Source organism: Pseudophryne corroboree, chromosome 9 (genome assembly GCF_028390025.1).
Source record: "Pseudophryne corroboree isolate aPseCor3 chromosome 9, aPseCor3.hap2, whole genome shotgun sequence".
In the NCBI taxonomy this organism is placed as follows: domain Eukaryota; kingdom Metazoa; phylum Chordata; class Amphibia; order Anura; family Myobatrachidae; genus Pseudophryne; species Pseudophryne corroboree.
The window spans coordinates 172,973,170-173,045,258 of record NC_086452.1 but is presented as its reverse complement, the minus strand read 5'-3'; positions in this window follow the sequence as shown (position 1 = coordinate 173,045,258).

Genomic DNA, 72,089 nt, shown 5'->3' with positions numbered 1-72,089 from the left:
GAATGAAGAACTTGTGAGCGATGCTGAAGAGATGAATGAAGATTTGAGAACGAAGTTGAAGCACACAGAAGAATGAAGAACTTGGAGTGATGCTGGAGAAATAAATGAGGATTTGAGATTCAGTGTAACTCTGGAAGTTTGGGAGGCGTTCCACTTAGGGATACCCTATAATACTGGAAGCACAGGAGGTGTCCCTCTGAGAGATACACTGTAACGCTGGTAACGCAGAGAATGTCCCACTGAGTGATACACTATAACGCTGGTAGCACAGGGAATGTCCCACTGAGTGATACACTGTAACGCTGGTAGCACAGGGAAGGTTCCACTGAGTGATACACTGTAACGCTGGTAGCACAGGGAATGTCCCACTGAGAGATACTCTGTAACACTGGTAGCACAGGGAATGTCCCACTGAAAGATACTCTGCAACGCTGGAACACAGGAGACGTTCAGCCTGAGAACACGCTGAACGCTGCTAGCACTGGTGATCATTGGAAAGACGATACTCAGGCACCGGAGCTTTGTACGGCGTCTGCCTTTGAACTTCCCGCCTTCTCCCGATTGGCGGAAGGGGCCGATGACGTCACCCGCTCACCACGCTCTCGTGGATGCCGGGCGCAATGGCGGCACCCACACCCCGGTAACCCGCCGGAGGCAGCGCCAGCAAGACGCGACGACCCGGAGCCCACCGGGGGCGATGACCGCCGGGAGACCTAGCGCACCTGGAGCGGTAAGCGCGGCAGCGGCAGCGCCACGACTGTGACAAAATCATAGAATTTTGGGGTAATTTTGATCCTATAGTATTATTAACCTCAATGACTATAATTTCCACTAATTTTCTGTCTATTCTGAACACCTCACACCTCAGAATATTATTTTTAGTCCTAAAATTTGCACCAAGGTCACTGGATGACTAAGCTAAGCGACCCAAGTGGGCGGCACAAACACCTGGCACATCTAGGAGGGGCACTGCAGTGTCAGACAGGATGGCACTTAAAAAAATAGTCCCCAAACAGCACATGATGCAAAGATAAATAATAAAAAAAGAGGTGCAAGATGGAATTGTCCTTGGGCCCTCCCACCCACCCTTATGTTGTATAAACAGGACATGCACACTTTAACAAACCCATTATTTCAGCTACAGGTTCTGCCACACGACTGTGGCTGAAATGACTGGTTGGTTTGGGCCCCCACCAAAATAGAAGCAATCAATCTCTCCTTGCACAAACTGGCTCTACAGAGGCAAGATGTCCACCTCCTCCTCATCGTTCAATTCCTCACCCCTTTCACTGTGTACATCCCCCTCCTCACAGAGTATTAATTCGTCCCCACTGGAATCCACCATCACAGGTCCCTGTGTACTTTCTGGAGGCAATTGCTGGTAAATGTCTCCACGGAGGAATTGATTATAATTCATTTTGATGAACATCATCTTCTCCACATTTTCTGGAAGTAACCTCCTACGCCGATCGCTGACAAGGTTACCGGCTGCACTAAACACTCTTTCGGAGTACACACTGGAGGGGGGGGGGGGGGCAACTTAGGTAAAATAAAGCCAGTTTGTGCAAGGGCCTCCAAATTGCCTTTTTTCCCCTGCCAGTATACGTACGGACTGTCTGACATGCAGTGATGCTGTCACTCATATAATCCTCCACCATTCTTTCAATGGTGACAGAATCATATGCAGTGACAGCAGACGACATGTCAGTAATCATTGGCAGGTCCTTCATTCCGGACCAGGTGTCAGATATCGCTCCTGACTGCTCTGCATTACCGCCAGCGGGTGGTTTTGGAAATGTTATCCTTTTCCTGGCAGCTCCAGTGGCGGTAGAAAATGAAGGAGGAGCTGTTGGCGGGTCACGTTCCGATTGACTTCACAATTGTCTCACCAGCAGGTCTTTGAACATCTGCAGACTTGTGTCTGCCGGAAAGAGAGATACAACGTAGGCTTTAAACCTAGGATCGAGCACGGTGGCCAAAATGTAGTGCTCCGATTTCAACAGATTGACCACCCGTGAATCCTGGTTAAGCGAATGAAGGGCTCCATCCACAAGTCCCACATGCCTAGCAGAATCGCTCCGTATTAGCTCCTCCTTCAATCTCTCCAGCTGCTTCTGCAAAAGCCTGATGAGGGGAATGACCTGACTCAGGCTGGCAGTGTCTGAACTGACTTCACGTGTGGCAAGTTCGAAGGGTTGCAGAACCTTGCACAATGTTGAAATCATTCTCCACGCGGTGGCTGAATGCCGAAAGTGGCCGGCAATTCTTCGGGCCACCGACAGCATCTCTTGCACGCCCCTGACGTTTTTAAAAAAATTCTGCACCACCAAATTCATTGTATGTGCAAAACATGGGACGTGCTGGAATTTGCCCAGATGTAATGCATGCACAATATTGGTGGCGTTGTCCTATGTCACAAATCACCAGGAGAGTCCAATTGTGGTAAGCCGATCTGCGATGATGTTCCTCAGTTTCCGTAAGAGGTTGTCAGCTGTGTGCCTCTTATGGAAAGCGGTGATACAAAGCATAGCCTGCCTAGGAACGAATTGGCGTTTGCGAGATGCTGCTACTGTTGCGGTTGCTGCTGTTGTTGCTGCGGGAGGCAATACATCTACCCAGTGGGCTGTCAAAGTCATATAGTCCTTAGTCTGCCCTGCTCCACTTGTCCACATGTCCGTGATTAAGTGGACATTGAGTACAACTGCATTTTTAGGACACTGGTGACTCTTTTTCTGACGTCTGTGTACATTCTCGGTATCGCCTGCCTAGAGAAGTGTAACCTAGATGGTATTTGGTACCGGGTACACACTACCTCAAGCAATTCTCTAAGTCCCTGTGAACTAACGGCGGGTACTGGACGCACTTCTAACACCAACACAGTTGCCAAGGCCTGAGTTATCCGCTTTGCAGCAGGATGACTGCTGTGATATTTCATCTTCCTCGCAAAGGACTGTTGGACAGTCAATTGCTTACTGGAAGTAGTACAAGTGGTCTTCCGACTTTCCCTCTGGGATGACGATCGACTCCCAGCAGCAGCAACAGCACCGCCATCAGCAGTAGGCGTTACACTCAAGGATCCATCGGAGGAATCCCAGGTAGGAGAGGACTCGTCAGACTTGCCAGTGACATGGCCTGCAGGACTATTGGCATTCCTGTCTAAGGAGGAAATTGACATTGAGGGAGTTGGTGGTGTGGTTTGCAGGAGCTTGGGTACAAGAGGAAGAAGGGATTTAGTTGTCAGTGGACTGCTTCCGCTGTCACCCAAAGTTTTTGAACTTGTTAATGACTTCTGATGAATGCGCTCCAGGTGACATATACGGGAGGATGTTCCTAGGTGGTTACCGTCCTTACCCCTACTTATAACAGCTTGACAAAGGCAACACACGGCTTGACACCAGTTGTCCGCATTTCTGTTTAAATAATTCCACACCGAAGAGGTGATTTTTTTTTGTATTTTGACCAGGCATGTCAATGGCCTTATTCATCCCACAGACAACAGGTGTCTCCCCGGGTGCCTGACTTAAACAAACCACCTTTCCATCAGAATCCTCCTTGTCAATTTCCTCCTCAGCGCCAGCAACACCCATATCCTCATCCTGGTGTACTTCAACAGTGACATCTTCAATTTGACTATCAGGAACTGGACTGTGGGTACTCCTTCCAGCACTTGCAGGGGGCGTGCAAATGGTGGAAGGAGCCACCTTTTCCCGTCCGGTGTTGGGAAGGTCAGGCATCGCAACTGACACAATTGGACTCTCCTTAGGGATTTAGAAGAACGCACAGTTCTTTGCTGTGCTTTTGCCAGCTTAACTATTTTTATTTTTATAGCGGGAGGATGAGTGCTTCCATCCTCATGTGAAGCTGAACCACTAGCCATGAACATAGGCTAGGTCCTCAGCCGTTCCTTGCCACTCCATGTCGTAAATGGCATATTGGCAAGTTTACGCTTCTCTTTTAATTTTGATTTTTGGGTCATTTTACTGAACTTTTGTTTTTTGGATTTTACATGCTCTCTACTATGACATTGGGCATCGGCCTTGGCAGACGACGTTGATGGCATTTCATCGTCTCTGCCATGACTAGTGGCAGCAGCTTCAGCACTAGGTGGAAGTGGATCTTGATCTTTCCCTATTTTACCCTTCACATTTTTGTTCTCCATTTTTTAATGTGTGGAATTATATGCCAGTAATATACTGTATCTGGAATTAGATGGCAGTAATGTCTGGAATTAGATACCACTAGATAGATACCAGATACCACTGTGCCTGGAATGATGATGACATATGCACAGTGACAGGACACTACCACAGCACCCTGCAGCAGCAAGATGCAGCACAAGACACTGGACTTTTAGTCACCACAATACATCACTGATACTGAGCACAGATATTGAGCACTGTTCAGGATAATAGAACTTACACGTAGCAGCAAAATACAGCAATGGACTACTGTACTGTACTACTATATACTGGTCACCACAATGCAGCAATGATAATAATGAGCACAGATATTGAGCACTGTTCAGGATAATAGAACTGACACTGGGCAGCGAGAACAGCACTGGACTACTGTACTGTAATACTATATACTGGTCACCACAATGCAGCAATGATAATAATGAGCACAGATATTGAGCACTGTTCGGTATAATAGAACCGACACGGAGCAGCAAAATACTGCAATGGACTACTGTACTGTACTACTATATTCTGGTCACCACAATGCAGCAATGATAATAATGAGCACAGATATTGAGCACTGTTCAGGATAATAGAACTGACACTGGGCAGCGAGAACAGCACTGGACTACTGTACTATACTACTATATACTGGTCACCACAATGCAGCAATGATAATAATGAGCACAGATATTGAGCACTGTTCAGGATTATAGAACTGACACTGGGCAGCAAGAACAGCACTGGATTACTGTACTGTACTACTATATACTGGTCACCACAATGCAGCAATGATAATAATGAGCACAGATATTGAGCACTGTTCAGGATAATAGAACTGACACTGGGCAGCAAGAACAGCACTGGACTACTGTACTGTACTACTATATACTGGTCACCACAATGCAGCAATGATAATAATGAGCACAGATATTGAGCACTGTTCAGGATAATAGAACTGACACTGGGCAGCGAGAACAGCACTGGCCTACTGTACTGTACTACTATATACTGGTCAGTGGTCACCACAATGCAGTAATGACAATAATGAGCACAGATACTGAGCACTGTTCAGGATAATAGAACTGACACTGGGCAGCGATAACAGCACTGGCCTACTGTACTGTACTACTATATACTGGTCACCACAATGCAGCAATGATAATAATGAGCACATATATTGAGCACTGTTCAGGATAATAGAACTGACATGGAGCAGCAAAATACAGCAATGGTCTACTGTACTGTACTACTATATAGTATATACTGGTCACCACAATGCAGCACTGATACTGAGCACAGATATTGAGCTGATATTTAGCTGATATTGGGCTATTCAGGCAGAGAACGTAGCCACGTCCTCTCTGCTCAATCTACAATGCACGAGTGAAAATGGCGGCGACGCGCTGCTCTTTATATGGAATCCGAATCTCGCGAGAATCCGACAGCGGGATGATGACGTTTTCCTCCGTTCGGGTTTTGCGAGTAAGGTGGGAAGATCCGAGGCTGCCACGGACCCGTGTAAACGACGTGAAGTTTGGGGGGGTTCGGATCTCGACGAACCGAACCCGCTTATCTCTACTCCTCGGGCGATGCCTTGGATCCTATGTTGGGTCTTCGGGGGTCATTCCGAGTTGATCGCTAGCTGCATTTGTTCGCAGCGCAGCGATCAGGCTAAAAAACGGCAGTTCTGTGCATGCGTATGCGGCGCGATGCGCACGCACGATGTACGGGCACAACAAATGATGTCGTTTTGCACAGGGTCTAGCGAAGCATTTCAGTCGCACTGGTGGACGCAGAGTGATTGACATGAAGTGGGCATTTCTGGGTGGCAACTGACCGTTTTCAGGGTGTGTTCAGAAAAACGCAGGCGTGCCAGGGAAAATGCAGGCATGGCTGGGGGAATGCTGGGCGGGTTTGTGATGTCAAAACAGGAACTAAACAGTCTGAAGTGATCACAAGCGCTGAGTAGATTTTGAGCTTCTCTGAAACTGCACAAAAAAACTTTGTAGCCACTCTGCGATACATTCGTTTGCACTTCTGCTAAGCTAAAATACACTCCCAGTGGGCGGCGGCATAGCGTTTGCATGGCTGCTAAAAACTGCTAGCGAGCGATCAACTCGGAATGACCACCATAATCTGTTCATTGATCTTCTGTATTCTTTTCCGTTGGTAGTCTTGCAGGTTTTAGTTAGCTTTCCCTTTATTCACTCGCAGTCTCGGTTGGTGCCTTGTTACGAAATAAAACCTGGGGACATCAGAGTCTGGGCGGACCTAATTTGCCCATTCAAACGCGGCTGCTAAAGGCAGAAGACTAGCTCTGCAAACATCATCCGATCACTGGTAGGAGTAACGGAGTCAGGGATAGAGTAGGTGTAGCTGCGACTATTCATTCCCAGCCGCAGCTCTACACGTGAGTTCTGGATCTCCCTAGTTGCCACCCGGTCTCCAGAGTTCCAGATACTCGTATCCTAACATTGTGGGTGGAAAGGCCATTGGACAATTCTATCTTGCACTGCTTTTCTTTAATTATGGCTGTTATCTACCTTAAGCTCATCATTAACAACACTGTCCCTCATTCCGAGTTGATCGCTCGCTGCCGATTTTCGCAGCGCTGCGATCAGGTAAAAAAAACGGCAAAACTGGGCCGCAGTATGCACGCGCAAAGTACTTTCACACAAAACTATGCAGTTTTACACAAGGTCGAACGACGCTTTTCTGTCGCTCTGTTGATCGGTGAGTGATTGACAGGAAGTGGGTGTTTCTGGGTGGTAGCTGGCCGTTTTCAGGGAGTGTGCTAAAAAACGCAGGCGTGACAGGTAAAAACGCAGGAGTGGCTGGGGAAACGGGGGAGTGGCTGGCCAAACGCAGGGCATGTTTGTGACGTCAAAGCAGGAACTAAACTGAGTGAAGTGATCGCAAGGTAGGAGTAGGTTTGGAGCTGCTCAGAAACTGCATGAAAATTTTAACGAACATTTCTGCTAACCTTTCGTTTGCACTTCTGCTGAGCTGAGATACACTCCCAGAGGGCGGCGGCCTAGCGTGTGCAACGCTGCTAAAAGCAGCTAGCGAGCGATCAACTCGGAATGAGGGCCACTGTTAGCTATGACCAAAACCAGTGAAGGTGGATTTGGCAAAACCAAAACCCGACGATGAATTAGAACCAAAACCAAAATACAGGGGTTGGCGCACATCTCTAATAATCACACTATTCAATTATCAACCCAATCAACTGCTTATTGGCTGACTGGGCCAATAATTTAAGAGTGTATGTCCACCATAACAAACAAAAAAGATTAATTGCAGTAATCACAAGAGTCTCTATGCTGATTTATTTATTAACAGTTATTTAAACAGCACACACATTTTCCGCAGCACTTTACACAGAATATTGGCGACTCACATCAGTCACTTCCCCAGTGGAGCTTACAATATATATTCCCTACCACATGTACATACAGGGCTTTTTAACAGAGGATGGGACATGCGTGCAGACTCCATCATGTGCCCCCTCCTCTCCGGCAGCAGTAGTCTCTGATATAATGCCAGAGTCTACTGCGCATGCGCAGGTCTCCGGGGACATGGCACCCGCGCCTTGTTTCCCGGGGACACCTCCAGTGCGCATGCGCAAATCACTTGGAAATGGCCTCAGCGGCCATTTTCCAAGTGACTTGTGCCTGCACAGCAGGGCCGCTGTCGTGGGACTCCGGAGGGGTAAGTATAATATATGGGTGCAGTGTGTGCGGTGTGGGGCCCCCTGGACCCAGGAGCCCATGTGCACCGCACACACTGCACCCATTAGAGAAACACCTATGTGTACACACTAGGGTTAATTTTTGTTGGGAGCCAATTAATCTACCAGTATATTTTTGGATTGTGGGAAGAAGCTGAAGTACCCAGAGGAAACCCATGCATGCACGGGGAGAATATACATATAGGGGTGGGCATAGCCAGATTAAGGGGGGGTCACAGGGCATACAGTACCCCGGGCCCCCCTTTGTTACGGGCCCCCCCAGACAGAGCACACCGACAGCACTAGCTTTTCCTCTCACACAGTAGCAGAACCAGACAACCAGAATGCGAGGAGGGCCGTATTCATTGCAGGCAGAGTATCAGGTTTTATGAGCTACCGATTAAGCTTTCTGACCAGAGGAGAGATAGGAGGGTGGAGAGAGCTGTAAGTGACACAGGGATCCCATCTTCTCCTCCTCCCTGCCTGGGTGTCTGGGTCCTATGTAACCTGGCATTATTCAACTATTAGTTTAAATCTAATATACCCCATTGGATTAAATTTAATATACCCAATCTATACATCCTAACATGACTTAGTCCTGGAGGGATAACATGCTATATTAAGTTATGATTGCAATCACCTGTGTTGAAACACCTTTCATATCAATGAAATAGTTCAACACAGGTGACACAAATCATAAATTAAGAAGGAAGTCCAGGTAAACAGCATTTTATCCCTCCTGGAATGGGTCATGTTGGGGAGTATGCACAATCTAAAATACACTCCCCTGCCTTCCACTGGGGCTCCCTTGTTTTAAGTGCCCCGGGCACCCCCAAGGCTTAATCCGGCTCTGGGGGTGGGGCTCAAACCCAAGACCTCAGAGCTGTGAGGCAGAAAATTCTGACCATTATACCAACCATGCTGCCAGTTGTATTACATTAACAAATTTACAGTATGTTCATGTGATCATACTTTACATTTTGTTATTAAGGGCAAAAATATTAGGAACTCTCTGTCTATTTTACCTAGCCATCTGGTATGATAAATTTGCTCCATTACACGTTTTTATTCATTACCTTGGCACCAAAGCTCAAGGGATAGGACCAGGAAGTTTTAGGAAGTACCCACATACAGTGCCAGATTAAGGTCCATATGGGCCTGGAGCTGAAATTTAGGAAGGGCCTATTGTGTGCCTCGGCAGGAGGTGTGAAGCGCTGCAGTGGTGTGACTAGTGATGTGGTGGTGTGATCAGTGTGGTGTGGGTGTGGTCTAAATAGGGGGTGTGGCCTATGCCATGTGAGTAACACAGTCACCACTTACTGACAGACACTACTTACTGGCACACACGCACACACAACACAAAGCTTACTGACACAATCACCACTTTTGACAGACACTACTTACTAACACACACAACACAAAACTTACCGACACAGACACCACTTACTGATAGATATTACTGACTGACACACACGCACAACACAGATAAACTTACTGACTCAGACATTACTTACTGACACACACACAACACAATACTTATACCACTCTCACATCACAATGCCGGGTCCCACCTGGGAATTGGAAATGGGTCCATTCCAGGGTGGGACCCGGCATTGGACCCTACACACCGTCAACTCGACCCGGCAATTTGCTGGGTCGGGTTGTCATCCGTGGGCGGAGATGGAGTCGGCATCAGGAGCGGGTGCGGAGGCGGCGCTGGGAGATGAGATCATCTCCGCGCCGCCACTCCCTATGCAGTGAACGGGTCCCGGGTTGCTTTATTCCCGGGTTGAATTACCGGGTCAGGCAACCCGGAATTCGCCCATGACCCCTTTCACAACGCACATCGAAACTTGTCGACCCGGCTATATACCCGGTCTATACCAGGTTATTTTTGCGGTGTGAAAGGGGTATTACTGACACAGACACCCACCACTTACTGACAGACACTACTTACTGACACACACAGTACAAAACCTACTGACAGACACTACTTACTGACACACACAGTACAAAACCTACTGACAGACACTACTTACTGACACACACACACACACACAACACAAAACTAACTGACATAGACACCACTTACTGACACACACACACACACACACACACACACACACACACACACACACACACACACACACAATGCAAAATATACTGACAAAAATACTACTTACTGACACACAAACACAACACAAAACTTACTGACACAGACACCATGCAAAATGTACTGACACAAACACTACTTACTGACAGACACTTCTTACTGACACCAGTGCTGCACACAGAATTTTTTTCTCAGTGGTACTGTGCCTGCGCGCCGTGGGCATGGTCACATGCCATTAAGGGATGTGACCATGTGACACTAGGTGGAGTGGTTATATACTATGTGAATCCATGGCACAGACACCGCCTGTCCCTGCGGACTACAGAGACAAGGACAGCAGGATGTGACACTGGTTATAGAATAAAAAATATTATATATAAGATGTGTACCCAGCACTCATCATTCCTCATAATGTGAATATTTGCTCCAGTTCCCTCCTTCGGTTTTTCAAGCTGTGGACAGAGTACAATGAGGCAGCACTCCCAAGTCTTGCTGGTGCAGTAAGATTTATTAAGTAAGATTCTGGATCAATAAATCTTACTGCACCAGCAAAACTCGGGAGTATCGCCTCATTGTACTTGTGAGGAGGGGTCCCGACCATTAGAGTTACTCACCGGGGTGTAGTAAGAGTTGCCGGCGGCCGGGTCCCCCGCGGCCAGCATACCGGCGCCGGGATCCCGACCGCCGGCTTCCCGACAGCAGGGCGAGCGCAAATGAGCCCCTTGAGGGCTCGCTGTGCTTGCCATGCTGCGGGCACGGTGGCGTGCGTAAGCGCCATGCTATCCTCCCTCCAAAGGGGTCGTGGACCCCCAAGAGGGAGAAAAGGTGTCGGTATGCCGGTTGTCGGGATTCCGGCGCCGGTATACTGTGAGCCGGGATCCCAACAACTGGTATACTGAATACCACCCACACACCGCTGGCCCGGCACCCCACCGTCACTTTTTCTCTGCCAGTCTGCCAGGTGCGGGAGGGTGATGACATCACTTTCATGCTCGCAGCAGTCCTTTTCCTGGAAAAGGAAGAAGGTGCTTGCGGCGCCTCCGAGCAAGATCTAAGAGGTTGGTGGTGGTGTTTTACAGTGTGGCGGGGGTATGGCATACTGGCGGACACATTCTTAATGGTACGCCGTACCGGAGCGTACCGCCACACTTGCAGGACTGACTGACACACACACACAACGCAAAACATACTGACACACACGGCACAACACAAAACTTACACAGACACCACTTACTGACAGACACTACTTACTGACACACACACACACACACACACACACACACAATGCAAAACTTACTGACACAGACACAATACAAAACTTACTGACACTGACACTACTTACTGACACATACACAACGCAAAACCTACTGACACTGACACTACTTACTGACAGACACTACTTACTCAGTGACACACACACACACCCCTCAAAACTTACTGACATAGACACCACTTACATAGGAGACCTCAGGGTCTGGTGTGGGCTGCTATTCACATGGTTTTGCATGCCCTCTCAGCTCTGACATCCAGGGACCCAGCTCTCCTAGAAGACAGCAGCCTCCTGTCAAGACCCTTCCCCTCTTTCATGAGGCATGTTATTGTTGGGAAGCTGCAGCAGGAAAGGTAAGCTGCAGCAAAAGCATTTATGTTTTGATGGACAAGGGAGCGGGGCTTCGGACGTACACGAGGGCGGAGCCTCGGAGCTATCTCCGAGGCTCCGCCCCCATGCCCGTCCGAAGCCCCGCCCCCTCGCCCATCAAAACATAAATGCTTTTGCTGCAGCTTACCTTTCCTGCTGCAGCTTCCCAACAATAACATGCCTCATGCAAGAGGGGAAGGTTTTTGACAGGAGGCTGCTGTCTCGGAGCTATTTCCGAGGCTCCGCCCCCGTGCCCGTCCGAAGCCCCGCCCCCTTGCAACACGAAGAGGTCAGGGCACAGGTTACCCAGTTTGGGGTGGGGGTGAATGTGCAGCCGGAGGTGAGGGATCTGCTGTATGTGCTGACAGGAAATGTTTTTTTTCCTGTCAGCACTGGCTACTACCTGCACTGCAGGGAGGTCTGTGGGCCTATTTTCAATGGGGGGCTTGGAGCTGCAGCTCCATCCGCCCCATTGTTAATCCGGCCATGCCCACATACAGTGCATCCATAAAGTATTCACATCGCTTCACTTTTTCCACATTTTGTTATGTTACAGCCTTATTCCAAAATGGAATAAGTTAATTTTTCCCTCAAAATTCTACACACAATACGCCATAATGACTACGTGAAAAAAGTTATTTTTAGATTTTTGCAAATTTATTAAAAATAAAAAACTAAGAAATCACATGTACATAAGTATTTACAGCCTTTGTCATGAAGTTCTAAATTGAGCTCAGGTGCAAGTTGATTGGCCATGATTTGGGCACAGACCTGTCTATATAAGGTCCCACACTTGACAGTGCATGTCTGAGCATAAACCAAGCATGAAGTCAAAGGAATTGTCTGTAGACCTCCGAGACAGGATTGTCTCGAGGCACAAATCTGGGAAAGGGTACAGAAAAATATCTGCTGCTTTGAAGATCACAATGAGCAAAGTGGCCTCCATCATCTGTAAATGGAACAAGTTCAGAACCACCAGGACTCTTTCTAGAGCTGGCCGGCCATCTGAACTGAGCGATCGCTGGAGAAGGGCCCTAGTCAGGGAAGTGACCAAGAATTCGATGGTCACTCTGTCAGAGCTACAGCATTCCTCTGTGGAGAGAGGAGAACCTACCAGAAGGACAACCATCTTTGCAGCAATCCACCACTCAGGCCTGTATGGTAGTGTGGCCAGACGGAAGATACTTCTTAGTAAAAAGCACATGGCAGCCCACCTGGAGTTTGCAAAAATACACCTGAAGGACTCTCAGACCATGAGAAACAAAATTCTCTGGTCTGATGAGACAAAGATTGAACTTTTTGGCGTGAATGCCAGGCGTCATGTTTGGAGGAAATCAGGCACCACTCATCACCAGGCCAATACCATCCCTACAGTGAAGCATGGTGGTGGCAGCATCATGCTGTAGGGATGTTTTTTAGCGGCAGGAACTGGGAGACTAGTCAGGATAGAGGGAAAGATGAATGCAGCAATGTACAGAGACATCCTGGATGAAAATCTGCTTCAGAGTGCTCTTGACCTCAGACTGAGGCGATGGTTCATCTTTCAGCAGGACAACGACCATAAGCACATAGCCAAGATATCAGAGGAGTGGCTTCAGGACAACTCTGTGAATGTCCTTGAGTGGCCCAGCCAGAGCCCAGACTTGAATCCGATTAAACATCTCCGGAGAGATCTGCTGTGCACTGACGCTTCGCATCCAACCTGATGGAGCTTGAGAGGTGCTGCAAAGAGGAATAGGCGAAACTGCCCAAAGACAGGTGTGCCAAGACTTGCGGCTGTAATTACTTGCAAAAGTGCATCAACAAAGTATTGAGCAAAGGCTGTGAATATTTATGTACATGTGATTTCTTGGTTTTTTATTTTTAATAAATTTGCAAAAAAAAACAACTTTTTTCATGTTATCATTATGGGGTATTGTGTGTAGAATTTTGAGGGGGAAAATGAATTTATTCCAGTTTGGAAAAAGGCCGCAACATAGCAAAATGTGGAAAAATGAAGCTCTGCAAATACTTTCTTGATGCACTGTAAATCATTACTATTTATTTATATAAGGTGTAACTAAACAAGTCTTCTTTTTCTTGCTACAGATCACAAAAAAACACTGATGGTTACAGGTGTAGCATCAATCTACAATTCCAAAGCAGTAATATTAGGTTTATACAATCAGTGTTTCCTAAGAAAATCAGCATTTGCACATTTTGATTCATTGGGGTCAATTTAACTGTGTGAGATGTTCTCACCCTCAAGAGTAAGTGTGGCTATATGCTGCACTCGTGGTACAGCCGGATTCACATGTTTTTTTTTACAGCCCCTTAGGTCTATGTACACAAATATGTGTATAAGGGATAAAACTGGGCCGAGGGGAGTTTTGCGGCCAATGCCAGCATTTATATGCTGTTACAAGGGTAACTCGCCCCTTTCACCCCTATTTGAATTTACCCCATTACATTAATTTGCACTACCATGCATAAAATGCTTAGGAATCATGTGAGTAGGACAACAAGGTACACCATTTATACATGCAACCACATCAAAGACAGGTCACTTAACTGTATAACCCAAGACTGGAAAGCACAGCAATTCAGTAGTTACCAGAAGAGGTGAATTAGCAGAAACCAAGAGCAGATTAGTTATGGAAAATGGTTGAACCAAGGTCAAAGTTCTAAGGTAATGATAGTTCAGGTATGCAGTACCGATAATTCTGGTGGTTATTTGCAGACCTCCACACTGTTGGATGGGAGGCAGTTAGTTAACAGAATATGGTTTTGATTTCTTTTTATATTTAAGAATGATTCTAATAGGGTTCTAATGGCTTTAGTTTATTCCCTTTTATATATTTAATAAATGCACTTTACCAGTGTTAGTATCATTCTTAGGGAATTACAGGTAGAGGCATATTGTCCATAGCCCCCACAGGGAAGATCCCCTGTGGGCCGACGTGCTTGTGGGGCCTGTTTTGGTTGATGACATGTGGCCCCATTTATAGTCATAATTAATAAGTGCAAAATAATTTGCATATATGAAAATTACTTTGCCACTTAGACTGTAGTTGGCATATGGTTAGTGTAATAAGCAAAAAAAAATATTTTTTGAAAGAATTGTAGTTTCCTGAATTCTCCTTGATGCTAGACATGCCCACTCTCTGGCAAGTCTTGGGTTATGGGGTGGGTGTGCTGTTGCCATGGCCATGGCTACATGCCACAACTTACACCCCTGGTGCTGCCCATGTGAGGCCACTTCTACAAATATATCCAGGGCCACTTTTCATTCCCAATCTGCCCCTGATTACATGTATATTACAATCAACAGAGGAATTTACGCGGTACAGTCTTGTAAATGCAATATAAATGTTGTATGTTATTCCATTACCTGACAGAACTTTAACAATTATAAATGGAGCTTCTTTGATTTCAAATGTCAAAAGAAAGATGGTAAAAACAATGCAAAATAAAACTAAATAGACCACTTTTACTTCAAAGATGCTATTACAGATACAACTGTCCATACTTGCCTACTTTGGAAAAAGCATTTCAGGGAGATTGTGAAAGTAACACCTATCAGCGCGTACGTGTACTGCTACATCCGAGAGGCGTGTTATGAAAATTAGTAGTAAGTTAGTAAGATCTACTTATTGAAGAAAATACCCTGATATTTTGCAGGGTTTGTTAGTGTATTATGTTATACAAGAGGTTCCATATACTGTAAGTGGCCATCGGAAACCTTATTTAAAATGCATGTACTGTAGCCATAGGGTTCATTGTGCCTTATAACCAATGCAGAGAAATAACACTGATGATCAAATTTGAATGTATATATCTCTGATTTATTCCCCCCCCCCCCCCCCAAAGAATGTAACAGTTGCATAATGGGGATAAGGTTCAGTCAGGGAGATTGCTGGTCAATTCAGGGAGTCAGGGAGATTGCTACTATCTCAGGGAGTTTCCTGCAGAATGAGGGAGAGTAGGCAACTATGCAACTGTGGCCTTAAGATAAATGTAGTTCACCCTCTGGTAGTGAGAAGAAGGCCCAATGGTCACCTGATCACTTCCATGGACCTGTCACCATTATTACACTGAGGCTGAACATTAAGACCAATGAACAGACAGGGAGGGCAGCTGCTCTCTAACAGTTAGTTCAAACAGATACATAACAGGCAGATCCTGCCCTCTGCTGACAGCTATAAAAAACAACAACAGTTAAATACTGTAAATGCTCCTACAGTAAAATGGATACAAAAAGTAAATTTTTGTCTAAAGACATGTTTATGGAGTCCAAAACACAGATTAGTATAGTAAATGTTTTTTGAAATTATAATGAACATTAAGTTATGAGACTTCAGTAGAGGTTTTATATACTTAAAACGTGAAAATTGTCCGGTTTATTGGGGGAGAAGAAAAGTCACTAGACCTCTAGCAAAAATTATATTGGACACACAGTACTCACTGAGAATCACATTACGCAATAACAATGGCGCTTAGCCTGTGCCTGCATAGAGTCCTGGACCCTGGTACTTTAAAGGAGTGTGGTCAGTCAGTTGCATGTGGTCATGGCTTGTCATACATCTCCATTGAGAGGCTATGCTACCAACTAGAGCTGGATTTAGGCTTTGGGGGACCTGGGGCACATAAAACTTGTTGGCAGAGTGTACTGGGATATCTGGCGCAGTGACGAAAGTCCACACACTTAGTGACTTAAACAGTAATGCAGGTTTATTTAGTGAACACAGGTGACTCAGGTGTAACACTGATAGCTGTAATCAGAGCCCATATATCACACAAGGTAACAGCATTAGGTAGTGGTACTTATCAGGAGATGTCTCTGGTGGTGAAGCATGGAGGACTGCACAGCCGTGCAGTCTGACTCCCACTGTAGAGAAGATGATGCATGCACTGGAAACGCTGTGAGTCTCTGTAGCTGAGATCTTTTCCCAGTCTCAGCTCTGCACACTTGTACACCAGGACTCTGTCTCTCAGTCTTTGTGTGTGTCACACTCTCCTCACTTTCTCTGAGATGGAGGAACAGGAACTTACATCATATAACTCCGCCTCTGAGTGACTCCTGGCACTAGAAGTCAACAATAGGGGATGCACCCATAGACTGATACACAGAAGGGGACAGGTACAGAGCGCACCATATCCTAACAAAACTAAGGTGCCCTAAAGAGCAACATTTAGGACACTGGGATCAGGTTCTTCTGCGCAAGTCTTCAGCGTGTACATGAAAAGGGGGCATGGTCATACATCACACCTGATTTCATGTCACTCAGGGTGCGTGTGCAATGCTTCCTCTTCAGCTGGGTTACCCCCTGCCTCACACACATAGCAGGTGAGATCATGCCTTTCCTAACTTTCCTGGACACTGCAGCCCACAGATATACACATGTATACAGTCACATACACACATACATACATAAAACCACACACTTATAACATACATACAGTCACACTCCTATACACATACATACTGTCACACTGCCACTAAAACATACATATACATCTACTATTTACCAGACTTCAGTGTAATCATCATAACAGGATTTATGAAGGTGTTCTCTTCTTAACTGGTGGAACATAATTAATATTTCTGCCCCTAATTTTTCCAACATCCTCTAATCATCTAGGACTGCTGCAGAACCTATGGCCGCCATGTAACTAGGCTCACTGCCTCACTGACGTTGTTGATCAGCAAATAAAATAATGTACTATCTTTTCTAAATTCTGGTACAATTTCTAATTGTAACCTACCCTAAGGCAACCTATTCTTTGGATTTATTGCCCTTACACGAAAGGGGTAATTCAAACCTGATCGCTAGGGTGCTTTTTTTGCATCCCTGCGATCAGGTAGTCGCCGCCTACAGGGGGAGAGGGAATTCGCTGTGCAGGTGTGCGATCGCATGTGCAAGAGAGCTGCACAAACAGAAGTTTGTGCAGTTTCTGTACAGCCCAGCACTTACTTAGCCGCTGCGATGATCGGGGCCGGAGCTGACGTCACAAATCCTCCCACAAAACGCTGAGTCCCTCCTGCGTTTTTCCGGACACTCCCTGAAAACAGTCAGTTGCCGCCCACCAACGTCCTCTTCCTGTCAATCTTCTTGCGATCGTGGGTGAGATCAGATTTTTCGTACCTCCCCGTCGCTGCGGACCGTTGCGCCTGCACATTGCGGTGCATACACGTGCGCAGTTCAGACCTGATCACCAGCTGTGCGAAAATGCAGCTTAGCGATCAGGTCTGAATTAGCCCCTAAGTACGCTGTCCTAAATAGTACAGTACATACTCCATCGTCATCATTTCAGCCTGCATTGGCTGATACAGTATATCGGGTGTAGTATGTTATGCCGGCGGTCGGGATCCCGGCGGTCAGCATACCGGCGCCGGAATCCCGACCGCCGGCATACCGACAGCTGGGCGAGTGTAAATTAGCCCCCTGCGGGCTCACTGCGCTCTCCACGCTGCGGGCACGGTGGCGCACTACGCTATCTATTCTCCCTCCAGGGGGGTTGTGGACCCCCAAGAGGGAGAAAAGCTGTCGATATGCCGGCATGCTGGTCGTCCTGAGCCCGGCTGCCGGCAAACTGAAGACCACCCAGTATATCAATGCTGGTAGCAGACCCCCTGCCAAGAGCAGTAAGTACATTTACATTACCTGTGTACTCTTTATTTTTCCCTACTGTCATCTCTTCTGGTGGAGAAAACACTTTGGTACCTGATATTAGCTCAACTACAGAATATGTAGGGAAGATTAAACTGTAAAAAATGTTCTTGTAAGTTAATACAATTTTATTAAGCTTTACTTTTTCCACAAGTGAAAAAATTAGCTTTCAAATGTAATTTCTGAATACTGAGTTGTTCTCATCCAAACTCATTTCACACCTACATATAAACATACTAGATGATTCATCGCGCCCTACGGGCGCTCTTCACACTGTTGCAAGGGGCTACGCCCCTTTAACCCTTGCACGCCCTTGTGGCGTGCAATATTTTTATTATATGGAGTACTGTATTACCTCCAATTATAATTTTGTGAGTGGTTAAATATTGCACGGACAAAAGGTGTGGGGTGGTTAAGGGGCCGTAGCCCCTTGCGATGGTGTGAACAACGCACGCAGGGCACAATTAATCACCTTGTAGGTGCTGTGGTTGCAGGTGGGGGAGGGGAGGGAGCAGGGTTGCCGCAGGTGGGGGAGGGGCAGTTGCAGAGGGGGTGCGGATAGGGTCCAAAGGTGCTGCAGGTGGGGGAGGGGCGGGTGCAGAGGGGGCGTGGTTGGTGTCGTGTGTGGGGGAGGGGCGGGGGTGCCGCGGGTGGGGAAGAGGCGGGTGCAGGGGTGCTGCAAGTGGGGTAGGGGGTTGGGAGGCACATCGGGTGGGGGAGGAGCGGAGTTGACGCGGGTGGAGGAGTGGCAGGTACGTGGGTTCTGCGGATGGGGTACATCGGTGCTGCGGGTGGTGGAGTGCGTGTGCGGAGGTATCATGGTTTGGGTAGGGGATCTGGAGGCGGCATGGGTAGAGGAGGGGTGGATGCGGGGGTGCAGCAAATGGGGATGGGGGTCCGGTGATGCTGCGGGCAGGGGCAAGGCGGGTGCAGGGGCGCCGTGGGTGGAGGAGGTGCAGGGGTGCCAACAGGATGCGTTAAGCCAGATACCACAGTGGTAGAAGTTAGTACATCCCGCCCTGACTCCACCCAGCATTATGAGCTAATATACAGGAGATATTCAGTGACACATATAAACATACAGTCACACCCATACATAAAGTCACACACCTATGCACATGCATATATATATAGTCACACATATATACAGATACAGGGGTCTATTTACGAAGCCTTGAATGGAGATAAAGTAGATGGAGATAAAGTACCAGCTAATCAGCTCCTAACTGCCTTCTCACTGGCTGCATTTGAAAAATGTCAGGAGCTGATTGGCTGGCACTTTATCTCCATCCACTTTATCTCCATGCAAGGCTTAGTAAATAGACCCCAAAGTCACACACAAACACATATATATGCTTACATGGTAACACATACATACAGTGGCGTCACAAGGTAGGTGCGGCCCACACCCGGGTGTCATCCGCCGAGGGGTGACACCAAAGTGCCTGCTTCTGCTCAGTGACAGGAGCCAGGTGCTGCACTGTAACATTACGTGCAACAACCCGGCTCCTGTCACCGTGTAGGAGCATGCACTGCAGACACACCAGTCTCCGGGGGCAGGCCGCAACTCCCGGACCCCTGGAGTGATGAAAACGCGTGTCGGGGTGCTTAGCCACGCCCCCTCCCATGAAGCCACGTCCCTCCCACGGGTCGCCCCACGAAGTCACGCCCCCTGCCACACCAGGTACAAAAGAGGTGAGTGACGCCTCTGCATACATACGTACGTACGTACGTACGTACGTACGTACGTACGTACATACATACATACATACAGACAGTGCCCCCTCCCTGAGTACTTCTTACCTTATTAGCTGGCTGTCAAATACAAAACTCTGCATATGCATACCTCCCAACATGACCCTCTCCAGGAGGGACACAATGCTCTGTTTCTGGATTTTTTTCTTAATTTATGATTGCCGGCACCTGTGTTGAACAGGTTAGTGCATGCATGTCCAAACTGCGGCCCTCCAGCTGTTGTGAAACTACATATCCCACCATGCCCTGACACAGTTTTGCTGTCAGAGAATGCTAAAGCTGTGTCAGGGCATGCTGGGATGTGTAGTTTCTCAACAGCTGGAGGGCCACAGTTTGGACATGCCTGGGTTAGTGGATAAGAAAGTTGTTTCAGCACAGGTGATGGCAATCATACATTAAGAGGGAAGTTCAGGAGCAGAGCATTCTGTCCCTCCTGGAAAGGGTCATGTTGGGAGGTATGGGTATGGGGTCTATGTACTAAAGGGTAATTCAGATCTGATGGCAGCAGCAAATTTATTAGCTAATGCACAAGAGAATTAGATATGAATGGGTTATATTATTTCTGCGCAAGGTAAATACTGGCTGATTTATTTTTACACTGCAATTTAGATTTCAGTTTGAACACACCCCACCCATATCTAACTCTCTCTGCACATGTTATATCTGCCCCCCTGCAGTGCACATGGTTTTGGCCATTAGCTAACAAATTGGTGCAGCGATCAGATCTGAATAAGGGGCCCTACACATTTCACGATGCGCCGCCGAGGTGCCCGACGGCCGATACGGCCGACGAGCGACCCGGCGGCGGGGGGGGGGGCAGTGACGGGGGGAGTGAAGTTTCTTCACTCCCCCCGTCACGCGGCTGCATTGAAGTGCAGGCAAATATGGACGAGATCGTCCATATTGGCCTGCATGCACAGCCGACGGGAGACCAGCGATGAACGAGCGCGGGGCCGCGCATCGTTCATCGCTGGAGTCTCCACACTGAAAGATATGAACGAGTTCTCGTTCATTTATGAACGAGATCGTTCATATCTTGCAGAAAATCGGCCAGTGTGTAGGGCCTATAAGGCGACAGGCCCAAAGCTAACGTGGACGGAGATGAAAGTCCCGGCAAACCACTTCCTAACTGTCATGTTACAGGCTGAGTTTGCAAAAATGACAGTTTGGAGCTGGTTGACTGGTAGTTTATGTTGGTCCACTTTATCTCTGTCCAAAGCTTGGTAAATAGACCCCCTGCAGCAGATCCTCTAGCTTCCTCTCCTCTCACCCAGGCATGCATTGCTGATGACATCACAGTGCCGTGCAGCACTGCCCCCTGCTCGGACTCCACCTGCCTCTCCTCTTCTGTAGATTGCAGTTCAGTTCCTGCTACACACTACAGCTATCATCAAAGTATGGGTTGACCCCTAAGAGAGGAGGGCACGGGGGAAGTACCCCCTGTGTGCCCCCTTCCCCCCTTAATCAAGCCCTGCTGCCAACAAGTGATAGCATAGCATTACTCTGAAGTGGGCGTGGTTACACTATATTAGGGGAGTGACTATGCCTCCTAGTCTGGACCATGCCTGGATAGACACCCTTCTTGTCTCCCGTCAGAGTTTCCCTGACACCCACATTGAACAGATAGATTGACAGGCAAATTGTATAGATCCTATTTCAGGTTCCATTGAGCAGATACAGAGCTTTTATGTTCTCTTAACACTTTGATATGTCACATACTAGACAGTAAGTTAGTAAAACCGATTCTTTGGAAGAAAAATAGTTAATTTACATACTTTAAATATCCAGCAAAACTATGAGTTGTTAAGTAAAAGTTATATATCATCAATAATGCAGCTGGGTGCTTTAATTGTGTAACAATGAGCATAATAACATTGGGTTAAAAGGGCATAGTGGCTGATGTTTGCTTTCAATTCCAGTTTTACAGCCAAGATCTGCTGCACGCCGAAGCTATCTTTAAATGGATTCTAAAGTGCTATTTTGACTCCGTGAGATGAGAAATTACAAAGGCAAATTAATTTCATTATTTGAGAAACAAAGAAACCCCAAATGAAGGCTAAGAGATGTCAATGCTATTCAGGAGTTATGCATTTAAACATACTCTTATTCAGAATGAAAAGCCTATAAACTTATCAGTTACATTTAAAGTACAATTCCTATATAATGAGGAGGAAAAAAACATGGAACAACTATTCAAATGAAAATACTGCGCCGGTTGTGCCGCTGAGGTGTCTTTTGTTTTCTGCAATGAGCATATGTAATAGATTTAATAATTAATTTCCTATTGTTCTGCCTGCATAGACAAGGTTCAAGGCACTACCATTCGCTGCTTTTCACAGATATAAATTGTATAATTGCTTCTAATAAAGAAAAAAAAATGTCCCAGCACTTATTATCATCTTGTTTCTAAACAGCAAATTCCTAAAGTGGGAACACCTGTACCCTTTAGCAAAGTTAGTCAATCATTTGAAAAGATGAAGTTTTGTGTTTGTAGATAGTTCCGTACAAACCCTTTTGTGCACATGGATTATTGTACTCCTTTTTTTATACTTTTTAATGAAGACTTTACATTTGTCAAGGCCTGTCTGTAAATAAATGATAACATGAAGCAAATGTTGGATTTTGTCATTATTTCTTGTGCTCTTCAATTGCTCTGAAATTCATAACAGGGAGAAAAGCATTTATAGCATGAAAACAAAAGAGCCATGTTTTAAATGCAGACAATTAGGGCCTAGTCTTCTATTATGGTGATTTGGAAAGAAGTTAATGGATGATAATTGTCTTATTATTCATTGCCACGAGAAAAAAAAAAGTTTTCAGTTTTGATTGCTTGACTAATCATGAGCATTTTTTTTCTATCTAGATCAAGAGAGGAACATGATAAGGAACATATTTGCTGATCTAATTTAGATGTTGATTACCATCTGGTAAGGTCTGGGAGATTGGGCAGAATTAAAGGTGTTCCGTCATGTTAAACCCTTGTCTGACCTCTGCCTTTGTAATTATAACACTGGTTCTCTCTTCAGCTCAGATCAAGTGCAGGAGATCACTTGATGCATGCTGGGAAAGTTTGCAAACGTTGTGCGAGTGGGTTATGATTAGGAGGCAATGCAATCCTGAATAATGTAAAAGCAGACACAAATTGAATTGTCAAAATTAAATGTATTCCAAAGGCATATTCAGTTTTTACTGCCTGATTACAAAGCCTAGGCATATTCATCTCCCCATTTCACGTTTATTATGGAATCTCAGTAAATATCTTGAAATTGCACCATGTTAATCAACTGTGACCATGTGTGTTGTAGATATTAGCTAGTATTACTATTTATAAAAAGCCCCCTTTAATGCCAGTGTATATCAACATTAGGGAAATAGCTGAACAATTTTAATATATTGTATAACATTAATAATTAGTAACCATTCTTCTAATATAAAACCTGCTCCCCCAGTACCAGGAGTACATCAACAAGAGCTGTATTCTAGACATAATATAATTGCCATCAGGGCATTTAAAGATGCTAAAAAAAATCCTTTGCATTGTAACTATTATAGTAGCAGAGGGTATAGTAGATGGGTGGTCCACAGCTATTGAGGGCAAGGGAAGAGGTCTCTTTGGTTAAAACTCTATTTGTATATGTATTTTTTCATATACTGTATGGGTGAGACACAGGGGCTTTTACAAAATTTTCCTATAGGACCAACAAATGTCTAGTGTAAGACTCTGCTTACAAACGAATGACTCTTCACAACGGTTGGCTTAGTCAGATGGATTCTTTAATCATCACAAATGTTGTAATAGCACATTTGCATACATGAGATGGCTTCCTGACACTACAGTAGCTATGCCCCACCAGCCCTAGCTATCATCCGGCTGCTAGTCAGCTTCGGAAGTCCCACCCACTGGAACCCACAATCCTTTTATCCTTCACACACTCCAGACCAACCACACCCATGTAATGCAGTTGTGTGTTAAACCTATCCTGTAGAAGACAACAGGATCCTTTAACCTTCTCTTCTCTTTGTCCTACGGAGCGAGTCCTGTTCTGGACATTAGAACATGGCATATACACTTCAGCTTAACTTTGCAATATTTGGCAAAGTGGACTCTACCTGCAAAAGATTTCCCTTTTCCCTACATTAATGCCAACAACGCCTGTAACTGAATTAGGACAGGCACCCAGAACAGCAGTGGACTACCCATGAACGAGGACATGATTAAACAAACAGAAAAAACAGAGTCATAGGTGCCCCAAAGAACAATCTACTGGTTCCTACCAATCCTATGGAAGTACACCAGTTCTCTACACTCAAAGCACCCTTCTGGGGTCACCATGCGGTTCCACTATTTAGTGCTGGTTTTGGCCTGAGCTTCAGTCTGACTACTTCCTCTGCCAACCGGGCCATATCCTCCAGGGTGTAATACCAGCTCTCCAAATGACTGAGGATCGGTCTGTAGACCCATATTTGGAATCCGCAGTTGCCAGTTGGAGGGAGGATGCAAGCAAGGGTGAAGCGACTTGAAGTGTAGAGGAAACCACTCATACAGAGAAAATGGCAGACAGTGAAACAGGGAAGTTAAGGACAGTTGGTGCATTATAGGGACATGGCATTAGAGTGGTGCTGGAGCTTTAGGACCTCATCGGGCAGTCTGTTTCAGACAGCTGAGAAAGGGTGGTTTGTATGGCAGGAACCCACCAGAGACTTACAAGCTGATAGTGAAACCCTGAGCCAAGTTACAGCTGCACATAGAGTTAAGCTGCAGAAAGGGAGACTACTGAGACTTGTGGTCCTATTCAGAGAGTAAAGCTGAGATTCCAACTGGAGTATCTATCTTTCTGGAGGGGAAGCCGGGTTTCTCAATAGATTGAGTGAGAGACAACCATTTGTTCTTACACACAAGCATTTGTTCTTAAACACGGTACAATTGGTATAGAGATATTTCTGTCATATATGGGGTCTATGTACCAAAAACACACTTGTCGTACAGTAAATACAACTCCTGCTTCACCTGCTACCATTGCGAAGTAGGAGCCAGCTACCACGCTGTCAACTAATAATTGCCCCACTGAGGGTGAATGAAAAGTTACCCCCTCGGCTGTGATTGCGTAGACACTTTCTGCATTCTATGTGCTTGCACCTCATAAACCATTAGGTTAAAGACCACCTTCTATGTCCGCCCAGCCTACTTACCCCAATGATTCCAGTCTGGACTGCGCCCCACTGCCATCTTGAATGGCGGTCCTGTGTTCCTGCCTCCTTTCCCTGCTGCCGTGCTTTGCGTGTTCACAGTGGAATCACATGCACAGCTCTTAAAGAGTTGTTATTTGTTTTTTTAAGCAACTGAACAACTTTATTTAACAAAAAAAAATATCCAACAACAATGGGGACCTGGACACGACTCAATACTGTCAAAAATGTACTGTAGATAATGACAGCACTATGAAGCATACACAGGCAGGGTTGGACTGACCCACAGGGGTACAGGGGAAACCACCGGTGGATCCTACTGCCTGGGGGCCCACCCCCTCCTCTAGGGATCAGGTTCCAGACTGTACTGTTACTAATCTAGAACATTATCATGCATGCACTACAGTATTTACTGTATATATTTATCTAGGGGACCAACACTTGCAAAATGGTTAGGCAAACCAATGTGGCGGCTGGGCACACTCCCTCTAGAGTCTAGCCACACCCCTAAACATGGGCCCCATCTATTGTATCCCCCCGGTGGACCCTACATGCCCCAGTCCGACACTGTACACAGGACATAACAACAGGGCGCAGGAAAGAAAATAAAACCCTGAAAATCCTTTAGTACATATTGAAACACGATTTTAACTGTCTGTGTTCCTGGGCAGTGACAGGGAGGTCGCTAAGCGGATGTGTGGAGGTAGTCACATTATGGGCATGTTATCTGAGTATCGCTGATAGTAGTTGTGTGCAAAGCCGCAGAAACATTCTTATAGGAGACTAGGGGGACATTTACTAAGCAGGGATAAGAGTGTAGAAATGAGCCAGTGGAGAAGTTGCCCCATCAACCAATCAGCAGCTCTGTATAATTTTATAGTATGCAAATTATAGATGTTACTTCAGTGCTGATTGGTCGCAATGGGCACTTCTCCACTGACTCCCTTCTCCGCTCTTATCACTGCTTAGTAACTGTCCCCCTAAAGGGCCTAATTCAGACCTCGTCACTGCAACGGCAGCAATTGCAGGCTGAAGCCCTATGTGGGGTGCGCACAGACAGCGGCCGCACTGCGCGCGTGAACACAGTAAGATGCAAAAGAATCTCTCTGGTGCGATCGCGTCTGCCTGATTGATAGGCAGAGGCGGTCGCGGGGCGGGAGGGGCCGTGCCGGCTGCGTTGGGGTGGAGGCGAGGTTCAGACAAAGCAGGTGTGTACTTTGCTCAGGCGGGTCGCGGCGGCTGCGTGATGTCACACACAGCCACTGTGACCAAAAACATGCGGGGCGGAGTAGCCCTGTGCTGGGCGTCCCCCTGCATGTGAGAGTTTTTGATCGTAGATGTGCGTTATTACAAATGCATAATATCAACGTTTCGGGGTCTCCTCCTTCATCAGGACTTCATGTGATGAAGGGGGACACAAAATGTTGTTATTAAACACCAGTTTGTTTACCGTTCGTCAGTATTGGAGTGCCATTCCCATCGTTAGTTTTTTATTTTATATATATATATATATTGGTTATGGTATAATAGAATGACAGTAAAAATATGTTAACAGTGTCTAGGTCGACATCAATAGCTCGACATGCACAAGGTTGACATGTGAAAAAGGTTGACACAGTGAAAAGGTTGCCATGAGTTTTCATCTTTTTTTTTTTACGCCAAATTTTGATTTCCAGCACATGGAGCCCAATTAGTGTACCGTGTCCCCTCACATACTGTAGCTTGCTTTGCTTGCCATGCTTCGGGCGACTATTCGAACCTGTCAACCTTTTGACCATGTCAACTATATGCATGTTGACGTATTGACTGTCGACCTTTTAATTGTCAACCTATAATCCAGATACCATCCAGTTTCTCCCCTGTTGTCCCTTCTTCCTCTCACCTTACAAGCCATGCAGTTCTTCTTATTCTCTGTGGACTGCAGCAGCTCCATCTACTCTGATCTCCCATAGGGGGTCATTCCGAGTTGTTCCCTCGCTGTCGTTTTTAGCAGAATTGCGATCATGCTAAAAACCGGCAGTTCTGCGCATGCGTATGGGCCGCAGGGCGCACGCGCTAAGTACTTTCACACAAAGCTATGTAATTTTACATAGGGCAGAGCGACGCTTTTCAGTCACTCTGCTGATCGGTGAGTGATTGACAGGAAGTGGGTGTTTCTGGGCGGAAACTGAGCGTTTTCCGGGAGTGTGCTAAAAAAAGCAGGCGTGCCAGCCAAAAACGCAGGAGTGGCTGGGGAAACGGGGTGACGTCAAACCACGAACCAAACAGTCTGCAGTGATTGCAATCTAGGAGTAGGTCTGGAGCTACTCAGAAACTGCAGGGAAATATTTAATAGCAGAACTGCTAATCTTTCATTAGCACTTCTGCTAAGCTAAGATACACTCCCAGAGGGCGGCGGCCTAGTGTGTGCACTGCTGCTAAAAGCAGCTAGCGAGCGATCAACTCGGAATGAGGGCCATAGTGCATTCAGCAGCAACGCACAGTCCCACGCAGATCCCACCTCCCCCAATTGGCCTCCAACCACCCCTCTCCTGCTCCACAGCTGAAAGTAAAAAGGACCTAACTGGGTCAACAGCCCAGGAAGCTTGTAATGGGAGAAAAATTCTAATAAATCAAGAAATATAATATATATTATTATTGTATTATTAATATGTTATATCTTTCATATCTTGCTGAATATTTTGTTGTTAACATTCAAAACCTTAATTATGATAGATTTCATTTCAATAGAATCAGCTCCATTACATTCAGTACTGTATGTTTGTGCTTTAGGGGATACGGTCATTAGGTCGACACCACTTAAGTCGACAGTCATTAGGTCGACCCCTATAGGTCAACATTGTCATTAGGTCGACAGGGCCACTAGGTCGACATGGTCATTAGTTCAACATGTGCTAGGTCGACAAGTAAAAGGGTCGACATGAGTTTTTCAAATGTTTTAAATTTTTTTGGAATTTTTCAAACTTTACGATCCACATGGACTACGAATGGGAACAGTAACCTGTGCAGAGCGCAGCGGTAGCGGAGCGCGGCACCTTGCCTGAGGCATGTCGAGCGAAGAAAACAACACCAAAAAAAAACGCATGTAGATCTTTCGACCTGTCAACCTAGTACACGTCGACCTAATGACCATGTCGACCTAGTGACCCTGTCGACCTAATGCATATCGACCTAATGACTGTCGACCTAAGTTGTGTCAACCCAACGACCCATACCCATGCTTCAGATCATGGTTTTCATGTTTACATCTATGATTTAAATATCTTTACATTCTGCCAGGATGCTGCTGTTCACTGTTAGTAAGAAGAACATCACGTTCAGTTATAATTAGAGATGATAAAAGTTTAAAACAAGCATAGAAGTTAAACACTTAGTACTAGAGAAACCTTAAACAAAGCTTTACTGCACGTGCTCAGGCCCCATGCGCATGCTTCCAAGAGCAGCTTAGGCACCTTAGTAAGGGGGACTGGGATGTGGGCCCTCCACAATATTTTGCTACAGGTCACAGTGATGCCATGTTTCCCCATTTCCTGATGAGTTTAAATTAGCTCTGCACCACAAGGCAGAGATTTTTTTTTTGCCCAAGAAAGTGTAGTATTAAAATAATAATAAAACAATATTAGCACCCAGTACAGAATAATCAGCACATAAAACTCGTTTCTGTGGCTAAGTGATTAAGGGAAACATCAGTTAAGTTACATAAAGGACGAAGAAGAGGATGAAGCAAAAATAAGGAGGAGGATTCAGAATAAATGGAAGGAGGAGGAAGGATGAAGGAGGAAGATAAGGAGGAAGGATGAATAAGAAAAAGGAAGGAGGAGAAGGATGATGGGCAAGGATGGATGAGAAGGAAAAGGAACGAGGAGGAACAAAGAGGAAGGAGAAGAGTAGGAGAAGGGTAACTCCAATCTCCCAGCTCTCATTTTTTTTATGACTGGACCTCAGTGATCATCTTACATGTAACAGATGGTGGAAAAAATTACATGAAATTTAAGCAGAGAACAACAGGGGCTGAATTCACATACAGTACCTTCTATAGATAAGTAGATGTGTAGATATGTAAACCACCCTCAGGTATTATGTGTGTCCCTCTCATGGTGGAGAAAACTTTTCTAAAATGTAGCCTGAACACAGGCTGCAGTGCAGAGGCAGGGTATGTGACTGTGCATTAGTCTCTACATTATATGGTAATCACTCGGATGCTCTTTGGATTGTATGTTTTTTATTAGGATGCCATATGATTTGTATATTAGTCATTAAGATACTCCCTGTGTTATATATGTATCACTAGGTTGCTCTCTACATTGTATGGCAGTAATTTGAATGTTTTATTTTTTGTACGATTGCACTTGGTTACTCTTTTTACTGTATAGTGATCAATGGAATGGCCTCTGCATGCTATGGTGTCCATTAGGATGCTCTCTGTATTGCAGATAGATCACTAGGATGCTGTCTACATTGTGTGGTTTCACTAGGATGCATCTGTTTTGTATTTTGGATACTTTATTTTCTGCACTGTATGGTAATCACTGCTGGTGACTGGGAATTTCTTTGTATTGTGTAGAAGTTACTAGGATGCTGTCTGCATTGTACTGTATTTTGACCTCTTTATTTTAAGGAGGTAACTACAATGCTCCCTGTATTGTATGTTGGTGACTGGGATGATCTATATTGTATGGTGGTCACTGGATGCTCTCTGTGATGTATGGTGGTAAATGGGATGCACTTTGTGTTGTATGGAGGTTACTAATTAGCTCTCTGCATTGTATAGCGGTCAATAGAATGTTTTCTGTAATGAATAACTAGAATGTTTTCTGCTTTCAGTATGTTACCACAATGTCCTCTGCATTGTGTGGCCATCACTTGGATGCTTAATGTATTGTATAGCAGTCATTGTGATGTTTACTATATTTTATGGTTGTCACTGGGTTGCAGTCTGTATTATATGCTAGTATGATCTGTATTCTATGGAATTGTTAAAATACTGTTTTTGTTGTATATAAGTGCCTAGAATATTCTCTGTATTGTATGTAGTTCACCAGGAAGCTGTTGGTATTGTATATTGGTTTCTAGATGTTCTTTATGTTGTATGTCATTAAGATGCTCTCTGTGTTCTATATTTATTGCTAGTACAGAGCAAATAATTAGGCAAAACAGTATAGATACCTGATTTGTCTTACTTACAAATCATTTTGCATGATCGAATGGGATAGTTTTGTTTGATTATGATGGTAATATATACAAATTGTTTATAGATTTATTTAGAAGTATGCGTTTATTATGTCTGTCAGCAGCTCCTGGCCCCCAAAACATAAATAAAGCAATAGTTAAACTTCATCTTTGTGGTAAGGGCATGCCCAACACCATGACCTAAAGCAGCGGTGGCCACCCCTAACCTAAAGCTTTGGGTAGATGTAGGCAAAGGCAATGTGACTTTTTCTTTTTACACTACTAGAGAAAATGAAGAACCAATGGGGATTGAAAATGGATCAGACCTCAGTAAGAATGATGCATCTTACAGTAACCTACATTTTTGTTGGTTCTGTCTACAGTTGATTTGGCCCCATCTATATGTGTAATGTGAACCAAGTCTAATTTACCCAAAAAGATTGACATGGGGATTCTAGTGGCAGAAGCTGGTGCCTGTATGCAGTAATTAGTGAGCTACCCATAAGTAAGTATGAAATAAGGTGAGAATACTTTATTAAGGATAAGCATCACAAATATGGATATTGGCCCTCATTCCGAGTTGTTCGCTCTGTAATTTTCTTCGCATCGCAGCAATTTTCCGCTAATTGCGCATGCGCAATGTTCGCACTGCGACTGCGCCGAGTAAATTTGCTATGCAGTTAGGTATTTTACTCACGGCATTACGAGGTTTTTTCTTCGTTCTGGTGATCGTAATGTGATTGACAGGAAGTGGGTGTTTCTGGGCGGAAACTGGCCGTTTTATGGGTGTGTGTGAAAAAACGCTGCCGTTTCTGGGAAAAACACGGGAGTATCTGAAGAAACGGGGGAGTGTCTGGGCGAACGCTGGGTGTGTTTGTGACGTCAAACCAGGAACGAAACTGACTGAACTGATCGCAGTTGCCGAGTAAGTGTGGAGCTACTCAGAAACTGCTAAGAACTGTCTATTCGCAATTCTGCTAATCTTTCGTTCGCAATTTTACTATGCTAAGATTCACTCCCAGTAGGCGGCGGCTTAGCGTGTGCAAAGCTGCTAAAAGCAGCTTGCGAGCGAACAACTCGGAATGAGGGCCCTTATGTTAGGTTGTGCACGATATGTCAACAGCTATAACACTGACATCCATCGTGTCGATATGAGAATGCTGACATGGTCATAATTCCAATTCTGATTTGTATGCAAAATCCTACGCAGCTGCGATTTTTAAGCCTACTGAGCAGCTGAGTCATCGCATGGTCCTCAGTAACTGTGTACACATATGCAGCATCCACGCAGAAATGAGTAACATCAAATCTCCGAGTGAATCTATGGTCATGCAGCAGGAGCAACACTTGCGCAATGTTTTCTGCATGCGCGATCACAGCTGGAGGCAGAAACATGCCCCCAAAATGGGCGCGTCTTGCCTGAGATTTTGCCATCACTCCCCGTTACCTCCTCTAAATGGTCCCCGCCTGTCAATAACTTTGTAATAAAATCCTCATTGTGAGCAGCATTGCAAAGGTACCTCGGTGCCAGGAGCGCTTTAAAGGGCCGCATACACTACAACGATTTTGCACGATTCTATGCGATTCCGACCTTTTGGGACAATATATCATATGAAAAGTGTCAAATCGTATGTGTTTTCAATCCAATCCAATCAGATGCGAGGTCTCATGAGTGTCGGATTGAATCCCCTAGATCGCTAGTGCTGCACGATTGGTTTATTGGAATCGCATGGAATCGGATGGAAAATGGTATTCTTTTTGTGCATGCGATGTATCGCACAAGTTTGACTGGCATTCTCCAGGACATTCCCATCAGCAGCAGCCCTCTAATCCAGCCCATCAGATATATCTTATGGTACAATTGTATGCCATACGATATATTGCATGTGATTTATCGCGGCTTGATCAATCGCATGTGATATACATGATGTGTTGTGATGTGTTTTACTCTTAGTGAACGCGCGGCACCGTGCTTAACATGGAGCATTCGCCACCTAGCGGTGAAACTGTGTATTACATGGCGTGGGACACAACGCATGCCATAACGTTATTACAACTCGCGATTCAGGACCCTAAATAGCATGCTATGAGCAACGATGTATGAGGATACATCTGTATCTTATGCAAAAATAGCACAAAAGTACAAAATCATATGGAATCACTCCCGGGAAGGTCAAGGGAAATCGCATCCGACTTCAGCCTCAGACATAGCGTTGTAGTGTATGGGGCTCTTAAGAGAGGAGGTACAAAGTACCAGCAGGAGGTGCAGGGCAGAAGTGGATAGTCAAACACAAGCTAGGATTGGTACACTTTTTTTTTTATCAGCTATCAGCAGGAGGATCAGAACAGAAATGGCTAATCAAACACATGCCAAGACTGGGACAGGAAAATAGGCAGGAAGAGATAGGGTGGTATCCTATTAGGTGCAGTGATTTATTAGATGGCAATAATGAGATTTTTAGCCTGATAACACTATTGGGCTATCCAATTACAGATCATTTTTATTACACAGTGAGCTCTTACATGGTTAAATAATTTAGAATAAAAAACAACCAGTAATCAATGATAATATAGATTTCTCCATAGCTGTGTACTTGAATTATCGGGGCCATCAGGAGGTGCCTGTGAACATGGCTGTGTATGTTGGTACTGGACTGTGTTACCATTAGGATGTACAGAATATGGTGACTGGATCTATATAATGTGTCATGGATTGTATGATAGCATAAAGCTTTGTTTGCATAGTGATGTGTACAGACATAGGCATACTCAATACATAAAGAACAAATAGTGAGGCAGATATATTAACCTGGAGAAAATGATAAACCAGTGATAAGTGGAAGGTGATACACGCACCAACCAATCAGCTCTTAACTGTTAATTTACATACTGGAGCTAATTGGCTGGTGCGTTTATCACCTTGCATTTATCACTGGTTTATCACTTCATTATGCCTTCTCCAGGTTAAAACATCTGCCCCATTGAGTGGAGGAGCTTAGAGTGGTGTGCAAACCATGTTTAAACATATTTTTGGGCCTTAACTATGCAGATCATGGGCAGTGTCCATGGTTAATAACTGGCTCTTTAATATTATTAATGTTGTTGATTTGTAAGGCATCACAATGGTCTACAGTGTTGGACATGCGGAACACAGGACATTTATAAAACAGGAACATATATGGTAGTCAAATGAAATGCAGAACTGAAGCATGAGTCAGCTTATATTGTAATTGGAAGAGAACACCACTGAGAAACAAGATGAGGAAGTGTAACTCAATGGATATTAAGAATGTTGCAAGGGTGCATAAGTGTGGGCAGTATCAATGGGAGTAGGGCAAGCTCTAATAAAGTGGTGTCATTTCAAAGAGGGTTTGAAGATTTGAAGGCTACGTGATAGTCAGATAGGGCATGGTAAGGAATTCCATAAGTGTGTAGACAATTATTGGTAGGAGTAAATGGGTCACCAGACACAAGAGGATGTGCATGCCAGAGGAGCAATAGCAATTTAGGTGGGAATTGGAGTGACATGTAGACTGCAGGACACAATTGGAGCCTAACTGGATACAGGCGATATATTCATGTGCCCTCTCTAATGTGTGACTTAGGGGACTATTTACTAAGCCTTGGATGGAGATAAAGGCATTGGAGATAAAGTCCCAGCCAATCGGCTCCTAACTGCTATGCCACAGGCTGTGTTTGAAAAATGACAGTTAGGAGAAGATTGGCTGGGACTTTATCTCCAGCGACTTTATCTCCATCCAAGGCTTAGTAAATAGACCCCTAAGTACGAAAAGGTATAGATTGGGTCTAGAAAGATGAAACAACAAAACCATAGATTTCACCCCAATTCTCCTACATTCACTACCACAGGGATAAAGAAAAATACTTAAAAAACAGATTTTAATATTTAATTGAACTTATAAACAAATGGAGTTGCTTAAGATGTGGATGGAGTGAGCATCACTACTGCTTACTTGGAAGCCGCAGTAATTCTCAGATATAGATGGTAATACATCAGGAGGTGTCTGGTATAAGTAGACATCTCCTGCATGCATGTGTGATCCTCTGCTGTGACCGAGGACACAGCATCGAATCACCCACATTACCATCTGCCAGCTGAGTAACCCATGAGGTAACCAGCATCATCACTAAGGCCATGCAAACCCCACAGAAGATGGAGACCCTAGCCTTCTCACTCCCACAAAACGGAGGTGACAAGTGGCTGCAGACTGTCAAGCAATGAAGTAGGACCCGTACTGCACTCGTGCAGTATGGGAAAAGTGATTGCGCAATGTACTGACCATCGGTACATTAAGTGCTTTTTTCATTTGTGACGGAACTTGAATCAGACTCATTGGGGTAAATTTACTAAGCTCCCGATTTGATTCGAGATGGCATTTTCATCCGAAAATGCATCTCAGTAATTTACTAATCACCATTCACGGCAGAGTTCTACCAATTCGTATTCACTTACATGGCTGACAACACAAATACGGATCAATAGACCTTCGATCAATAAACAGTTTTTTTTTTCACATGTACCTCATACAACACGGAAATTCACAATTTATATAGGTCCCTGTGGCCCTGCCATTACTCCACAACTAGTCATCCCTGGCTGGGGTTCCTTGGGGGTGTGGGGGCCCCGCAATAAAGCCCCCCCTCCAGGCACCCACGGGTCAGAGATGAAGCCCGGGGGTTTCACCGGCACCCCTGGGCAGTGGGTGCCCTACAGATAGCCATTAAGTGTAAAATAAGAGATAATATTGTCTTTGTTGTAGAACTATAGGTCCCAGCAAGCCTCCCACGCATGCTGGTATTTGGAGAACCACAAGTACCAGCATGCAGGGTATTAAAGGGCCCACTGGTTCCTGTAGTTTCACAACAAAATAAATATTACAATAACTCACACATCGTACATAGTAGAACTTTAATAAAACATCCATGCACACTCAGAAACACACACTTAGATATAATTACCTAGTGTCCCACGGAGCCCCTCAATTCCCTTCTAGTCTAGTAGAATCCACGGGGTACCTGCTAAAAAAAATGATACGTCACCTAAACTGGTGTAGATCATTCCTCTTCGTTCCAAGTAGGCATCCAGGGGTTTTAAAAAAAACAAAAAAATTAATTAACCAGAACCACCGGACATGTAGGAGTGTATGTTTACACATACACTCCTACTACGCAATTGCGGGCCCCCCACATGACTACTGTCACTAGAAGGACCCGCCAGCCAATCAGGAGCCGCTGCCATAGCAGCAGCTTCTTGATTAGCTTTGCTCTACCAGGACACAGCCAATCACACTTTGTCCATAGAAGTGAATGGAGACACTAGGCTCCATTCATTCATTCCTATGATGAGAACCACTTAATTGGAGAAGCCAAAAGGGTCAGCCCCAATTGACCTTGTGGTTTTCCCATGTAACTACAAGGTCAATTGGGGATGACCCTTGCGGTTACAGGGGTATTTTAACAACCACAACCAGCTCAAAGAGCCCAGGACTGGTTATATTCAGGAGGGGGGACCCCACACAATTTTTTTTTTTACTAGTTAAATACTGTACACAATGAAACCCTGCACAGATCTCACTGATCGGTCTGGGCTTCATTGTGTCATGTCCGGAAGTGTTTAAATAAACTCCCCTGTAAATCACTGCCCGGCAATACGAATGATATCAATATCGGTAAGCTCAAGTTGAAAAAACACGGTATTTTAGTAGATTACTGTGTTTTTTCCCAAAAAATTGCACAGCTGCTGTAAACTGAGATTGATCTTGGCTGAAATCGCCTCAATCACGAATGTTAGTAAGTTTACCCCAATTGTGTTATGTGTGATTGTGCAGTATATGTTGAAAAAAACGTGTACAGTACATGCTGGACTCTCTGTGACCAACTTTGAAACTTGACTGTCTGAATGATGATAAATCTAAAAGATAATGAATAATACATACCAACTTGATCATGAAAAGGGCCTTCAAGTGTATGTTGGAGGATGGAGTGAACTTTGGCCTATGTAATAATCTGTGTGGGGGTGTAATTTCAAAGCAAGACATTAGTTTTTGATTCTGTTTTCAATTTAACACTTTCTGTTCTCTCCTATTATATATCACTAACGTCTGCTGTGTCTCTGACTCAATTGTTTAAAGCCTAACGCTAATATGGGGCTGTATAGGCTGTCATTGGATCTAGCGTACAGTTTTGCATATGGTAGAATAGGATTAAGGTTTTGCTGACATGTAACATTACTTGGCGCCATGAAGCTGTATGGATTAGACATAGGGTCTCCTACAAAATATTCCCTAGACATCATTGAAAAAAAATTGATACAGTATAAACAAGACCAAGTAAGTTTGGTTAAATATTCAAACTGATCATGTGACTATGTTTACTGTACTATGCTGATCTTGTATATAATATATATATATATATCCTCTGATTCATTAAAATAATCTAATACGAATACATAAAAAAGTGATAATTTTCATTTCTGCAATTTGTTAAGAAGCTCTTAAGAGGATAGGATAGTAGAAGAATGATCTTTGAGTAGAAATAAAATGTTATTAAATACAACCAGACTTGACCAAATGACCTAATCCTTTTTTGATTTGTTTTTAATCTCTGCAGGAGGACTGTCCTTTGGGGATGCTTTCATAAAGTCGTTGCTTATCACGTACATGAAAAAGATGGGACTTGTTAAACAAACTCACTGTGGTGGTTGCAGTTAATGAGATGTGGAAAGCTTTGTAATTTGATTTGCCGGACCATATGTTGTAAAGTGATACTGCTGAATTCACTCCTTGGATTTTTTTCTATTTGAAAAGTGGGCAATACTTTCTTACACAATCAACTTCCATGTAATGAAAAAATGATTTCCAAGCACTAGGTATGCGCTTTGTACAGCATTCCCTGCGCAGTTACTCAGCTTCATATCTTTCTGCTGACATCTGTAATGTTCTTCACTTCACATCTAGGAAAATATTTGACAATTCATAGTAACCAGTTTTTACTATATAAACTATCATGCCATGGCATGGCAACAAATTAGTTTCATACTGAGAGCACAGGGTTCATTTAATGATTGGGTGAAATCTCTTGTGTAAAATAAAGCAAAACTGTAACCTAGAAAACCCCACAGCTGCTTCTCCCGGGACCCTCACAGTTACCAAGTCACTCATTCTCCTGGAGCCTCATTCCATCCCCCAAAATAGTGAAGGCATTTGCTTTAGTGTAGACATTGAAAGTAGAGCACTAGTATTTATGAGGTGCTTTATGTCACACGGGCAGAGCAGTAACTAGGTGTGTGCGGAGGTGGCACCACACATAGTGCTGCAGGGTAGGGGCCGCTGTTGGCAGCACTTGTCAATTATCTGTTTTAATTACTTTCATTTGCAGCTTCCCGCCTTTTTGAAGACCAGCATCTCCTGACCGCCGCTGTCTCCTACCCTGACCCCTTCTGTCGCTATACCTATACAACATTCATGAACTCAACTTGAGATTTCTTTGTTATTCAGTCACACTGTCCTTTATTACATTTCAAGATGCTGACATACCCGGGATTCGAACCCATTGCTTGTGGCATTGCAGTCAGACAATCTATTCATTGAGTTATCTGCCCTTGCATAGAAAGCTAGAGAATTCTACGCTAGATAATTCTACCTATTTGAAGCTTACCTTGTACTTTGTTAAAAAATGATCAACATTGCGGCTGAGCTGATCTACTTAGTGTGTGGCTGCACACTGCATAGATTGCTCAATTGCAATGCTGAATATTTTTTTTTACAAAGTACCAGTAGCTTCATATATTGTTCATAGTTTTTATGCAGGATCAAATAGCTCAGTGAGTAGGGTGTTCGATTAGAATTCAACAGGTTAGAGGTTTGAATCCTGGGTATGACAGTATATTGAAACGTGTTATTTAATAAAGGCTATTGTAACTATATATATATATATATATATATATATATATGTGTGTGGGAAGGGGCATCATAGCATTGGTATTGTAACTGAATATATGCAATATATATATATATATATATATTGTTAAAGCTGATTAACTTACAGGACAGAAAAGCTATACTTTTTACACTAAAATTCTAGCCGCTGCGGCTGCTGGATGTAATCCTTAACCTACGTACTTTTTACCCAGTTAACGTACACAGGCCCGTACCGTGTATGCGCTGTGCGTACACATACCACAACGGACGTACAAAGTACACACTTTGCGTACACACACACCGACACGCTGTAAGCACAATGCAGCTACACGTGTGGCTGGGATACACTTTAAACCTTATCAGGAAAGGGACACGACACCAATTGTATTTAAAATATGTTGGGATCCGACCCACCAACAGTTATTTACTCAAAGGGGGTTACAATAGTAATAAAATCACAATAAGAGATACAGGCTACAATCAATGATACATACGTTTGTTTTGCCAGCGCCACCCAGTCCCGGTCCTCAGTCAATCAAGATAGATGACCTTCAGAGAATGTAACTGACCACCCAGACAGCTTGGGTTTTATACATTTGTTCAAATCCTGATACAATAGAAACTGTAATCTCTTCAGCTATAGGTCACAGGGATGGTCATTTACAGTACAGGAGGGGTCATAGGTTGGTTTGAATAGGTGGGCGATGCCTGGTTCAGGTGCACTTGCAGTTGGTCTCCACTGGGTTCCCGCCGAATATCAGAAGTACAGTAAATACAGTTAATGTTAATATTCTGTTCCTGCGCATATCTATGCGCAGGAGCGTGCTATCTTCTGCAAACTGCTATCGGAATATTGCTCTTAAAATACCCTACAGCTGGATACCAAACACCACCTCCTAACCTAATTCTGTCCCCTCATATCCTGTAAAGGTGAATCCCTTTGTTGTTGTACCCTTTAAGCAAGTGTAACTCGCTGGTGTGGTGCATGTGGGCTATGTGTAAATCGTGCACTATGTGGATTAAATATGAAATATGTCTTTGTGGCTTTTCCATGCAAATACATACATGCACTACAAGCCTCATTTTGACTTGTTTTAAGGACATTACATCAAAGTTGGATCAGCCTGTAGTGTGTTTTTCCACTTTAATTTTGAGGGTGACTCCAAATCCAGATCTCCATGGGTTAATAAATTTGATTTCCATTGATAATTTTTGTGTGATTTTGTTGTCAGCACATTCAACTATGTAAAGAACAAAGTATTTAATAAGAATATTTCATTCATTCAGATCTAGGATGTGTTATTTTAGTGTTCCCTTTATTTTTTGAGCAGTATATATATATATATATATATATATATATATATACAATGTGGGAATGGGCATCATAGCATGGGCTTTCTCTGGGAACAATGTTGTCATGCCCTTTTCCCATGAGGCATGTGCCATCTGCCCCTATTGAAAAAAATGGGGGGTCGCAATTCTCTCTCTTGAACAGGGTACCAAAAATTCTAGTTACAGCTCTGCACACGGGTAAGTTATAGAAGATCTATCTACACTGTCTAGATAAACAGTCAATAGGTCGGCACCGTATGGTCAGCATGTATTAGGTCGACAGGTACAAAAGGTTGATAGGGTCAAAAGGTCAACACGACAATGGTTGATGCACAAATGGTCGATTTTTTGGGGGGGATTTTTGGCTACATCTTGTATATTTCATGTTCTGTGTCCACCATCAGTAGAAACATAGACACCTACAGGCACGCTTCGCTCGCCATGCTTTGGGAAAAGTTACTATTCAAACAAATGTTGGAAAACATGTGACAAAACCACAGAACATGTATCAATCATTTGTGTGTCAACCATTATCATGTTGACCTTTTGTACCTGTCAACCTTAAGCACTGTTGGTCTTTTGCACCTGTTGACTTTTTGTACCTGTCGACCTAATGCATATTGACCATATGGTCTCGAGCTATTGACTGTCCAACAAGACAGTGTAGATCTATCATCTGGATACCATGTCTCACATTGGGGTAATAATCTCTCATACCCCTCCGGTGCTCCCATATTGCTGTGACCTGGAGCATTCCTGATCTCCTGTTTGTTTTAATTTCCTGGACTACGTGGGCGCAGGTGACTGATCCATCCAAACAAATTCAGAAACCTGCACTCACATGACCTCTGCATCCAATGACAGCTAGGAATGTCCAATTTAAACCTACTCTAGATTCCAGAGCACTGCCAAAACAACTTCCTAATAGAGGTCCACACTGGACCCGTCTCCTGTTGCCTCTATGCCTGTTCTCCTGTTAAACCCACAAATGCCAGTACTCCTCCTATTCCTTCTAAGTGCTTGAGCTGGGCTCCTGTTACATAAAGTTCACCTACTGCATCTGCAAGTGCTTAGTCTCCTGCTGCATCAGTTCACCTGTTTAACCCACAATTGCCAACACTCCTGCTATTCTCTCTACACTACAGTAAGTGCTGGATCTAGGTTTCTGCTACATCAGTTCTCCTGCTGTATCTACAAGTACCACCACTCCTTCTGCACTAGTGCCAGGGTGGATTACCGCCTATGTTGGGCTAGCTTCCTGCTCACTCACCTGGGAATCTCACTGGTCTTCTGTTAGATCTACTTTCAGTGAGTCAACACTCACCATCAAAGTAATAGTGTCTGGATTCCTTGTTTGCACATCATTGGTAATTTTATGTAGAATTGTGTTAGCCATTTACATGTATATTTCTCAACATATCAGGAAAGGATGGATCGCTCATATCACAATTCCCCATTCTAGTAGGTAGGCACATCATGTAATATTTCAAAGGGAAGATGTTACAGGTAGTTAGACCTCAGAAAGTTTAATGTATTTTAAGACTGTTATTCTATGTGTGATTATAGTGAGTGTTACGTTTGACAATTGTTGCCTGATTGTCATATGAGCAGCTAATAGAACAGCTGCCACTAAGCAAGAGACTTCACTTTTTCTTTTATTTCCTTTCACAACATTTTAATATTTAATGTAGTGTGGGTGTCTATAACCAGAATTAGCACAGAGTATATATCTATTTGGAGTTGTAATCTAGATAGAAAAAAAAAAAAAAAAGAAAGATCTTCCAAACTCAGGAGCAGTGGTGCACCCAGGGGTGTTTCTAAATACCCAGAACAAACCCCTCCTGTTGGAACACATTTTTTTTCCATAAACAGAGCCCCACCCACTTGCGGTGTAGTGATGCAATTCACGGGTCTATCAGATATGGGTAGGGCCAATACAATGCATTTCTATGAGATTGCATCATTTTGGCCACACCCCTCCTCATGAACCCACAAATAGCAGCATCACACCATGAGGGGGCTGGGCCTAATGATACAGACCACCCGCCCCCGACAGAAAAATTTCTGAGGATAAAGAAATATCATATAAAGTTTCTGGATGTAATATATATATATATATATATATATATATATACTAGAGATATGCGGCGGGCACTTTTCGTGTTTTGTGTTTTGGCTTTGGTTCTAATTCCCCGCTCGTGTTTTGGGTTTAGATTGGTTTTGCCAAACCACCCTTTCGTGTTTTGGTTTTGGTTTTGGTTTAGGATTATTTTTGAAAAAAACATAAAAACAGCTAAAATCACAGAATTTGGGGTTAATTTTGCTCCTATGGTATTATTAACCTCAGTAACATTAATTTCCACTCATTTCCAGTCTATTATGAACACCTCACACCTCACAATATTGTTTTTAGGCCAAAAGGTTGCACAGAGGTGGCTGTATGACTAAGCTAAGCGACACAAGTGTCCGGCATAAACACCTGGCCCATCTAGGAGTGGCACGGCAGTTGCAGACAGGATGGCAGTTAAAAAAAACTAGGCCCCAAACAGCACATCATGCAAAGAAGTAAAAGAGGTGCAATGAGGTAGCTGTATGACTAAGCTAAGCGACACAAGTATGCGGCACAAACACCTGGCCCATCTAGGAGTGGCACTGCAGTGGCCGACAGGATGGCACTTAAAAAATCTAGGCCCCAAACAGCACATGATGCAAAGAAAAAAAAGAGGTGCAAGATGGAGTTGTCCTTGGGCTCTCCCACCCACTCTTATGTTTTATAAACAGGACATGCACACTTTAACAAACCAATCATTTCAGCGACAGGGTCTTCCACACAACTGTGGCTGAAATGACTGGTTGGTTTGGGCCCCCACCAAAAAAAGTTGCGGGAGAAAGTGAAGGAGGAGCTGTTGACGTGTCACGTTCCGCTTGAGTTGACAATTTTCTCACCAACAGGTCTTTGAACCTTTTGCAGACTTGTGTCTGCCAGAAAGAGAGATACAAAGTAGGCTTTAAACCTAGGATCGAGCACGGTGGCCAAAATGTAGTGCTCTGATTTCACCAGATTGACCACCCTTGAATCCTGGCAAAGTGAATGAAGGGCTCTGTGATGTTAGTGTATTAGAATGCTTAATATTTGTAGACACTCCCTTAGTAATATGTGTAAGCCTGAATCTTCAGCGATGGTCCCTAGGGCCAGGGGGATGCTGGGAAGTGGGTGGTCCAGTGTGCAGTGTGTCTGGAGTTGGTGATGGAATAAAGCAGCACAGCAGTGAACTCACATGTCTCTGTATCCTTATGACTGGATTTACAAACATATGAACAAATCATGGTGTCAGAAGAAGTTTAACTTGGACTGCTAGTGCTCTCAGAGTGTGAAAGAATCCTGCAGCAGTCTGTAAGGCTGTGATACTCAGTGTCTGCAAAGCCTGCCATGTGCTCCTCTCTTCAAACAGTGAGTAACCATGGATATACTAGGTCCTCCAACCAGCATGCTGATGTCTGGTAACTTGTCTGAAAACTGGAAAAGATTTAAGCAAAGGTTTAATATATATCTTGCTGCATGTGGAGCTGATATAGAGGCTGACAAAACTAAGGCATCAATTTTCCTCCATGTGATAGGAGAGGATGTGCTGGACATTTATAATAGTTTTCAGTTTGATGAGGGGCAGAATATGGTGCTATCTTCTATAATCCAAAAGTTTGAAGATTACTTTGTGCCAAGGAAATATGTGACATATGAAAGATATAAGTTTTTCACATGTGATCAGAAGTCTGGAGATGGATTTGATCAGTATGTTACAGAGCTGCAATCACTCAGTAAAACCTGTGAGTTTGGTGATTTAAAGGATTCACTGATTAGAGAGCGTAATGTCTGTGGAATACCTGATAATGGACTCAGAGAGAGACTGCTGAGAGAGCAAGACCTAACACTAGATAAGGCAGTGACTATGTGCAGATCTGCAGAAGTAACTAGATTTCTAGCCAAAACGTTACACAAGGAAGTTGATGGTGCTGTACATGTAGTGCAGAAAACAGAGCCAAGCAAAGCTCCATTCTCAAGAATGAAGCCGTCTAAGCCACAGTCTAATAAGGAAATTTGTAGTAGATGTGGAAATGCTCACAATCCTAAAATGTGCCCTGCTTATGGTAAAACCTGCATGAAATGTGGTAGACCAAATGCTGTAAAATGAAAAGTGAAACAACCAAAGTGCATGCTGTTAAACAAACAGAGGAATTCTTTGTGGATTGCATTGAACTTTGCAGTGCAGATAAGAAAGAATGGATTGTCCCTTTAACTGTGTACAAGATTGCCATTCCCTTTAAGCTTGATACTGGCGCGCAGGTGAATTTAATATTGTTTCAAGACTTATAGACATTTAGAGTAAAACCTAAAATTCATCCAGCCAAAGTGAAAGTTACAAGGTACACTGGGGAGGAAATTCCTGTGAAAGGTACATGCTTAGTGACACTGAAATATAAGGGACAACAGTTTAAAACATCTCTACTGATTGTGGATAAAAATGTGCAATCGATTCTAGGATTAAGTTCCTGTGAGAAACTAAGCTTGCTAAAAAAAAGTTTTTATGGTGACATCACAAGTAGAAGATGACTGCAAATCGATGTTTACAGAATACAGAGACTTGTTTGAAGGTCTAGGTTGCTTGTCTGGAGAGCATAAAATAAATATAGACACGCAAGTTTCTTCAGTGATACACCCCTGTAGAAAAGTGCAGTTTGTGCTGAGAGAAAAACTGAAACAAGAAATAAATAGCATGGAAGCCTTGGGTGTGATACAGAAAGTTGATGAGCTTACTGAATGGCTAAGCTCCTTAGTAATTGTTGAAAAGGAAAAATGGACAACTCAGAATATGTCTAGACCCCAGAGATTTAAACAAAGCTATTAAACGAGAACATTTCAAACTACCAACTAGAGCTGAAATCATGTTGCAATTTGCGGGAGCAAAATGGTTCAGTAAATTGGACGCATCTTCAGGATTCTGGCAAATGAAGCTAGATGTGGCCTGCTCAAAGCTTTGTACATTTAATACACCAGAAGGTCGATACAGATTTCTTCGACTACCATATGGAATTTTGTCTGCTCCAGAAGTATATCACAAAAAGATACACATGATTTTTGAACATATTCCAGGTGTTGAAACAATGATGGATGACATTATTGTCTGGGGATCTACAAAGAATGAACATGATTCTAGATTGAGACAAGTAATGGAACTTGTCAAGAAAGTGAATCTAAAGCTAAACAAGGACAAATGTGAATTTGGCATGAATACATTTACCTTTATGGGCAACATGGTCTCGGATCAAGGTGTAAAACCAGATCCAAGGAAAATATCAGCCATAGTGAACATGGAACGTCCTAACAACAAAGACGACGTCAGAAGATTCCTAGGAATGATTACTTACTTAGGAAAGTTTATTTCTCAACTCTCTGAATGAACAGCCTCTCTTAGATGGTTGTTGGCAAAGATAACGAATGGATGTGGTCACATGAACAAGAAGAAAGTTGGCAAAACTTGAAACAGATCATTACAGAGCAACCAGTACTAAAATTCTTTGATCCTGCGAAAAGAATAAGAATTTCAGCAGATGCTTCGCAATTTGGCCTAGGCTCAGTTTTGTTACAAGAACATGAGGATACATGGCAACCAGTAATCTATGCATCAAGAGCACTGACAAGTGCTGAAACAAGGTATGCTCAGATAGAAAAAGAACTTCTAGCGATCACATACAGATGGGTCCACATTTATCTTGATCTTTAATAGAATTAACTGAGACTGGCCATTCGGACTTAATCCCCTCATTTAATGACTTAATCCCCTGCTGTATTGTTCTCTGTATTGTATTGCAGCTAAGAACAATAGATGAAGGGTTTATGCTAATAAATCATGTTGTGACTAGGCACAGAAAACTAGTCAAGATAACGGTGGACCCATCTGTATGCATGTGAGCGATTTCATCAATTTGTGTATGGTCAAACATTTACAGTGGAAACTGACCACAAGCCATCGGTAGCTATCATGACTAAATCATTACATGACTGTCCCATGAGAATTCAACGAATGCTTATCAGACTACAGAAATATGATGTACACTTGCTGTACTGTCCCGGTAAATACATGTACATTGCTGATTCACTTTTTCATGCTGTGGACAAAAGTGAAGGTTCCAAAAGTCTGATGGATGAAGAAATAGAAGCCTATGTTAATTTGATCGTAGCTTCTCTACCAGTGTCTCTTGCAAGACAAGAACAGATTAGGAAAGAAACTGAGACAGATGACACAATGAAAGTGTTGAAAGATATCATTCTGAAAGGTTGGCCAGCAGAAAAAAATGTGTGTCCGCTGTCTATTCATGATTATTGGATGTACCGCAGTGACCTTACAGTTGTCGATGGTATTATTTACAAAGGCAATAGGTTTGTCATACCTGCACGACTAAGAAAAACTATGCAGTGCAAGATACATGAAGGCCACTTAGGAGAAGAAAAATGTAGGCGGAGAGCGCGTGAAGTTATGTATTGGCCAAAAATGAACCAAGACATAGCACAGCCTACAGGTACATGTGAACTATATCTTATCTATAGACCGAAACAACAAGTCGAGCCACTAAGTCCTCATGCAGTGCCAGAGAGACTGTACCAGAAAGTTGGTGCAGATTTGTTTGATTGTAATGGGAAAACGTACATTGTCGTGACTGATTATTACTCTTACTACCCTGAGGTGAAGACACTACATACAACAACTAGTAAAGCGGTATTCAATTGCATGAAGTCAATCTTTGCAAGGCATGTTCCTATGGAAGTGTTCACTGACAATGGTCCTCAGTTTTCCAGTGCTGAATAAGACAATTTGTTGATGAGTGGGAATTTGTCCATACTACGTCAAGTCCCCACTATCCACGCTCAAATGGGTTGGTGGAAAGTTCAGTAAAAACTGTAAAGAGTCTCATGAAAAAAGCTCAAGAAGGTAAAGAAGATTTCTACAAAAGTCTTTTAATCTACCGCAGTTCACCTTTACAGAATGGACTTTCTCCTGCACAAATGCTGATGGGAAGGAGGATTAGAGCAAATCTCCCGATACATGATGAACTGCTTAATACACATAACTCAGCGTTGGTCAGACTGAGTAAGGAACGAACGAACGTCAACAGGCGAAACAGAAACTGTTCCATGACAGGCGAACAAAAAGCTTATCTGATCTAAAATCGGGTGACCAAGTCCATCTCAGATATCACGAGAAAGGTATTTGGGTGCAGAAAGGTATTGTGCAAGCACAAGTAGCACCAAGATCTTATACTATACGTACAGAGCGTGGAACGAAAGTAAGAAGAAAGCGGGTGGATTTAAGATCTCAACCTAACCATAATGAATACAACATGACTGAAGAATACCCTTCATCTGACATGTATGATGATCCTGATAATGGTGAACCAACCACGATTCTAGAAAGGTCCAACATGGTCGATGAAACACAGACTGTGTATGAAAGACCCAAAAGGGAAATACGCAGACCTGAGATACTCATTGAAACGTGTTAGATGATGTTCTTAATATGACGTTGTTAATTGTTGCATTGAAGCAGACAGGGCTTATCTTTAAAGAATAGATGATGTGATGTTAGTGTATTAGAATGCTTAATATTTGTAGACACTCCCTTACTAATATGTGTAAGTCTGAATCTTCAGTGATGGTCCCTAGGACCAGGGCGATGCTGGGAAGTGGGTGGTCCAGTGTGCAGTGTGTCTGGAGTTGGTGATGGAATAAAGCAGCACAGCAGTGAACTCACATGTCTCTGTATCCTTATGACTGGATTTACAAACATATGAAGAAAACAGGCTCCATCCACAAGTCCCACATACTTTGCGGAATCGCTCCATCTTAGCTCCTCCTTCAATTTCTCCAGCTGCTTCTGCAAAAGCCTGATGAGGGGAATGACCTGACTCAAGCTGGCAACGTCTGAACTGACTTCACGTGTGGCAAGTTCAAAAGGTTAGAGAACCTTGCACAAGATGGAAATCATTCTCCACTCAGGTGCATTCCCCCTCCTTTGCCTATATCATAGGTGGATGTATAGGCTTGAATGGCCTTTTGCTGCTCCACCATCCTCTGAAGCATATAGAGTTTTGAATTCCACCTCCTTACCAACTCTTGCTTCAGGTGATGGCAGGGCAGGTTCAGGCGTGTTTGATGGTGCTCCAGTTCTCAGCACACTGTGGCTGAATGTCGAAAGTGGCCCGCAATTTTTCGGGCCACCGACAGCATCTCCTGCATGCCTCTGTCATTTTAAAAAAAATTCTGCACCACCAAATTAATTGTATGTGCAAAACATGGGATGTGCTCAAATTTGCCCAGATGCAATGCACGCACAATATTGATGGCATTATCCTATATCACAAATCCCCAGGAGAGTCCAATTGGAGTAAGCTTTTGTGCACTGATGTCCCTCAGTTTCCGTAAGAGGTTGTCAGCTGTTGCCTCTTACAGAAAGCGGTGATAAATAGCGTAGCCTGCCTAGGAACGAGTTGGTGTTTGCGAGATGCTGCTACTGGTGCAACTGCTGCTGTTGTTGCTGCGGGAGGCCATACATCTACCCAGTGGGCTGTCACAGTCATATAGTCCTTAGTCTGCCCTGTTCCACTTGTCCACATGCCTGTGGTTAAGTAGACTGCTGTCATATTTCATCTTCCTCACAAAGGACTGTTGGACAGTCAATTGCTTAGTTGAAGTAGTACAAGTGGTCTTCCGACTTCCCCGCTGGGATGACAATCGACTCCCAGCAGCAACAACAGCAGCGGCAGCAGCAACAGCAGGCGTACCACTCAAGGATCCTCCGGAGGAATCCTGGTTAGGAGAGGACTCCTCAGTCTTGCCAGTGACATGGCCTGCAGGACTACTGACATTCCTGACTGAGGAGGAAGTTGACATTGAGGGAGTTGGTGGTGTGGCTTGCAGGAGCTTGGGTGTCAGGGCCAGGTGTTTTTTGAATCCGCTAACCCTGGACCAACCAAAGGTGTAGGTGCTGGGGTATGATGAAAGCAGGGAGGACGAAGAAAGTTCAGTTTCATATATTTATTGTAAGCAACAATTCCAGTAAGGAGTTAAATGACAAATTATTAATCACCATATATAAACTGACGTATTGCATAAAGTGGTAGAAATGATAAGCAGGAACAATCTTAAAGATACATTGAGGAAATGTTCATAAAACTGAGTTTTAAGCAGGCTTGAATGAATGATGAATTGTCCAAAAGCAACAAGATTTGATGCTAAACTGTAAAGTGTGTTAACTGGATAATGCAGACATAAATAAGTAACTGTAGAGATTTGTAATGAAGTTTAGAGATTTAACTGAAAGGCTGTGAAGAATTGTCCTTGATTGTAGCAACACAGAAAATACAGTACTGAAATGGGTTATTTGCGAGTTCTGAAGATCACTGTGAAACTGCAGCAGACGACAATGGTGATGAATGGGTTAAGTTTAGAGCAGAGCAAACGAACAGCTAATGTTAGTAGAATAGTCCAAAGTCTGTGTGGTTGAAGCAGGCAGACAGGGCAACCTCTTGCAAGACTCTGGGAATCCACTTGTTTGCCACTGGGAGAGTGATTGACTGACAGCAGAGCAGGGAGCTGGAGGATCTTTAGCAGTGAAGGCTGCAGACGGACCTCTGGGAGCGGAGGCGATATCTGGACCACGGGAATCACACAGGAATGCACGGAGAGAGCACAGAACTAGGGCATAGAGTAGATACAACAAAGCACTGGCCCAGAGTAGCATAATCCCAGCCTACTTAAAGGCAGCACAAGCACGGGATTGGCTTACACTTACACACAGGTGTTTTCACAAGTGCTCTGTATTGCCTATTTTGTATCCAACATGGCCGCCTCCTATACTGCAGACACACAGCGGTGCCTTTGGCCATTTGGTCCCCGCACTCCCAGCTCCCAGATCCTGCATCACCTGTGCCACCGATCACGCCGCGTCCCCACACGGCCGCACAGCACCGCGAGCAACCGCATCGGCAATGGATGAACCCCAGAACCCGCAGAGGTGAGAGATCGGTTCGTGACATTGGGTACAAGAGGAAGAAGGGATTTAGGTGTCAATGGACTGCTTATGCTCTTACCCAAAGTTTCACAACTTGACACTGACTTCTGATGAATGTGCAGCAGGTTAACATCCTTACCCCTACTTATTAAAGATTGACAGAGGCAACAGATGGCTCGACACCTATTGTCCGGATTTTTGGAGAAATAATTCCACACCGAAGAGGTGGCTTTTTTGGTATTTTGCCCAGGCATCACAAAGGGCTTCTTCATCCCACGGACAACAGGTGTCTCCCCTATTTCCTGATTTAAACAAACCACATCACCATTAGAATCACCATCAGAATCCTCATCGTCAACTACCTCCTCAGTGCCACTACCATATCCTCATCCTGGTGTACTTCATCAGTGACATCTTCAATTTGAATATCAGAAACTGGACTGTGGGAGCTCCTTCCAGCACTTGCAGGGGGTGTACAAGTGGTGGAAGGAGCCACCTCTTCCCGTCCAGTGTTGGGAAGGTCAGACATCACAAACGCTGACACACTTGGACTCTCCATGGGGATTTGTGATACCACCTTGGAATGCACAGTTCTTTGCTGTGCTTTTTCCAGCTTAACTGTTATCATTTTTCTAGCAGGAGGATGAGGGCTTCCATCGTCATGTGAAGCTGAACCACTAGTCATGAACATAGGCCAGGGCCTTAACAATTCCTTGCCACTCCATGTCGTAAATGGCATATTGGCAAGTTTACATTTGTCATCAGACCATTTCAATTTCTTTTTTTGGGTCTTTTACTGAACTTTGGCTTTTTGGATTTTACATGCCCTCTACTATCACATTGGCCATTGGCCTTGGCAGATGACGTTGATGGCATTTCATCATCTATGTCATGACTAGTGGCAGCATCTTCAGCACTAGGTGGAAGTGGTTCTTGATATTTCCCTATTTTATCCTCCAAATTTTTGTTCTCCATTTTTTTTCTGGAGTTATATAACAATATGCGGGAGAGCATACCTCTACACCACACAGGGCAAACCCTGTGAAAATTATTTGGATTAAATATTAATAACTCCTTTATTTGGAGTAAATACCCAGTGGACTGGACTTATACAGAATTATATGGACTTATATGGAATTACATGGCAGTATCACTGGAATTATACGGCAGGATCACTGAAATTATACGGCAGGAACACTGAACTTACATGGCAGGATCACTGTATTTATACAGCAGTACCGCTGGACATCAATGGCAGTATCAATGGACATATACGGCAGGATCACTGGATTTATATGGCAGGATCACTGGATATATACGGCAGTACTGCTGGACATATACGTTATTATGAATGGACATATACGGCAGGATCACTGGACTTATACGGCAGGATCACTGGACTTATACGCCAGTACCACTGGAATTATACGGCAGGATCACTGGATTTATACGGCAGTACCGCTGGACATATACGGCAGTATCAATTGACATATACGGCAGGATCACTGGATTTATACGGCAGTACCGCTGGACATATACGGCAGTACCGCTGGACATATGCGGCAGAATCAATGGACATATATGGCAGTATGACTGGACATATATGGCAGTATCACTGGACTGGACTTATACGCCAGTACCACTTTAATTATACGGCAGGATCACTGGATTTATACGCCAGTACCACTGGAATTATACGGCAGGATCACTGGATTCATACAGCAGGATCACTGCATTTATACGGCAGGACCACTGGAATTATACAGCAGTATCACTGGATTTATACACCAGTACCACTGGAATTATACGGCAGGATCACTGGAATTATACGGCAGGATCACTGGATTTATACGTCAAGATCACTGCAATTATACAGCAGGATCACTGGACTTATACGCCAGTTCAACTGGAATTATACTGCAGGATCACTGGAAATATACGGCATGATCACTGGAATTATACGGCAGGATCACTGGACTTATACGCCAGTACCACTGGAATTATACGGCAGGATCACTGGAATTATACGGCAGGATCATTGCAATTATATGGCAGGATCACTGGAATTATACTGCAGGATCACTGGACTTATACGCCAGTACCACTGGAATTATACGGCAGGATTAATGGATTTATACGGCAGTACCGCTGGACATATACGTCAGTACCGCTGGACATATACGGCAGTATCAATGGACATATACGGTAGTATCACTGGACATATACGGCAGTATCACTGGACTGGACTTATACGCCAGTACCACTGTAATTATATGGCAACATCACTGGACTTATACGCCAGTAACACTGGAATTATACGGCAGGATCACTGGAATTATACAGCAGTATCACTGGATTTATACGGCAGTACCGCGCAGTACCGCTGGACATATATGGCAGTACCGCTGGACATATACAGCAGTATCAACGGACATATACGACAGGATCACTGTAATTATACGGCAGGATCACTGGATTTATATGGCAGTACCGCTGGACATATACGGCAGTATCAATGGACATATATGGCAGTATCAATGGACATATACGGCAGGATCACTGTAATTATACGGCTGGATCACTGTAATTATACGGCAGGATCACTGGATTTATATGGCAGTACCGCTGGACATATACGGCAGGATCACTGGACATACAGGGCAGTACCACTGGACATAAACTGCATCACGGGGACACCACCACTGGACTGATGCAGGACAACACAGCACCACTACAATGGACTGGACTTATACAGCAGCACTGGACATATGGCAGCAGAGGACACCACCACTGTGACTGGACTGATGCAGCACACCACACCACCACTGGACTGATGCAGCAGAACACAGCACCCCTGGACTGGACTTACACAGCAGCACTGGACATATGGTAGCAGAGGACACCAGCACTGTGACTAAACTGATGCAGCACAAGACACCACCACTGGACTGATGCAGCACAACACAGCACCACTGGACTGGTCTTATACAGCAGCACCGGACATATGGCAGCAGAGGACACAACCACTGTGACTGGACAGATGCAGCACAAGACATGGACACTGAGGACACTGAGGACAGAGACATGTCCTCTCTCTACACTCTCCAATGCCGGAGTGAAAATGGCGGCGACGTGCGGCTCCTTATATGGAATCCAATCCCCGCGAGAATCCGACAGAGGGATGATGAAGTTTTGCCTCGTTCTGGTTTCCGAGTCAGGCGGGAAACCCCGAGTCTGACTCGGATCCGGTCTCGGGTGGTGAAGTCCAGTAGGGTTCGCTTCTCTGAGAACCAAACCGGCTCATCTCTAATATATATATATATATATATATATACACATACTGTACAGAAAGTGAAACATTACAAGAGTGTTAGAAAACATTAGGTAACAATACCACATGAAAGCGCACTCATTTGCTCCTCCCCTGCAGGTTGTGGGTATTAAAGGCAGGAAGTTAACTCATGACACGGCAGTGGTGGGTAAGTGCAGGTGGCAGGCCCGAACCTGTCAGCAAATATGTCTTCTAGGAATCTTATTCCTGAAGTTGCTGGAGGTGTGTTACACTGATACGCAATGAAGATGGCTATCAGCAGCACTATGGAACTGCTTTGTATTTACTGATTGCATATTGTCCCCTCCAGCTGATAGTACTTAGATCACTAGCAGCTATATTATCTCAAGTTGTGCCATCTATTCACATTACTTTATTGACATTTCCCTTTAGACTATTCCCATTTGATTTTTAAAGTGGAAAACAAGAGTTGTTTGTATTTAATTTAATTTACATTTGAATTTGTTTTTGATTACATTTTATATTGAAGATGCCACTTGAATATTAATTAATAATGGTTGAGACAATATTATCTCTCGTGCAAATTGCACTACATTATTGAATTGTGTAATGTGACCGTAGCACTTGCTACATTTTTAGCCACATCTCTCTGCTACCATTATACTAGTTTGGGGTACAGGTATGCTGATGTACACTTGGCAAGGATTCTGTTATTTGTGCTTATGCATCTTTAAATGTATCTAAACCAAAATATTACCTAAATACGCCTTTTTCAGGTGGTAGAAGTGATTGGAAGGGCACCAGAGAATGAGTGTATTAAGTTAAATACAGTGGGGCAGATGTACAGTATTAAGCCTGGAGAAATGATAAAGCAGTGATAAGTGTAAGGTGATAATACACCAACCAATCATTATTGGTTTAAAAAAATTACAGATAGGAACTGTTTGGCTGGTGCTTTATCACCTTCCACTTATCATTTCTTTATCACTGCTTTATCACTTCTCCAGGCTTAATGCATCTGCCCCAGTATAGACTAGAGAGAAAAAAAAGAAGATAGAGGATCATATTCATCAATAGAGATGTGCGGCATATCCAACAAATGCATTCATTTTTGGGTCATCTACATAAGTGTTAAGGGGTTCAGTATGGTTTTAAGCATCCCAAGAAAGTATCTAGGGTCTCACTAGCAGATATTGGCTTCTATGGGTGCTGTTATATTGTTAGAGTTACCGAGCTTAGCCGGCTAGCTAACACTATTTTCAGATGATGACAGCCCATAGTAGTTTATGGGATACTCTTCCACATTCGATTATGGGGAGGAATAATTTGGATTCCTCCGCACTGGCTCCTACTGACACGATGGCTAGACATGTTCATTATGCTAGATGGGTTCGAACATGGCAGCAAAGTGGTAGTGTACTCTATCACTCTGTTTCCAACTCTTCACGGGGCAGTCTCTATCTGTGTCCCGGCAATGGATTTTTGCTAAATTTCAGAGAAAATATTAATTTAGTTCATATTATTTATCACATCCTAATTGCATTCAAATCTGGGATGTGATAAATAGTCCCCAAAGGAAGGCAAAGTTTAGTGAAGGTATGTACACGGAACTGCGGGCTATGCTGAGTTGGAAGTAAGTGTAGATACTAGATATGTTCCCGGGTTTATCATTTGCACCACATATCTGCAGTGATGATGATGACCAAGCTCACACACAGGCAAATATACTTACTTATTTCACTGCAAGCAAAGTTGGAGAACCTATGGAAAATGTGTTTCCACCTCATCATCAGGCTCACTCTGTGCAAAAAATGCACTGATTGTGCAAGTAGAGAGACACAAGCCTGAATTATGAATGGAATTATGTTTCACACCATAGTCAGCGGCATAGAGAGCCATGCTGGGCCCCGGTAAAGGGGTGGGGGCATGGCTTAATAAAGTGGGCATGACTATATCCTTTAATATATAAATATTTTAATAATAACACGGTGGGCAGGGGGGGTGGGGGCAGGGTGAGCGCAGGGGAAGACACCCAGTTCCGGAAGCGGGTCCCTCCTCTCCGGCCAGCACCATCTTCCCAGTGATATTTGGGAAGATTACGCTGGCCAATAGAGAGCAAAGATTCTTTGCTTTCTATGTGCACCATCTTCCCAAAGATATCACTGGGATGATGGCGCCACCGCCGGGGTGGGGGTCAGTGGACCCGAGTCCTTGCTGGACCCCTGCAGCAGTTAGGGCTCAGGAAGTTTGTACCCCACCTCCAGTGTCACTGACCATAGCCCCATACTGAACAGGATGGCATAGCAGAAAGAAGTCATAGTGAAAATAGTGGTATAGTTGTAGCCAGGGTAGTGGAAGAGCGACTGCCCATCCACAAGAAGCAGATTTGGGTTAAGGTCTGTGCAATGTGGGCTACATTCTATCATGTAATTACGGTAGAGCTGCTGTCACTTATTTCTACTCGCACTTTGTCAGGCTGAGAGCAGTGATAAGAGAAGAAACCCTGTTTTAAGTCATGGTCATTGACCTTGACTATTCTATTTGAATAGCTTTTGGTGCTTAAGCCACTTAAGCTGGCAGAACCTTGTAGCTAATTGAATTTCCATCATTCTTTTTTATAATTTTCAGCTTGCTCAGTGTCATGCAATCATTAAAGCAACCACAGTCATATGGACGGGATGCCGTTAGGTTGCCAGCAGTCGGGATCCCGGCGGTCAGGATACCGACACCAGAATCCCGACGCCTGTCAATGCTGCCAGCCAGAATCCTTGCTAACAGGGGCTATTCCCACTGGTGGGTGTCCATGTCATCCAAACAGTGGGAATAGAACCTGTGGCGAGCGCAGCGAGCCATCAAGCCCGCAGCCTGGCGAGCTCAGCGAGCCCGCTAGGGGACTCTTTGCGCTCGCCCTGCTGCCAGGTATAGTGTTGGCCTGAATGCAATTGTCGGTATACTGACAGCTGGCAACTCGGCCGCTGGTATATTATCCTGAACCCATATGACAAATGGTTTAGTGACCAAAGGTACTTTGGATTTTCTTATTACAGACCTCTCCTTTTTCTGTCATCACGGGAGTATTGAGCAGCTCACTGACTGGTTCTGACTCTGAGATCAGGTAATACTCTCCATCAAAGAAGCAGAAAAATAATCCCTCCATACTGTATGTGAGACATATAGGGGGTCATTCCGAGTTGATCGCTCGCTAGCAACTTTTTGCAGCGCTGCGATCAGATAGTCGCCGCCTATGGAGGAGTGTATTTTTGATTTGCAAGTGTGCGAACGCTGTTGCAGTCGACGGCACAAAAAAAGATTTTGCATTTTCTGAGTAGCTCTGGACTTACTCAGCCACTGCGATCAATTCAGTCTTTTTGGTCCCGGAATTAATGTCAGACACCCGCCATGCAAACACTTGGACACGCCTGTGTTTTTGCAAACACTCCAAGAAAACTGTCAGTGGACACCCATAAACGCCCTCTTTCTGTCAATCACCTTGCAATCGGCTGTGCGAATGGATTCTTCGTTTAATCCATCGCCCAGCACCGATCCTCTTTGTACCCGTACGACGCACCTGCGCATTGCGGTACATACGCATGCGCAGTTTTGCCAAGATTTAACCTGTTCGCAGCGCTGCAAAAAGTTGCTAGCGAGCGATCAACTCGGAATGACCCCCATAGTCTGTACTATTTCAATGCAATAACATCTCTAGACTTGAGTAGCTTTATGGTACTTAAATTCCATAATCTGTAAACTTTGCTTTCATGGCAATAGCCAAGCATGATGCACTTTACTGATTTTGAATACAGCTTGTATCTTCTTTCTGTTGGTAAATGGACATTGTCAATACCTCCAAAATGTTTTAGTCTGTACGAGAATGGTTCTTCAGATGAACTGTGGACATGGCTTCAGTCCCAAAACTACATGTGTAGGCCTGTGTCCTTTAGCATAAATCTTGTCTTCTCCACTAGTATACAGTTTCCTCGTTCACTGATACCGTTTTTCTCAGGAGTATAGGGAATGGTCAATTGATGCACTGTACCATATTTTCTCAAGAATTGTTCTGCCTCTCTTTTAAGATACTCTCCATCATTATCAGATCTCAAGGTCTTGAGTGCTTAACCTATTTGATTTTCTACAAGTCTTTTCTAATCTGCAATATTTTTTGCTATTTCAAAGTTTTCTCTGATGCAGTACATATGTGTCATCTTTGTAAATTTTGAAATGGTTGACGACCTTGTTTCCCTAAAATATAGCATTTACATACAGGTTTCTCTGTTTTTGTCACTGACATCCTGTGACCATCTCATTTGTAGTTTTTGAACACTGTCATATATAAGGTGCCCAAATCTTAGATGCCATACTGTAGTTCCAGTTCTTTTCTTATTTTGCATAGGAGTCACACTTTTATGCTTGCACTCAAATGCTTTGTGACCTATATAAAGCACTTGAACTAAAAATTTCAGAATTTTTCACTTTTTTACGCGATAGTCTCAGGTAGACTCTCAGGGCACACATTCGTGGAACTATAGTAACTTTGCTCTAACTGTGTTTGTGGTTATCGTTGTTCTGCTTGCTTCTAATGCTATAACTAAGAAATTAAACTAAAGCATTACATTCTGTAACATTGCTGTAGCAATCTCTTCCTCATCTATTTGCACTCCAACAGATGTTAGATGGTGAGAAACAGACATCATTTTGTCAATGTAGTCACTCATGCTGTTGCATTCACTCAATTATGTGTTATACAATACATGTCTTAAATGTATTCTCCTAATGAGACCCCCATCTTGGTATGCTACCTGTATTGCTGTCCATATGTCTTTATTATTATTATTATTATTATTATTATTATTATTATTATTATTTTCATATATAACTCAGCAAATTCTATTGCACTTTACAATTGGAGCTGACATCTTTCCATGCATAATGGAGTAGACATGTTGCTTCATACTCAAACCAATGGTGCCCATAGCCCTCTCTACTGTATATCATCTGGTCGTAGGTTCTCACAAGGATCTATTGTAACCTTCCACAATCTTTCACACTTCAATTGTATTTCTATAGCAAACCTCCTGAGTGTATAATTCTCTGCACCTTTTAGCTTGATAAACCCCACTATGGGTGTAGCTCCTGTTCTCATGCTACTTACAGATATAACTTTGTGCAGTAAACAGCTTATGTGATGCTACACTGTGCTGGAAACACTCTGTGCTGTCTTCACTCTGTGTTATGTGCCACTTCTGCGTACTGACTAGCTTCTGTGCTGACACACTGCACTGGAAAACTGTGTACTGTCTTCACTCTGTCCTTTTGGCAGTTTTCACTATACTATATGTGAGTAAGATGGTGTCTGTATGCTGCTCTGGGCATCCAAGTAGCTTCTGTCTTGTGTACTTAAACTTTGTGTACCTGAGACCATGACCTGTTGGAAATGATGTGTGTGCAGGTGCTGATATAGCAGAGTAATACAGTATATGCACACACCAGCGGGTTACTCTGAACAGCCCAGTTACTAACCAGTGGTGTTGGTTTATTGTCAGATAGCAGGTACAGCCATACCCACTTTTACATGTACACCGGTGATGGAGTTTAGCTTGTGCAATGTGGGGCACTAGCTGGCGAGTTTATACTGCAAACAGGTAGCCGTGCAGGGAATGCTGGGACAGCTTCATGTGCAGGTATTAATCGGGTCTCTCATATGAGCTAAGCAGGAAACTTCTGTCTCCTAACATGTCACACTACAGAGTCTTAAGAAATGATGGCCCCAGCACATGCTCAGTAGACATCTTGGGTTAGGTCATGAAGCCTTCCTGGAGAACAGGAAGACTGGAGTAAAGCCGTTAATGCACTCCTATTTCAACAAAAATCTTTCTCTGGAGTTTTATTTGACTATTAGATACAATTGGGTAAGTATATTTCAGATTTCCTTGGCTTCCAGGGCATGCTGGTACTTGTAGTTTCATAAATGTACATAAGCTATGACCCTTACACCCACCACCCAGGGAATGCCAACAATGACATATATATACACACAAAGTATACAGCGCTATAAAAGGTATAAGCAGACAGGTGTAGATGATATATATCATTAAAATTTATTTAAGCATATATTGTTCAATAAACAAAAAAATAAAACAAAATATTAAAAATGGAGCTATTCATAAAAGTACATAATAACCAGTATCTGGTAAATTAGGACATATGGAACTATATTGTATTATCCAGTGGTAGGTGGACCTAGAAGATGTTAAAGCCTTTTAAATGGGATGAAATGTTCCACAATAATTACCACTCTTAAAGATGGATTGTTCCCTTAGCGGTGGTTCAGATGGCACAGACTCCAACGCAAAAAGTGAAGGGATTGAAGAAGTGGATGGTCAACAGCAGGATGGCACACCATGTAGTGAGTCCCAGGCTTAGAGGTCCACTATCTGATGTTCTGGATGTCCCAAGAGAAGTCCTTTTAGTGATCAACAATGGCAGTCCTGACGCGTTTCGCTGTCACAAGGGGCAGCTTTGTCAAAGGTATAGCTCCTAGCTCCATAGTTCCCCTTTTTATAGGGATGTTAATTACACATAATCATCACACCTGTCTGCTATCATTTTAATTTCATATATATACAATTTAATCAAAATACAAAAATTTTGAAACTTCACACTATATGAGGCAAAACTATTTATTTCTAGATTATTTATCTTTAAAAACGAGTAGATAGAACGCTTACAATTAATAAACTTCCCAACAATTAATGGTCACATGATATTTCTTTTCAGCACTAGATGGCATACTGACTCCAAATACAATGGACTTCTTTGTCCTCAGAGTATTTCTCACTCTAGTTACTAATGGACATCCGGTCGTGTGACACGCCTGTCACTAGTCACATGATCGGCGTTCATCTCCATATATAAACACAATATACTCCGGTCATGTGACGCCTTCTAAACCACATGACCAGCGTCTGCAACCTCCCCCAATGACGCCATTCATTATGACCATACTGCCGCTATCACGTGACGCACGTGTCATCCGTCTAAGTCCGCAGTCACGGTCACGTGATTTGTGCGTCACCGACCGTATAACCTATCTAATCCCCCCAAGCCCAACAATAATACAATAGTGTATACAGGTCCAAAGCTCACGCAATCAATCAAAAGTATAACATTTATCTAAATATAGGCTGTGATAATATTATTTCTCCGATCACGTGATCGTCAGCCTGCGGCCCACGTGATCCGTTCTAAGCCAATCAGATAGGTGCTTTTTGTGTCTCATATTTTTTTATATATATATCTCTCAATCCTCCACATATACATGAGCTAGAATAATATTGTTCAGCTCCGATCACGTGATCGATTCCGAACCACTAAAATTAACCCTCTTCACATCCTGTATTTCCTTAAACATAGTATTCCTGTTGTCATGGAAACCCACAACAATAACACAACCTCAGTTACTATCATCCAGAACCCAAACGTATTAATTAATACACATCGATATAAATCCTGTCTCTTATTACTATCATCCAAAACCCAAACATATTAATTAATATACATCAATATAAATCCTGTCTCTTATCATAACATTATCATTAGCCTATTTTCTTTCAATTATATATATGTATTATCAGGACACTCATTTAGATAATCTATTGTAACGAATAAATGCACAATCTTTTAAAGAATTGTGCAAATCTACTATTCATCTTCCAAGACATATAATCTTTATAGAAGGCAGATATTGGATAGGTATTTATAATACAGCATTTAATTCCATACCCTCATTTACACCATGGGGGTGGAAAGCATTCATTTTAAAAATCCAATAAATTTCCTGTTTCTGTAGTCTTTTAAACCTGTCTCCTCCTCGTTTCGTAATGGGAATATGTTCTAAACAGGTAAGTTTTAATGTACTTGGGTCACTGTGATGGTAATTTGCATAGTGTCTTGAAACACTATGATCTAATTTTTTGTTAATAATGTTGCGTCTATGTTCTAGAAATCTTAATTTTATTTATTTTATTTTATTTCATTTATAGAATCCATGTGGTTTTATAGGTAACCATGTATTTAGACTAGTGGATTTTTCTTGTGTTATCTCTCTTAATAGGCTTGGTGCCAGTTTATCTTTCATGGTAGTATTTTTCTTAAAAACAATCCGTGGATTCTCTGGGATCATGTCTCTTAGAATAGGGTCTTGTTGTAATATAGGGTAATTTTGTTTAACAATTCTCTTAATTTCAGTAGATCTATTATTGTATTTAGAGGTGAAAAGTACTTCCCTTAACCCTACACCTTCATCATCTTTATTTTTTATTATTTTTGGTATTGACAGTTCTTCTCTATTCATTTTCTCTACTGCTTCTAATGCTCCATCTAGGAGTTCTTGTGGGTAATTCCTTAATTTAAAGGAGTCCACCATCTCTGTTGCCTGTTTCATAAAGACATTTTGTTCTGAACAATTCCGTTTCAGACGTTGTAATTGTCCCCTGGGGATGTTCCTCTTCCAGGGGGCATAATGGGCACTTTTATAATTTAAATAGGCATTGCTTCCTACTTCTTTAGTATAGTTAGACGTATGTATTTTCCCATATTTAATTTGTAATGTTATGTCCAAATAATGAATAATAGTGGGATGAAAAGTGTGAGTAAACTGTAAATTAAAATTATTGTTATTAAGGTGAGAAACAAATTGTATGGCTGATTCAGAATCTCCATCCCAGATGAAGAAAAGGTCATCTATGTAACGGCCATAGAGGACCAGATTCGCGCCAAATGACCCCCCCATTTTTAATATTTTGTTTTATTTTTTGTTTATTGATCAATATATGCTTAAATAAATTTGAATGATATATATCATCTACACCTGTCTGCTTATACCTTTTATAGCGCTGTATACTTTGTGTGTATATATATGTCTATGGTTGGATTGACTATCCATTTGTTTATATAGCTGCTGAGAGAACCGACTCGCATTAAGCGCGTGGCTACCCACTTTAATTAGTGAGGTTTTTTTCCAATTCTTTTTCCCTACACTTAGTCATACCACGCAGCTGATATGAGTTGTTTCTCTAACTTTGAGAATAGGAATATTAGGAGGCAAAACTATTTATCTAAATGGGGAGGACTAGAAAAAGATACGTCAGATACCAATAGAAGTGAGAATCCAGGATTAAAGGATGACTTCTATAAATTAGAAGAGTTTATTAAATTAGAAACTAAAAATTGGTTAGATGCAGTTAATCTACGGAAATATGTAGATACCAAGATGGTCCCGAGAGGTTTACGTATCACCAAACCATCTATATTTGGAGAGAATAAAGACTACTAAGACAAATGGGAGTCTATTCTTAATGACTGCTCTATGTCCTTGATAGAGTTAGTTATTAAATTTAGGGATGAAAAAGTGAAACAATTAGAGAAGGAAATTGAAGTGGTTAAGAATAAAATAGAACCATTAAATATGACCACTGAGTTTAAAACTAGAGATCAACATATAACTGAAAGGATTCTTAAATTTGAAAGCGAAATTACAGACTTTAAGTTAACATTTTTTAGAAGAGATCTACAAGACTATAAGAATGATGAGATATATACTTATAATAGGAAAAAACATATTAACCATGAAGATACGCAATCCCATGCCGGTCGAGCATATTACCGGCCTGCAAGTGATCTTTCTAGATTTAATAGACAAAATAAATATCAGGAATCTCCACAACAGATGAATAAACAAAATAAAAAAAAGAAAGTAGATAACCCAATTCGTAATTCACAAGCTATTTCAGAAACTTTGGAAAATCCCTATAATGATAGTTATGATGATAACTATCAAGAAAGAGAGGAACAATTTAAAACTGGAGCAAGGCCAAAAATTCCGTCCAAACTAGACTCCTCAAGAAAAGAAGAAAGACAGATGTATTTTTTTAGAACAGAGAGTAAACAGGCAACGAGAGTGGGGGAGAACAATAGATGAACAACAACATTACACTCCAAAAAGGCGACAAAATATAAGTGCAGAGGAAAGAGAGGAGGGAAAAAGGAGAAATATAAGAAATTAAATTCACAAAAAATGGAGAAATTGGCCTCGTCCGTATATAATTTATCCTCTAAAACTCTATCAAAAACTGAAATATCATTATTAACTAAGGGTCTCAAATTTTCGCCCTCAGTAGGTCCTAATCTGTTCGATTTATTTATTGAATTGAACAGATTCATACATTCCCTTTGTAGGAAAAAGTATTTCGCAAAGAAAAGGCTTATTAAAACAGGGGTTGAGGCGATTCCTATTATTCTAGATTTGGAAGATGAATCTTATATACAGATACTTGAAGATTTACAGGAAGAAGGGAGAAATGAAAAAACACAAAAAATATTTGATATTAATGTTGATTGAAGTAAATTTACATCTAGATCTGATTTCTTTCCCATCTCATTGAAAAGTGGTTATATTGAAAGTTTTAACAAAAACACGTTGGAGAGCTTTCGCTCTCTGTGTGTAGTTGATAGTAAGAAACCCATGTCAAAGGGAAATCTGAATAAATGGGAAAGAAGAGCACTTTCTAAATTAACAAAGGACACTACATTGGTTATCAAGCAAGCTGATAAGGGGGGTGGCCTGGTTATTCAGGACAGATGTGATCATATAAAAGAAGCATTGAGGCTTCTAGACGATACTAATTTTTACACCAAATTAGCCAAGGACCCCACTTCAGAATTTCAGATAGAATTACAGAATTTATTGAAAGAAGCACAATCTGCAGGTGTTATTTCAAAGGAAGAATTCTGGTTTCTTTGCCCCCCCCCCCCTTCCCAGTGATTCCTATATATTATCATCTTCCAAAACTGCATAAATCTCTCACTTCCCCTCCAGGTCGCCCCATTATAGCTGGCATACAGTCTCTCACCTCAAATTTATCTTTTTATGTGGATAGCTTTTTACAACCGCGTGTGCCGTATCTGAGATCTCATATTCGTGATGCATCACATTTCCTTCAACTGATCCAACAAGTTGTTTGGAAACCGTCTTATTCTTTCTTAACTTTAGACGTACAGAGCCTGTATTCCAATATTCCTCATAATTTAGGGATACAGGCAATAAAAGATCAACTGAATTTAGATGGAGATCTCTCTGAGGCACACGTACAATTCATACTCTCTTGTATTTCATTTATTTTAGAACATAATTATTTTCTTTTTATCTGCAAATGGTGGGGACGACCATGGGGACCAGGTTCGCGCCAAGCTATGCGAACCTCTACATGGGTGTGGTCGAGGACCAACTCGTGTGGGGGTCAATTGGCGCGAATCTGGTCCTCTATGCAGAGGCGTCACCAGGTGTGGTGACACCCGGTGCGCACTCCTGATGTACTGCCGCGATCGCGGCAAAAAGGGGGCATGGCCTTACAGCTAGGGGCGTGGCTTCGCTGGGATACCAGGATCGTCACTCTGGGGGCGTGCCCAGCATCTCCGGAGATGCTGGGCTTCCCCCAGAGACGGTCTCAGTGTGCTGTCGGCTCCTCTGCTATGACAGGAGCCGGGTGCTGTAACGGAATTTCACACTGCAGCACCTGGCTCCTGTCACTACGGAGGAGCTGACATTTGGTGTCACCCCCTCCAGGTGTCACACCCGGGTGCGGGCCGCACCCCCCGCACCCGCCTTGTGACGCCACTGCCTCTATGGCCGTTACATAGATGACCTTTTCTTCATCTGGGGTGGAGATTCTGAATCAGCCATACAATTCGTTTCTCACCTTAATAACAATCATTTTAATTTACAGTTTACTCACACTTTTCATTCCACTATTATTCATTATTTGGACATAACATTACAAATTAAAGATGGGAAAATACATACGTCTAACTATACTAAAGAAGTAGGAAGTAATGCCTATTTAAATTATAAAAGTGCCCATTATGTCCCCTGGAAGAGGAACATCCCCAGGGGACAATTACAACGTCTGAAACGGAATTGTTCAGAACAAAATGTCTTTATGAAACAGGCAACAGAGATGGTGGACTCCTTTAAATTAAGGAATTAACCACAAGAACTCCTAGATGGATCATTAGAAGCAGTAGAGAAAATTAATAGAGAAGAACTATTAAAACCAAAAATAATAAAAAATAAAGATGATGAAGGTGTAGGGTTAAGGGAAGTACAAAAAATTAGATCATAGTGTTTCAAAACACTATGCAAATTACCATCACAGTGACCCAAGTACATTAAAACTTACCTGTTTAGAACATATTCCCATTACGAAACGAGGAGGAAACAGGTTTAAAAGACTACAGAAACAGGAAATTTATTGGATTTTTAAAATGAATGCTTTCCACCCCATGGTGTAAATGAGGGTATGGAATTAAATGCTGTATTATAAATACCTATCCAATATCTGCCTTCTATAAAGATTATATGTCTTGGAAGATGAATAGTGGATGTGCACAATTCTTTAAAAGATTGTGCATTTATTTGTTACAATAGATTATCTAAATGAGTGTCCTGATAATACATATATATAATTGAAAGAAAATAGGCTAATGATAATGTTATGATAAGAGACAGGATTTATATCGATGTATATTAATTAATATGTTTGGGTTTTGGATGATAGTAATAAGAGACAGGATTTATATCGATGTATATTAATTAATACGTTTGGGTTCTGGATGATAGTAACTGAGGTTGTGTTATTGTTGTGGGTTTCCATGACAACAGGAATACTATGTTTAAGGAAATACAGGATGTGAAGAGGGTTAATTTTAGTGGTTCAGAATCGATCACGTGATCGGAGCTGAACAATATTATTCTAGCTCATGTTTATGTGGAGGATTGAGATATATATATATATATATATATATATATATATATATAAAAAGTATGAGACACAAAAAGCACCTATCTGATTGGCTTAGAACGGATCACGTGGGCCGCAGGCTGACGATCACGTGATCGGAGAAATAATATTATCACAGCCTATATTTAGATAAATGTTATACTTTTGATTGATTGCGTGAGCTTTGGACCTGTATACACTATTGTATTATTGTTGGGCTTGGGGGGATTAGATAGGTTATACGGTCGGTGACGCACAAATCACATGACCGTGACTGCGGACTTAGACGGATGACGCGTGCGTCACGTGATAGCGGCAGTACGGTCATAATGAATGGCGTCATTGGGGGAGGTTGCAGACGCTGGTCATGTGGTTTAGAAGGCATCACATGACCGGAGTATATTGTGTTTATACATGGAGATGAACGCCGATCATGTGACTAGTGACAGGCGTGTCACATGACCGGATGTCCATTAGTTACTAGAGTGAGAAATACTCTGAGGACAAAGAAGTCCATTGTATTTGGAGTCAGTATGCCATCTAGTGCTGAAAAGAAATATCATGTGACCATTAATTGTTGGGAAGTTTATTAATTGTAAGCATTCTATCTACTCGTTTTTAAAGATAAATAATCTAGAAATAAATAGTTTTGCCTCATATAGTGTGAAGTTTTGAAATTTGTGTATTTTGATTAAATTGTATATATATGAAATTAAAATGATAGCAGACAGGTGTGATGATTATGTGTAATTAACATCCCTATAAAAAGGGGAACTATGGAGCTAGGAGCTATACCTTTGACAAAGCTGCCCCTTGTGACAGCGAAATGCGTCAGGACTGCCATTGTTGATCACTAAAAGGACTTGACTTGGGACATCCAGAACATCGGATAGTGGACCTCTAAGCCTGGGACTCACTTCATGGTGTGCCATCCTGCTGTCGACCATCCACTTCTTCAATCCCTTCACTTTTTGCGTTGGAGTCTGTGCCATCTGAACCACCACTAAGGGAACAATCCATCTTTAAGAGTGGTAATTATTGTGGAACATTTCATCCCATTTAAAAGGCTTTAACATCTTCTAGGTCCACCTACCACTGGATAATACAATATAGTTCCATATGTCCTAATTTACCAGAGACTGGTTATTATGTACTTTTATGAATAGCTCCATTTTTAATATTTTGTTTTATTTTTTGTTTATTGAACAATATATGCTTAAATAAATTTTAATAATATATATCATCTACACCTGTCTGCTTATACCTTTTATAGCGCTGTATACTTTGTGTGTATATATATGTCTATGGTTGGATTGACTATCCATTTGTTTATATAGCTGCTGAGAGAATCGACTCGCATTAAGCGCGTAGCTACCCACTTTAATTAGTGAGTTTTTTTTCCCAATGCCAACAATGACCCTCAGTGCTGTTTAACATGTGACTGAGGGGGAAATGCACATATTTTGTTAGTTCTATCCCCATAGAATTATTGATGATGGTGGCTGCCTTATCTATACTTGCAAAACAGCTACACTACAAATAAAAAACAAGAGTTTAAAAAACTTTGGCATGTCCACTTTACAGATTATATATAAGCAGGTTGAGTGTAATATGTAGACATGTCAACATTCATCATATAGACAGTGTTAAAATTTGATAATGTTACAATGTCATCAGCATATTGTCTCTGGTGGCCCAGTGGTGACTTATCTTATCCTGGTGGTTAGTAGCTACAGCAGTGTCTTCCAGTGTCTACCCGACCGCATAGAATACTGAAGACAATATACCACCCAAATTGGCTGCTGCCTTAGAGGATACTGGACCTCTAGCATCTGTCAGGAAAGGAGACCAGTACCCGGAAGTACCGGAAGCCGCCGGGTAGTTAAACCCCCTAACAATGGGGGTCATTCCGAGTTGATAATAGCTGTGCTAAATTTAGCACAGCTACGATCAGGCACTCATACATGCGAGAGGACGCCCAGCACAGGGCTAGTCCGCCCCGCATGTCAGTGCCCCCCCCCCCCAGAAATGCAAAAGCATCGCACAGCGGCAATGCTTTTGCATCTCAGGAGTTACTCCCAGCCAGCGCAGCTCCTGCAGCTGGCCGGGAGTACCTCTTTACTGCCCCGGGTCACAGCGGCTGCGCGTGATGTCACGCAGCCGCAGCAGCCCGCCCCCCCAACGGTCCAGCCAAGCCTGCGTTGGCCGGACCGCACCCCCTAAATGGTGGCTTAACGCTGCCATCCAGCCCCCTCCCGCCCAGTGACCAGTGACCACCTCTGCCTCAGAGGCAATCGCTAGGCAACAATGGCTGGCATGCGCCGACGCACTGAGGTGCCAGTGCATGCGCAGTTCCGACCCGATCGCTGCGCTGCGATAAACTGCAGCGAGCAATCGGGTCAGAATGACCCCCAATGAGCAAGAAATTGAAAGGTACTAAAACAATTCTGCATATTAAGGTGTCAGGGGCATAATAAGTTGTCCTGGGCAGTACTGTGTGAGGCATAATAAAGTGTCAGGGGCATTATTGTATACTTATAATGGTGCGGAGGGCATTACTGTGTGGGCCATAATATGGTGCAAGGGGCATTACTGTGTGGGGCTTAATATGGTGGAATTTTTTTTTCCTGTGGTGGCTAAGGTCTGTTGGTGCAGGGTCAAAAACTGGGTGTAAGGTAGACTTCTCCTGCAAGGCTATGCCCATTTTAGCAAGGCCACACCAAATTTAATGAGGTCATGCCCCTCTCTAGGGGGGCACATGCCTATGGCAGACGCACAAAAATATCTTTTTAGAATGCTTGTGGGGGGGGGCGCATTTTAGAATATCTATGGGGGGGCCCACATTTTTTTTACTGTTCACACGGGAGGCAAAATGTCTAAAAACGACCCTGCTTCCAGGTCAGACCTCTGATCCTTCAGGGTTCTGGTAAGTATTTCTCAGCTATCCCTCTCCCTAATCCTCCATTTAGTACCTAATCCTAACTTCCAAACTGCAGCCTAACCTTAATTTCATCCCGCAGTCATAACCTAACCCTCAGCCTAACCCTAATGCCGACATTCTGATAATGTCAATATATCACCTGTCAAGATTCTGAGACTGTTGACACATTGCCTGTCGATATTAAACAATGTCGACATTAACTGTTTAAATTATGGTGTCCATATTATGAAAGTTGAAATTGCTATTGCCAACCTTTTGACTACATCCTGTATAGGCATACTTGTTGAAATGTTATGGTCGGAAGGAGCCCTAGGTCACACAAGCCCCCTTGTGATGATCAATACTAGTCCTTCAGGGACTTTGGAAACTGCATTCCTAATTGCCGATTTCATTTTTCATTTTCCATACTAAAGATTATCACATCTTAAATGTATTGTTTTGATCTTTATTGTCTTATTTCACTTAAGCGCAGATTCTTGCAATTAATACAGCAGAATTACTTTTTCACTTTCTAGGTCTTAATTTCCTGGAAAAATAATGTTCTCTTATCATTTAGTCAGAGGAAAGGTAATTCACTGCGAACAATAAAAGAGAAAGAGAATTGGCATAAACGCTCTTTACAAATGACTGGGCCTCAGAGTTCACTGTTCCTCGTACAGCTGAGAGCGATGTTATGTGTTTTAATGTCTATATCACAAGCAGCTAGGGAATTTCCTGAAACAAACTCCTGCAGACCAGCTATGCCTTTAATACTGCATTTCTGCAATATAAAAATTAAACTTTCTATTAAATGGCAGATAATAGCACATGGAATTTGAGACACTAACCTCTATTGAATGTACTTCCTCAGCAATATTCTGAATTCTCATGTGGCTATACATAATAGGAAGTGTTGTAGAGATCAGTGAGCCTCGTGGGCTTCCATTTTTTCCTTAGACATAATGAAATGGCTATGTAGCTGTTAAACCAGACTGGCTGCGTTACATAACTCATAAAAGTTAAAATCAGTTTGACTTATCACACTATACCCTTTCCCAACCTTGTTAAAATGACACTGTGTTCCATTTACCTCATTTTTTTCTATTATTATTAAAATCCTGACTACAAACCACAAAATGATTAAATGCCTCTGGAAGCAGAACATTTTGCTTCGACAATATTATTACAGAGGTATGAAATGTTTACTGAAAATATATCCTGGAATATATAAGAAATAAACTGGTATTGCCATATCAAAAAAAAAAAATAAAAAGCAAAAAAAAAAGCCAAAGAACTCGGGGAATTGAATTTTCTTCCATCCTGTTATATTTAATTATTTTGGGAACTATGTATTGCTTAGTTGCTTTAAAGAAAGATATTTTTCCTTTGACTTTTCGATTATTGCTAACATAATTGGTAGTATGATCGTGTGATATCTTTGAACCACGTACAAATTAAATCCAAATGTGTAATGTAACTAGAAGATCTGGACAAACTGATTGAATTATAAAAAACAGCAAGATGCTTAAAATATACATAAAGAATCAATATATTTAGACAGGTTTAATAGCTGTTTTGAAACTAAAACACAGACAGACCCATACTGACAATGAAACGCAAATCTGTTCTGCAATATTTTACAAACATTGAGATCTGTGTGAGATTAACACCTAGAAGGATGATATTAAGGATTTTATAGCACAACAATTGTCGATAAAATGACTGAGGTCATTTTCTAACTGTGATAGTTAAATAAGTCCTGTTTTATACCCCTGGCAAGGTTAAAAAATAATTATCACCTACATATGTTATGTGTGCCATAACAAGATGAAGTAGATGAAATTTAGAATTTGGTTTACTGTTGTAATTTTTGGCTGGTGTGCTAGATTTTATTTTTGCAGTGTTGCTTAGGGATCAAAGACTACAGCAAAAATGTATAAAAGTACAACACTGATCTTGTACTCTGTCTTTATCTATTTCCTTAATAAATAAAATGATATGATAAAATAGAGATGTGAGATGTGTGCGAAAACCCATGGTTTGGTTTTGGTTCTAATTTATCATCATATTTTTGTTTTGGCAATACCACCGTCAAGTGTTTTGGTTGGGATTCAGTTTTTAGTTCAGTTTTGGATTCCTTTAAAATTGATAAACATTAATTAAAAAAAATCTATAAAAACAGCTAAAATAATTTAATTGGGACCTGTTTACATGCAACCCAAAATCTGAGTATGTATTTTAAATCCTAGTTTGGAACTGACAACAGACCCGAGCCAGGACCAGGTTCCACTCGGAACTCCAAAGTGATTCCAAACTAGGACTCGATTTGACTCAGAGCCCTTAAATTCGTGTTTATTGGTATATCAGGAAAACCGAACCACACATCTCTATGCTAAACATATGGCTATGGTGACAAATAAAACGTGTAGTTGTCTGTGTTGTGTAGAATGGTATCCTCTGCTAAGTGTGGAAGCTCGGATTGGTGTAATGTTGCATGAGTACAATTATTATACTGGAGCCAGCTACTTTCTCATAGTAGAGTAATACCTTGCAGAGGCTAAAGCACAAAATACAGTAGATCATGAAGACTTGCAAGCTTAACTTGTACGGAAAAGAAATGGGAAGAAATGGGAAGTGATTTGGTTCCTATTTATTAAGGCCTGTATTCTTTGCACATTTACTTTTTATATTCTCAACTATAAAAGATTTATTAAAGGTGCAGTGAATCATTAAATTCATGTAGAGACTGTACAACGGATAGAAGGCTGTCCCATTGATTATTTTTCCCCTTTAAAAGCTCCTTCATTGCTTGCTTATTGCATTGGTGAAGGTGTATTTTTTTGGAGCATGCTTGGCCAATTATGCATACTCCAGGCCGCCAGTAGAGATCTAAAGACTCCTCTATGGTGACACTGTAGCATATAGGCTACTGCTATAATGCCATATGGGGACAGTCTTGCATTTAGTCACTGGTAAATTGCTCCAGTACTAAAATGGTGCCTAAATCACAGGCGTTTCCACATGATTTTGGCTTAATAAAACATTTAAGTGCATAGAGTTTCAACAGGGACCTTGAAATATTTTCAGAAACATGTTGAACTAGAACAAGGAGACCCCCTATTATACTGGTTGTAGTGAACGGGAGTCCCAGAACGCAGATGAGTGGAACAACCATCTGCAGATGTAGTGGGGAAAATAATAGTATAGGAATGTTAACATGATTGTGATAAACACAGGGATTTTCTAAAATGAAGCCAGTAAGGTGAGCCTGGCACTTACACACA